The following is a 72089-nucleotide window of genomic DNA, read 5'->3' as shown; positions in this document are numbered from 1 at the left end:
CCCCCTGGCTACGCCACTGGGGAATAGCAGTGATAACCTGGGGCGCTCTGTGCCGCTAGAATACGTCTGAGACGTTTCCTGGCGGCTACAGTTCGCTCGAAGAAGAAATGATCAGGGGTGCAACAGCCGAAATAGGATTTGGAGCAATTTTTGGAGCAGCAAAATGTTGCTTTTGGAGCACAAAAATCCAAATTTGATGCAGGTTGCGCAAAAAACCTGAATTTTTTAGCCCGAAATCCCAAATTTGCAGCAGTATAACAAAGAAGGCTTACTTTTAGAAAAGAAAGCAAAAATACGTAAAAGCAATTAAACATCAGCTAGTTCGTGCACAGTGCACATGAACACTGCTGTTTCAATGAAAGCAGTGTGTTGAGCCACCCCATAGTGCGAACAATGACTAAGTCAGTGCGAACAATGACGAAGTCCACATTAGCATTTGCAAGACCTGTCAAACGATTCGACAGGCACTGGAAATGTAATGTGGACCTACGAACCTGGCAACCTGGAAATTTGGGAGATTCGTAAAGCAGGAGCAAGTGGGGGTAGGGAAAAAATAACACTGGCATGCGATTTTGTCTGTTGTTTCTCAAAGCCGCAGAAACCCCATACACAGCAGCTCCAAATGATTGCCAATAATTTTTTAGACGTCAGCGATCATACTAGTACTCGTAATTGCACGGCGCGTGCATTAATGAGTAATTAAGGAACAAAATGCGCTGTGTCCCTGACAGCTAGTACCCCCATATAGCCCCTTCTAAATCTCAGTATGCTTTTCCGCGGGACACCAGTGTACTGCGGCAAAAGTGGCTTTTGAGAACTACTGTCCTTTTCTATTGCGATAGCAAGTATATATATGGACACTCTCGACGAGTTTTTGCCGTCATCTCCAGTATGAAGTCCAAATTGACAACATATCCATGTGCATAGTATGTTCTACCGTGGGTAAAAGCATGCGAGTGCGTGCGACGAACGCGGCTGAAGCAGATATCAAAGGAGCCAGCGCATGCGATAACATCACTCCGCTCGGGAAGCCTGCCACTGAAGCATAGAGGAAACGCTCTGCCCGTCTTGAACGAGCATGGAAAGGCGCGAGACGAGGGGAAGGGCTGTCGCTTGAGCAGCAACTTTTGAACTTTGATTCTAAGGGCGCGGTCGCAATCGCTGGCGCGCGCGCTATCTCGGCAGCCATCAGTGGGCGGCTCGGATATCCTGCTACGTGCTGCGCTCTCAATGCGAAGACACTGAGCAGAAAGAGCATCTTTCCCTGGAAACGCCGTATTCTCTTACACTAACGTTTTCTAGAGTGACGCGAGATCGGATACAAAAGAGTTTGCTGCCAGTCTCACTTCGTATAATATTACAATTTGTAGCGATCGCATTCATTGCTTCGTCCTTCCGGTGAACCTGACTTTTTTCTTTTCTTTCGCGGGGGGTTAGGGTTAGTGTCTGTGCGTCTGTATTGGATGATGATGCCCACACTGGAGATGACCAACACGGCCTCCATTTCTCGCTCAGATTTGCGCAACTGAGAAAATTTTAAGCTGGTCGGGCATTTGGGCGCAGCGTGGCGCAATTTTAACAAATTGCATGGTTTTGGCTCAGCTTGGCGCAAAAATAAGGAATTGTATCAAATTGGCGCAATTGGCACAGCTGTTGCATCCCTGAATGGTAAAAGATTGAAGGTTAGTGAATATGTTGCTAACGAACGCTTTACGCCAGCAGATAAATGAAATATGAAAAATCATTGCAGTTTTATGTCCTCAATTAATTGTGAGCGCCGACTGTGTAGTTCATCGCTTTCACACGATGCGTCACAAACAATATCGCTACCAGCATTGTTGCTGCTGTACCCCTGTCGGTGGATGCGGTATTACGAAAACAATAATACGCTTACGGAAAAGGTAACATTGCACAGCAGTATTTGCGCCATCGTGCGGAGGCTTCATAATGACGTTCTTACAAGTAGATGGCAACCACTAGCTGGTCGCCAAGTAGAGAAGCGACACCCATAAATTACAGAAGCGTCAAGCAAAAACCACTAAATGCGCAGCGGTTAAAGAGCTGCCATGTTAAGCAGCCAAACAAATTCCAATATATATTGTTTAGGAATGAAACTAATATACCTTAAGCAAGAAAGTTTGCATCTTGTGATAAAAACAGGCATTTTGTTAAAATTAAACAAAGTTGGTCGCAGTTAAGAAATTTTCAAGTGAACACATTTCTACATAGTCCTTTGCAGCTTCATTATGTATATCTATAATAGCAAATTTGCAAATGTATCGAAGTATCTTTGATACAATCGGGAAGTATCGTATCGGATACAATTATTTCGGGAGTATCTTGTATCTGTATCTCAAATACCTCTTGCCCGAGTATCTTGTATCGTATCGCGATACTATTTCAAAGTATCTTTACCCAGCCCTGAGTATGGCCTCCGAGATTTTTTGCGAATACGAGACTCGAAAGAAGATTTCACAGTTTACGTTACTTTTTGAAGCAACTCGTAGCAGCTGAAGCTAGTTTTAAGAAACAAAGGAAAACGAATACAGCTATAAAAGGCGACACTAAGCATAAAAACCCATCACCTACAGCTGCGATTCGAACCCGGGCCTTTTGAGTCGGAAGCGGGCATTCTACCCCTGCACTACTTTGGCGGAGCTGCGCGCAACTCTTAAACGACGACACATTGCAGACTACCGATCGCCGCGCCACAGGCGGATTCACCCTGTTTGGGCTTCACTTTCTGTACATGGGTGCTGCGGCCGTTCCGAGCACTCCCCTGTTCTAGTACACTATAGCCCGAGATCAGATAGGCGGGGCGTTTCCTCCCTGCCCCAGGAGCAATCAACGGCAGGCCTCGCACGCGGGGTGATGTTATCGCATGCGCCTTCCGTGCGATGAAGATGGCCGGCTCGTATCATATCTGCTTCAGCCGCGTTCGTCGCCCCCGCTCGCTGGCAGAACATTTCATGCGCGGGGCGATGTTATCGATTTGGATTTTATATGACACATGACGGTGACGGCAAAAACCCGTCGAAAGCGTCCATATAATCGATATCGCAATAAAAAAGTTGTTTTATTGGGGATCCTCTTATCAGCTCCTGAATCGTGTTGTATAGCTAGCTGCCGCAATAAGAAACTTTAAAGTCGGAAAAAATATTTGCTATGTACCTTCTTTGTACCTTCCGCCGCACCGATCCTGCAAATAGATTGTGGAAAGCTGACGAAACACGGGCGAATTAAGCCCAAAACGCAAGCGCGGCTTAATTGTCATGCGAACTGAACTGATCACCTTGAAAAAGGCATGAATCGATCGTTAAGAAGCGCTACCTGTCTCTTGTGTCACGATTTCGTGACGACAAATTTGATGCATCACTGCGTCGGCATCGCCGCGATACAGTGCCAGTGAACTGCTTTGAGTCACGAGAGCATAAAACATTATGGGTGTAGTGCTTTCGGTGACCATGGTAATTCCACGTCATTCGAAACCAGAGAAAGGAGGAGAAGATTTATACATAAAAATGTCACAAACATACTGGTGCGTCAAAATACAATTTAAAAAGTCATTGTAAGGCATGGTATCGAATAACTCACGCTGGTTAATGACTCATTTCATAATTGCGAACTGATGCGATAAACAGAGCAGAACTACGCAGAGTTGCCCCTCCCTCCGTCCCATCAAAATATAGCTGTCTATAAACGTAAAAGAATGACCCTGTATATAACAACATTGTATAATGTTTGTTAAAAAAAGCATAGATTACTTCACCAACTGCCTCTAAACGTGAGAATCCGTTAGACTAAACTCTAGCATTTCCGAGCATACACATCCTATGAAACTGCACCATCATAATCTCACGCTAATTACAGAACAGAGCTTTTATACCTTTATGAGCCTTACCTGATTAAAGTGAGACCAGTACATGCGCTCCCTGGATGCGTGTAGCATTACCACGATGAAGGGATAGTGTATCAGGTATATGCCAAATGAAAGCCTGCTCAGAGGCGCGAAGAAACTCGAAGACAGAAATCGACTGACAAATCCTGCAAGAAGAACACAAAAATAGACATAAAAAATATCAAAGAAGCACAACAGAAAGTTGTTGTAATTAAAATATGCACGGTTGGAGCAGGTTGCCAAATTTCATGGCTGAAGTATGCACTTCAAGCACTGATGCAATATTTGCCGTCTCAGCAGACCGTCGCAACCCCACCAAACGCAAGCGCACTCAATATACGCACGGGTGGCTGATAGTTCGACTTTTCTGGTGAGTCTGCACAAAAACGTCACAATGTACTTTCAGCACGAATTGATGACGCTGTCGCGAACAGAGCCACCGCGTTACTGGCACCATCTCAGCATATTTGGTGCCAGCACCAATTATGCCAACTCCAGGCACATAAGAAAAACTTCACGAAGACGAGCGAAGCAGCACAGCCACTCAGCCACTTCTTCCTCATCCAATTATGACCAACCGCCAAATCCAACTCTCTCTATGCAGATGACATCTGTATATGCAGCAGTGGTCGCAATAGACGTGTCCTATGAGCAAGACTACAAAAAGCTCTCAATTCAATCGAAAAATCCTTACTCGCGCGAGGTCTAATGTCACCAGAAAAATCTGCCGCCGTTGCCTTTACGAGGCATGATGTTTCGCGCTATACGTTAAAGGTAGCGCATTCTCCCATTCGGTATGTGCTAAGTCATAAGTTTCTGGGAATGACAAACGACAGGCTATTGACATGGACGCCCCAAGTTCGAATACTGAAGGAAAAAGTAACGTCATACGCGAGCACCTTCCGTTTGTTATCAAGCAACGCCGGGGGCGGCTCCGTAAGTGCCCTGCTGCGAATGTGTACGGCTCTCTGCGAAGGTCTTCTACGATACAGCCTCTCTGCGTTACATGGCATTTGACAAACATACAAGCGCTGACTGGAGCTCAAGCAAAAGTCCTGAGAGCGTGCCTTGCCCTACCAAAAAACACATCAAGTATCGAAACCCTTGCCGAAAGCAGACACCTATCAGCTCCAGTGCTTCTGCAGCAGGAGTTTCTTCGAGTCCACTTGCGTTATGCCACCAGAGTGCCAGGTCATTCGCTTGCTTCAGACAGTGGTCCTGTGGTGAAGAGCTTGCTCCCGCTCAGGCACGTAGCCAGAATTTTTTTTCGGGGGGGGGGGGGGGCCCAAGGCCTAATTATTCGAAAAAACGTCTTTTCATGGTAAAAAGAAAAAAAAGTTGCCCGGGAATATAAAAGGCTGGTCGAATTTCGGGGGGGGGGCCCGGGCCCCCCGCCCCCCCCCCCTTGCCTACGTGCCTGCTCCCGCTGCATTATCGGAGCGTATCAATGCCTACGGAGCCATAGTGGAAAATTCCTTCATGATGAATAATCACTTTCGTGCCTGGGTTCAAGAACAAGAGACGTACACCCGGACCAGCACTAACATTTTTCACACTACAGCACGTGGAAAACAACTACAGGGCTCACCGTCATATTTATACTGATGGCTCTGTTACACCGGCAACATCTGCAATTGGTGTCTGGATTCCATCTGCCAATGTCACCATCTCTACCACTCTTAGTCACCGTACTTCATCTACAGCCACTGAACTGGCTGCACTACGGGCTGCTTTTAATTACATCGTAGACCAGACAGCTGAGTCTTGGGTCATCTTCACCGACTCAAGAGCGGCGCTGTAGTCTCTGATGTCTCCATGCACGCAGGACCAACTCGTCATGGACAACAAACACCGATGCAACAAAGCCTGCGACCTCCATCACCGCATTGTTCTGTAGTGCATACCTGCCCGTTGTGGAATGCAAGGCAACGTCCAGGATGATGACGCCGCCAAAGCTGAACATGACACCTCGAGAGAAATCATCGAGGTACCTTCCTCGAGAAAAGATGCGGCGACACTTGTATCGGCACACGCTTGGCGCTTCCAGCGATCCCTCTGGACAGATGTTAGTCACCAGTATGGACCTCTTTACAAGATCGACCCATCGTGTAACTTCGATATGCCGCGAGACCAAAACAGACAAGAGGAAATATGCTTGCACCGCATCAGACTAAACGTCGCATACACCAGCTACTTCAAGAGCAAGATTAAGCCGTCGGACTCACCAATGTGCGTCCAATGTAACGTCAAAGAAGATTTTAATCATGTTCATTGTGAATGCAAGCGATACGCATCATAGAGACAGTCTCTGAAGGCGGCCTTGCTTCTTCAACGGGCCTCGTGCTTAGAGTTGCGACATGTTCTGGGCCCATGGCAAAGCAGCACCTGTGCGCTACATGCCACAAAAGCGCTGTGCCACAAAAGACTTTCTTGCGGGCCACGAGCCTGAACGAAACGTTGTAAACTTGTGTGGCTGTATGTGTTATGCGTTTATCAGTGTATATATATCATATCATATCATATCATATCATATCATATCATATATCATATCATATCACATCATATCACCCAGCACCTGGAGTAGCATGTCAGGCGAATAGCCAGGCAAACATCTCCAGCCTTTCATTAAAATATTTCTCTCTCTCTTATCATAATTGGGGAACTGCCATAGCCGGTATTCCTATAGGACCTGAAACGTGTCATGGAGACCTATTTGTTCTCTTGCAGACCTCCTTGAAGCACCCGTGGTTACAATATCACTGGAGTGGTGTCACCCACTCAGCCCTACGGGTTTTGGTAAGTTATTGATTTTCGTTGCGGTACCTTCATTTATCGCTCACACCATTTTAATTCCCGCGGGTTTCCCGCTTCCGCTATCTACCCTCCCAATTTTTTAAATGGAACTGCCATTCTTAGTCTGCTTGGGCCACTTATGTTGTTTCTATTATGCTCATTGCCCCTGTATTTTCGCTGTCTCACTGCAAAACCTAAAGCATAAATATACTCTACATTCGTCGGAATCGAACATGAGTCGCCCTTCGACGAACACTCTTTTGTGTACCCTCCTCTGAACATTGGTCCCTTTGCACAGCTGCCTGATGCTGTATACACTCGGCCATTGCTACGGGACTGGGCAACGTGGGGATCGTAACCAACGTTAGCAGGTACCGGCGCAACTTTCTAAATACTATCTAGAAACGTGGGCACCGGCGCGCCACGGGTACAATGTGTGCAATCTCCAAGGCCACTGAGAAGGAAGGCGACTTTACGCGTGCCCAGCTAGATGGCACCACGTGCACGAAGAACACGAGGATGGAGCCAGACAGCAGTGTAAGGCTCATACATGACGAGTTTTCGCTGTCACTGCTGCAAATATGTATAAACTCTTTCACAATTGGCAAACACTGACATATTTTCAATTCTCTGGGGTGAAATAATCTTAGCAGCAATAGCATGCGTTGTCATCACTTTTGCTGAAAGAACTTACGATTCTTACTCCTCGCACAATTCCTGCGATATACATGTGTGGCGTTTTTTTTTTTTTTTTGAAAGAGCCATGTCCACTTTAACTGAAAATGAGAAAAACGCCGTTTTTTGCTATTGGCAATATGGTCGGGTCTGCTCCAAAGATTGCTTGCGAGTCTTTTCATGTCACCAAACTACCTCAAATCTATATTGCGGCTAAAACCTATAGCCCACTATCGTCGGTATGCAGGAGTAAAATTTGGATTTGGCTCTTATGGATTGGAACATTTCATTTGGGCTTGTATTAGCTCGTTAAGAAGTCTAAATCACAGCTAATGAACGATATAGCAATATATATTTTGCGAGAAAATTAACACCATCCTTGTGCTTCCGTTGGTGCCGTCTTATGTTGTGTGGGTTTAATGGCGATAACCACACTTGTAGAGCCAGTGGTCCTTCGAGGCAAAAGGCGCACCATTCTGTACTGTCGGCAGCGGTTTCTTGTTCTCGGTATCTATTGAAGGCCTTCAAAAATGCTTCAGCTCTTCTTCTTCTTCGTAGCTCGTTTTATGCCGCGGCGTTTTGGATCACTTCTTCTTCTTCAAGGAATAGATCGGTGCTCAATATCTTCATTTCAGATGCCTTCTCTTTCAATTATACCATCTTGGAGCGAAAGAAGGACATGATACTCTACGCAGAACTCGAAAATAAACACGAAGAGGTTGAAAAAAGTAAGGAAGTCGTCCTCTTACTCTTTCTATTCAAATTTTGCCCTGCAACATCATGTCCTTCAGTAAGTACCAACTCGCCCAAGAAAAGCTAATTGTGGAACGAAAGTATGATAGCAGAGCAACTAGGACACAAATGAAACAGATTGGATGACACCATGTTGGTTGTTTTGGTTACGATTGTTGACGCAGCGCTGGTTTAATGGGACTGGCTCAGTTTGATTCAATCAGGTTCAGGATTTAGCTCACTTCTGATTCGAAACTGCTTTTTTGAGTTTACGTTACAGTCAGGAATTGCCATTTATTTCTTACAATTGTTTTAAAGGTGAAAGATACTTAGACGCACTTTACGCTCCCGTAAAATTTAGCCCAGTTTCAGTTTCTGGATTTGACTCTTAAAAAAAAAACCGTCACATGTGTTTGATATTTACAAAACATTAATGATTACTAATCTGAAAATAAAACCGCAGCGCAAGAAAGACGGGACACAAGAGACAAGAAGACGGGACGGGCGCTCGTCCCGTCTTCTTTCACAAAGCTTCCTCTTGCCTACGCAATTTCTTAGCCAAGAATTCTCGTATCTCGAGGGATTGCGATAGCAATGGTACGAATTTAACTTACTCGTCACTTTTGAGGGCAAGGAGGCAACGCGAAAGCCGATGAAACGACAAGGAAAGAAAGAAGTGCGCGCAGGTGATAGCAAGGCTGCACGCGAAGCGTCTAGCATCGAGGTTATACGATGATAGCGAATGTATTTTCGCTGCATCTCAACTTCCAGTTCCGGGCGTCTGCTACAGCGCTTACGCGTTGCCGTGTTGCAGCAGACGTCCTGGAGTCTTGCGCGAAGCGAAGTGCTCGCGTTTCATCGATGACCATAGCTAACCAAAATCTAGTTGCTCGATGGCGTTAATAATCCGTGTGCTATCTCGTCAAGTGCAGTCGAACAACGCTCCAGATGCACCGCATCTATAAACCGCGCTTAAATTGAAACATTGAAGGTTTGAAGATGTGACCGAAACGTCCCCCCCCCCCTGTTTACCACAAGCAGTTTAATTACATTTTCATGAAGCTGCGCTGCCACTCAACTAATTAGGCATGTTCGAGCACGGTATGGTAGTTGTCATTAGGGTGTTTTGTAGCTATACGTAAAATGTTGCATTTCTTACAAAGATCTCAGTACAAGACATAGAAGTGGCTTTTGAGACTACGGAGAACTGTACAGAAATATAAAGCAGCAGTAAGAAAGGTGTCATGAGCGTAAAGCCGCAGGTTCAATTAACCGCAGCATTTTGACAGGGCCGGAATGCCAGAGCAATCGTATACGCTTAGATATGTGAACGCGTAAAACGAGGAAGATTCGTCGGGAGGTTTCTACGTGCTAATGCTTTTCAGAAAACACGGCGCAGTCACTTCGTCCTTGCGGAGTTTGCGTGAGCAAACATAAAAGAAGTGGTGTTCAGTTGTCTCGGCCTGAAGTGACATCAATACACGTGCGCCTGGATTCACAGGGCGCGCGTGCTGCGCGTTTGCACGATTAACAAAAAGAAAAAAAAAAACAGACGGCGGTCGCGTTACTTACTAACGTCTATGGGAGCGAAAGCCATACAAAAGCGAGCGAAAGTGTGATTGTGCTTATATATAAGAATCGGAGCAAATTAAGTGAGCAGTGATTTGTTTAGTGAAAGTTTATTTAAATGACGATAATCGAAACAAATAGAATATTCAATTAGTGAAAGTGACATTAGTGACAGTCAATTAGCGATAGTTTATTGCTGATGTCGCACTCGATACAAAGTTCACGGTATTATAGCCACACTTGATGGCTTTAACCTTCGAGTCACCTTACGAGAATGCATTAGGATACCGAGCTTCTTTTTTTTCTTTTTTGATCGACTTTCACCGGACGCTTTGCATTAGGCGTCATTCGAGGGAAAGATAATATATCTACACAATGAAGTAAGTGTTACAGTGGCCAGCACTCCTCTGAAACACTGCAGCGGTGGTCGAGTCGTTACAGCGTCCGACTACAATGCGGGTTGTACTGGGTTCGATTCGCAGTGTCGCCAAGCACCCACGTATTTTTTTTTTTATGGAAAAACGGATAGCACGGCCTGAGGTTGTGTCGCGGGCACTCTTTTCTTCAGAAGGCGGCCTTTCCGCTCTCTTCTTTCACTCCCCTTTAGAGCCAAAAACGCTGCGCCGTGCTCCCTCACGGATCACAAAAATAAGAGTATCTTTTTTTTTTTTCTCTAACCACTACTATCGCAAGAGCGCCCAGTCCCGAAACCCAATTACCATACCTAGGCATTACGTTTCACGACTCTGGCTATTCGAGCGCCGGTCAGACACACACGGCGGCCAAACTGCTTGCGGGCCAGATGACTGCCTTTGTCGGGACACGTTTCCGTGCTAGTTGGGTGGGATTAATTACACGCAGCAGCGCAAAACGACAGGGACAGAGAGAAAAGACACAGACACAGTGATGTGTTTGCGTCTTCTCTCTCGGTCTCTGTCGTGTTGCGCAGCTCCGTGTAATGCCTCTGTCAGTAGTTATAAAGAACTCCAGCAGGCTATCGAGTTCCGAGGAGAGGGCAAAACAGTTGGCCTGGGAAACGATTACAGCAAATTCATTTGCGTCATAAAGGGCTGCTCTTCCCTTTGTAAGTACATGAAAATATTACACACGAGTTTATTCTTCATCAACAGCAGTTACAGTATAGATGACAGGTGGACAGACAAAAATCTGCGCATTCAGCTTGACTAGTTTGGTGCCCTTATAGTAATTGGCAACACGTATGACAATACGTAGAAATAGCACGCACATATGTAAAAGTATGTACAGTCACAGGCGAAAGCTTGGTTATGCTGTTTGAAGTAGACTAGTCTATTGTGCATATTCGACAAACGCAATGTGTAGAAGCAACGTTACACCGAGGAGCTGTCCTATAAACTTACTTTTGCTGGTTGGTTGCATAGTTTCCAACTTCTTGCTCCGAACTGTACGTTGTAAAATGAAACACCTTGTTTGAATGCACACATTTTATGTAAGGTTACATTCATTTTTGCGCAGTAGCAAACATACTTGAGAAATGAAAATCAGATAGAAAAAGGAGAACTAGAAAGCAAATAGCAAAATTCTTATAAATGTAACACTAAACAAAAAAACGCGTTTTTGTGTAAAAGATACATACATACATACATACATACATACATACATACATACATACATACATACATACATACATACATACATACATACATACATACATACATACATTGAGGTGTAGTTAATAGGATGAACTGCTACAATGCTGATACACTCAGTCTTGAGCACATGAGGTTTCAAGACAGTAACTTACGAGAGAAATCTCTCACCACTCTTATGTGCCAACTCGGCATTTCTCGAACCCACTTGGAACAATTTGATGCATAGTTTCTTCTGCTGCCCACTCACAAGCAATTTTTATACATTTTTCTGATGGCAGCCCATGACGATATATAAGAAAAGAGCCCCTGACAATGTGATGCCAAGGAAAAGCGCAATGCATCACATTTTGGTACATGTCTACAAGATGACACATAGTTTATTTACAGTTCGGCACATTAACAACACAAGCTATGTTAGGTGACGTGGGCTGAAAAACTGGCACAGCTCGGAGAAATTCTGGACAATACATAAATAAAACACTTCGCTGTTACTAAGCTCCTCGGTACAAATAAAGCTGTTGTTGACATGTCAAGACCCTATTGCTTCTCCTGAAAACACTCCTCAAAAAGGTTTCAAAGTGTGCACATGTGCCGACTTCCTTTGAATGAGAGACTGCTGTATAGCAGTCTCTCATACCGCTTGAAAAAAATTTTAGTGCACTGCTGGGCAAGGCATATGATGTGAAGCTTCAGTGCCTTGCATGTATATTTTGCTGCTGGCCTCAGCTGCAATGTTTATCAGCAAAAATGTGCAGAATAACAATTTATAATGGGCCACGACAAAGTAATTATGTTTCAGGTACATAAAACATGAACAACAATAAACGAATTTAAGGACATTTACCCACAGTTTACAGAATGTTAAATATATTTTCATGGAGCTATCACAGGTTATCTGAAATAGTAGTAATGGTTATCAGCCTTCAAATTTGTTCGAAGTCGCCAGTTTCAAGATTCGCACACCAGCAGCCCTCTTCAGGCAAAACCATTGTACAGACGCATCAAAAAGCATAAGTGAATGCATGCTATAGTCACCCTACAAAAAGAAATAAGTACTTTCAGTAGTAATATGAGCAAAGCTGCATAGATGATAAACTATTTGCAGAGTATACAATTACTTTATGGAGAAACCTATGGCAGCAAACACTATATAAAAAAAATTAAACTTACACAGTACATGCAGAGAGGTTGACTGTTGAAGAGGGCAGACAGGCGATGGGATTACATTACACAGGTGCTAAAGGCTGTTGGACATACTACGAATAGTGACGCTCCTCTGGCATGTAAATAATCCGTGGAGAAGGACTTTCCAGAGCTTATATATACATAAAATCATTTGTGCTATACTAATGCATGTATCGTGAACGACTATATCGACCAAGTGCAAAATTACCCGCTTCAATGGTTTCATTCTTGCACTACCAAACATGAAAACACTGTTTTGGTTGCCGACCATGGCTGCTGTTTCTAGTGGCAGTGAAATGCAGAGACACACATGCACTTTGATTTACATGCATGTTAAAAATTCAAGGTAGCCAAAATTAATTTGCACATCACCACTACAGTGTGCTTTACATTATTGTCAAGGTTTAATATATTAAATGCAGAGTTTAATTAATCTTGAATCCTCAAGTGCAAGGAATTGCTGAATGATGCACTGCTCAACAATTAAACTGCAGCTGTGCAGACTCTCACCATACAATTCAAACTGCTCCAGCTATCACAATGCATTCTTTCTGATGACGTGCACTTTGAACACCAGGACACAGTCACTTGCAGTCGCTCTCTACTTGTTGGCCTTGTGTGTTTTGTCCGAGACACACTGTACAATTACATGACAATGGGGCACCTGATCCCGTAACACTGCTGGAACATAGAAAAATATAGATGATTGTTACAACCGTGCTATGTGTAAAAATGGACAAGTGATATGTGCTAAAAACTCTAGCTGTCGTATTTTCATAAGCCGATGACAAGTATGAAAAAATAATAAAAAACAAGAAAAAAGGTCTGAACATAGAGCCATTAACAATGAAGGCCTTGAAAAAATATTTTATGATATAAATGTGTTTGTGATATAAATGAAACTATGTTCATTTTGAAGGCAAGAAACTTCTGCCTAATCGTGAGACATCAGCCAATAAAGTATCTTCTATTTCGACTTTACACTACGTGCAAGAAGCCGACCAAAAGTCAGTTCACTATGCTGCACTCTAAGAAAAAATCAAGTATTTGGGGAGTATTCCTGCTCCACAACCATAGTCGTCATCCACCTCACGTACTTTCCTCGCGTTATCACCACGGTCCCGGCACTTCCCGGTCACGAATGACGCGCGTGTTATCAGAGTGACATAGCATTCTTGATAGGAATGTGCCAAGAGCCGGGTTTTCAAAAAAAAAAGACGCGAGCAAGCAAGATTACAATTATTGTTGTGTGGCAGAAATACTCCCAAATACTCGATTTTTTCTTAGAGTGTACTCATGTATTGCTATGTTACAAGACAACAGCTATTGTTCATCACTTTAAAATTACCTAACATAGCCACCTCATCATACAGTGTGCAGGAGCAATTTTGAAGACTAGAAAACACAAAGAATTTGCGGATTATGTGTGTTTTTTTTTTGCTCAAAACCGTTTTTCCTAACAAAAGTACACATTGAAAAAAAATGCACTTGATTAGGAGAAACGCTTGTGAGCAACAAACACACTCATAATCCACAAATGCATGTTAATGGGCTCTTATGGCTTCCACAAGCACTCATCATCATTATTATTGATGTCAATGCCATGCCGGACGGATATGCTGTGTCCTGCTCAGAACACCAAAGGTGCACTGTATGACTTGTCTTGCATGGGTGGGGGCTGCACTGCACTGCTGCTTAGCTGGGCCACCCACGGACAGGATGCTGAGCACCCATGGCACACAGACATAGCGAGAGTCACCTTCAGAGATCAACAAACGTGTACTATGCAGTTGTGCTGAGAACATGTGCGGCGGAAATACAACGTGCCACAACATTAAAAAAAGATGAGCTACAGCAGGTAAAATGCGCATTTACTGCTCCTGTGTTGCCTGAGGCTTGAACTAGAGCTCTTTCTCCCGCATGTTGCGAATAGCCAGGCGATTTTCACCCACTTGCTATTTCCATGCATAGCACTTGATACACTGAGCGAGTCACAAGCACAAGAGCTCAACAAGCAATAAAAATATTAGTGCTATTTCAAAAGCACAACTTTTTAGTCTCACATGTATGGAGTAAAATTCATAAGCTGCAGACTTTACACTTTCGACATTGTCAATTCTATCATAGTTTGCTTCTTCTTAAGTGTCCAATTACCATCGCTGTGTGAAAATAATACAACCATTCACTGTAATAACAATGTTTGGGTTGTGAAGGTGCGTACATTACCAAGTGTTTGCTGTGCCATCTGTACTTAAAAAATACTAACCTAGCAACCAGCCATTAGGCAGTTTTCTGCCCTTGAAGCTCCCAGGCAGAGCACAGTCCATCCAGATGAGGCTGCCATGAGTGCTTCCAGGCCCCTTTGAGGTCGGCTGGATGATAACAACCCCACCGTTGCAAAAGACTTGTACATTTAGGGAGGAGCACAAGTCCTTCCTATTTCTGTACAGGTGCTCGAAGACAAAAGGTGGCTTCATTTGTCAGTGCTTGCAATCGGTGGATCCCAGGACCTTACGAAAGTTTGCGATCTGTGAAGAGGTCAAAAAGGATATAAGTAGAACCCCGCTGTTACGTTCCTCACTGCTGCGTTTTCCCGGCTGTTACGTCGTTTTCCGCCGGTCCCGGCATAGCTCCCATAGGATACAATGTATTGGGAACCCCGCTGTTACGTCGTAACTGTCGGACCGTTCCCGTATGATACGTCGCGAAGTGCGCTCGGAGCCGACCGAGTGACTACCAAAGAGAGCGGCCATGGTGCATTTTCACGCAGCTTGGCCTCGTTTGACCGTAATATTAGCCGCATGAGAGGCGCAAGCAACAGAATCTTTCAATTGATGCAAACAAAAGCATAGCCTTCGAGATTCAAGTTGCAAAGATGGCGTCTATGACGTAACTGCGCGCGAAAGCAAGGCCTTCGAGATTGGCATTTACTATTGACAAAAGCATAGCCTTTGAGATTTGCGTTGCACCAAGATGGCGTGTATGACGTAATTGCTTGCGAAAGCAAGGCCTTCGAGATCGGCATTCACTTCTGCCATCGCGTTGGCGTAGACTCATCATCATCGTTATTTGTCGGAGAACGGGAGGAGTTCGAGCTGGTTGGAGCTCGCATGGTCGTGCGTGCGGTTCGCGGTCGGACTCGCCGCGCTGGTCGTGATTGCGTGTGCTTAGTTCTTTCATGCCTACAGCTGTTGGTGTTAAAAAAATCACATACGTTGATTACATTTCTGTGGATGAGGCCGTCCTTAGCTCCGCGTTTCTAGCCATCGACTAGATCGCGGCTGAGCGCGCCAATTTTCGTGCTGCTCGTAAGAATTGATATAAAAAACGTATCAGCGGGGTTCTACTGTATTCAAAAAACCATCATTGAAAGCGATATTAATAAATATTTGGCAGTAACAGAAAAACTATCACTTAGTCAAAGCTATCATATGCTATATTCAATTTGAAACGAACTGAAGCCCCATGCAAGCTTTACATACTAAACGATATATATGTCCTGGTAAAGCATAGTGCTGCCACAGCGGTAATCTTCTACACAAGTAATTTTCCAATATAAAAGGAACCTGAAAAAGTGCTACATGGCTACTGGAAAATGAAGTCGCATCAAATATTTTCTCTAAACTGTCAAGCGTGGTAAACAGATAGGTTCCTCCTAATAATAAGATAAAAGCGTGCTTAAGCCAAATCACAAAAACTGCTGGTGCACTCGCTCATATTGCAATATATGTATATTGGCCATATATACGTATATACAAAGCGGTAGTAGTACATTTTTCGTACCGGAACTTAACACGGGGTGACATTACACCTGCTGGGATGAAAATACAAACGTATGTTATAGCACTACACGAAGAGCAACGAAATTAGTTGCGCAAGTTCCACTCACCGATGGCACAACGATATTAGCAGCCGTCAGCGTCATCGGGAATCGAATGTGCTCTGCAGCCACAGGCAAAAGACGTCTGTGGACTGGAAGCTGCCGCTGACGTAGAAATGCACTGGTCACGTCCACTGGTGAAGCGTGAGAAATCGCCGTGGGCCGCTGTAGTCAAGGCTCCAGTGCCGTGCAAAACGACAGGTCAGGTGGACTCTAAAACCTGTGCTTAGCAGGTGCTGGTCTACGAATTCGTCCAAGGCAAGGCACCAGTGAGAAGTGTGTTCTGTCCGGAGCGAAGTGTGACGTCCACGTGCCTTCGCTGCCAGGTACAAGTCCAAGTTTTCACCGGAGAACAGTCAAGGCGCACTGCCAAAGCAGCCACATCTACAGCAGATTGTCTCGGCGCGCGACTTCGGTTCGACATGGTATGACGTTCGGATTGCGGTTATCACAAGAAGGAGAAGCAACGAGTTAAAAAATAAAACGCCAAGCCCAGCGCCAAATCCTTAAAGCCCTCATAAAGCACCATCACAACTTCGTAGGGCGAAACACGGTTATAAACGCTTTTAATCTTCTGTCACACGGGCACAGCCTCTTCACAAGTCTTGGAAATATCAACACAGCACCACTGTTCACAACGCACAACGTTTCACTCCCGAACACTGAATTTGCCTGGACTGCTCACAAGAAAATAGAAGCGCACGGACTAACCAGTGGCGAAGCAAGAACCAAATAGAGAGCGCAGTTCATGCGTTACCGTACGAGTACGGAATCACTCAAGTAACGTGCCAAAATGCTGTCAATTCGAAATGCCGCACTGCACCTTAATGAGACACAGGAAAGCGAAGCAAACGAACTGTTACTGACAGTCAAACACATATTGCAGGCTCCTCCAGTGCCATTTACCGTCGGTACACAGGCGCCGATCCCCGCTTCATAAACACACCGAGGCACAGGCTTCAATACGCTTCACCGCACACCAAGAGACACTGTCGTCGGTCTTCACACGGCTTGCGCGCACCGAAAAAGCAGCGGTATTCACAGCACATCTAGTCGGACACTGAAGAAACTCGAGCGTTTGCGAAAATCGGCACCGACACACACAGTTTACGGCGCCATGTTGTTTTCGCGAACTGCGCAGCAGGCGCAAGCGCTAAGAAAGCTCACAAAAAGCTCTTGCGCGTTTTTCACGGCGAGATAAAAATTTCTCTTATGTGCGAGGGGGAAGATATGACGAACACGACAGCAGCGCGCGATGAAAGAAGTGTTTTGTCAACGTCGTAAGATGACCTGATGTTGAGAGTACTGCTTCCCAACCAATCACAAGCTGCGCCTCTCACCCAAGCCGTCGTCTGCTTGCGTTTGTCGTCTGCTACGATAGGAGCCTGCAGTGGGGGTTTCGCCTTGGCTACGCGATGATTTCCAGGTCAAGCTGACGCTTCTGAGCACAAAATACACATATGAGTGGGTGAAGCCAGCTTTATATGATATTCTCACGCCAAGTTAAATGGCAGTTAATAATCAAAGGGACATGAATTCGGCAAAGGTTTATTTATACACGGGAATCGTGTGCATTCGCACATATTTTCGATGGCATTTCAACTTACTGGAGCCATTTCTTTCTGACTACTTGCCATATAAGCGCGTTCCGTTTCGGTTTCCGAACAGTGAAGGTCGGAAAGCTCGATTTGTTTGTGGTTTCATGCATAATCACGAACATCTATAATATGCTGTGATTTGCATTGTACGAGCACGCTCTGGATAGGCCCAAAGTGCATAGCGACAGCTGCATTTCGGAGATCGTGCCTATTGGGTAGTCAAAGTCAATCCAACTAGACATGTTGTGGAATCATATAATAGGCTTTAATAACGGATAACTGAAATGCTCCACTCAATTTTATTTCCAATAGCGTGCAGCTGATGTGCTCCTCTGAATCTCTTTGGTGGTAATTTCGACCAATGCTGCGTACATCATCATACGCTGGACGTCTCATTGGAGGAAGTAGGATGCAACACAACAACATAACAAAAAAATGTTGACCGAATACCGCGCCGCTTTCGACTTCATCGACCATTCATGTAGAACTTTGCTTTTAATCCAACCACAAGCCTTTGCATGCATAATGTTTCGCCACTGACACCCAATAGGCCTCTTTAATTACTGCGACTCCCAGCTTATTGGACGACTGCGAGTGTCAGTACTGTCCATAGCGTACAAGCAAAACGACACACGAAACTCAAAGCGCCGAAATAAATTAAAACGTACCAGCAGTCATCAAGCAGCCTTACATGGCCGAGAATTAGCTCAAAATCAGCCACGGCACCCAGACAACCGCCGCAGTTGCATGTTCTAAACAGCCATATTGTTCGTAAGAGTGGTCCGGACCACTCTTGGGATTTCCTCGTAGCCACGCTGTTTCTGCGCAATTTTTTTGCTTCGTGAATCCACTTACGAGCCTTTTTCAGTGACGTCACCAAATATAGCAACTGTATCACCATCGCTCACATGTTCCTGGACAGTCGCAGCGCGCTTTACTGCAGCGGCCGATGTGATAACGATGGCCTCTTACGATGTTTTTTTCGCTTCGTGAATCGACTTACGCGACAAAATTTCTCTTACGCGACAATTTGCTCGTAAGTGAGTTTTGTGAATTCGGCCTCTTGTCTCTTGTGTCCCGTCTTTTTTGCGCTGCGCTTTTATCTTCAGACAATGCACCAACTAGCCCAGCAACGCATTCTATTATGATTACTAATCCTCGTAATAATGCATCTGCAATGAGACTGCGTGTGAAGCACCACTTGAATGCTAATCGAATAAACGGCGATAAACATCCCCAAATGATACGTGATGCACCATTCTTTTGCCCTTTTCGTGCTGTTATACGCTTTAATCTCTATGCATTGACAGGCTCGCTTGCAGTACTACATCGCAGGGGTTGACGCTACTGCACTGTATTGACGCTGACTCTTGGTGCAACATTGTAGCGACTATAAGAGTGCTAGAACGTCATGTTGTGTTCATTTTAAACCTGCTCTTCTCAAGCGCTCACCGAACGGCACGAGCGTCGTTCCCTGAAAGCCATTACATGAGATTATGCAAGTTTTATTTGACTCTCATATCTGATGGCATAAGCGAGGACAGGAGCGCCGTTCTGAGAATACCATTACGTCGGCTACTACAATTCACGGTAAACACTTAATTGCCTCACCACCTCTTAATAAGTGTAGCCCAATTCCTCTCCACCATGGGGAACAGACTAAGCTCTGGTTAACATCTCCTTTTCATTTATGCAGTTTTAGATATCGCACTTTCCCATTGTTTTCTACTTTTTAAGACTGTACTTACAGTGTCTATCTTTTTTCTTTCGTTATCAAAGATAACATAATCATAAAAGCTCTCGAGAATGCATTCTGTTACTTTTAAGCGAAAAGAAACGGCAATGTAACCAGCGCTATGCATAATATCAGGACTTCATGCAACTGCTTTACATTATCGTCAATGCTACATATTCATTTCTGGACAAGTCGATAGTATGGCTGGGTGTTGTGTATAAGTTGCCGATGCGTATTTTGTGCCTCATCCGAGTCCGCACTGCAAACGCACGAGGTCATGGTCCCGAGATATATTCTACAAAAAACCCTGCCCTGCAATTTAAGTGCTCCATGAAGCTGTCCGATAGGCAAGCTTCTCGTCCTTGTACGTTGAGGAGCCCCACGGAAAGCGTACTACAGTTCCTTTTACGCTACATATGTTGCGAATGAGATTTCACCGCCATTGAAATGAGGCATGCGTAGGCGTCCTTGAAACTCCTAGGAGGAAGTGATGTAGCAGTGTTGATTCCCGTATAGTAATACCAGGTAATATCTATAATTTCGTGTTTGGTTCTATGGCATACTGACCCCGTTAGGTAAATTTTTATGTATTCAACTATCTTAGAGTATGGCAAGAACAAGACAGTTGAGGCACATCGCTGTTCCTGTTCTCCACAACAAGACCCAGGTGTTTTCGCTTTATCTTGTGCTCCGCGAAATTCTGTCGATACTTCCACTGCCAGTAATATTGCCGTGCCCGGTAGCCACTAAAACATTATGTCGTGCTAATCCCTCATGATGTCTCAGTCTTATCATTGCTACATTCTGTTCATGTGGACTGCAACGAAAAGCTTACAAGAGAAATTACAGAGCTTCCTTTCATTTATAACATACGCTACGGATTTGGTGTCATTTATAGCCTATGAAACACTGCCATAAACGGAGGGTCAGAAATTCTTACTCTCCAGATTTTATGACAAGGTTGAACTCTAGCTTCTTACAAGTTCATGTCGATGATACGTGACATGGCGTTCATTAAAAATATCTTTCACTGCACCAACGCCGCTGGTTGGAGCACAATAGCCACCTGCAGATCTGTGAACTAGATTGGACTAGATATCGTGAAGTAGAAAGCAGCTTACTTCGCGGCATACGTCGGCAAATCCAACATTTTGCTACTATTTGGAAGGGGGACGCAATTTTACATGCCAATGCAAGACACCAACACATTACATATTGATTTTACTGCAGGCGTGAAGAGGCTACAATACTCTGACATGATGCCTCGGTTCTATACTTTCCGTCAGAGAAGCAAGGGTGAAGAACTGAAGATGGGATTTAAATATGTCAGTGACATACGCTCTGGTTCTAAAGTTCCTGTCGGTGGCTATTGTTGCAGCTGTTGACGGACATTTCGGTGAATGAAGACAAGTTGCTCAGTGGAATTTCAATGTGCCTCAGAGCATGCAAGAGCAAACAGGGACATAGATGTTTCCTGAAATCGTTTCAGGGGATAGCATATGCCAACTAAATTAGAATGGCTAGAACGTTCTCACCGCCCCTTCCCGTTGCACAAGTTAAAGTGAACAAGGAGAGAAACAAGGACCACAGGACTCGCTCAAAGAAGGCTGCCACCAGTTTCACTGCTCCTGTAGTAGGATCACGGCGGCTGTACCAGGGAAGCTTCATGAAGATCACGCAGAACGCGCATGTAACGGCCAGGAAACAGCAGGCCACGTGCTTGGCCTGGTCAAGAAAAAGAAATATGTTGATGACTAGATTAATTTAAGAAAAAGCCAAATGGCGAACATATGGCTAAATAATGAAACTGAACTTTACATAGTCCATGCATTACTGGACATCTGCATATAGCCCGGCTGGGCAAAGTTACTTTGAAATTGAATCGCGATATGATACAAGATACCAGGGCAAGAAGTATTTGAGATACAGATACAAGATACTTCCGGAATTGTAGTATCCGATACGATACTTCCCAATTTTATCTTAAGATGCTTGAATATATTGTCACATTTGCTATTATAGATCCATGTAATGAAGTAGCAAAGACCTATGCACAAAAGTGTTTACTTGAAAATTCCTTAACTGCTACCAACTTTGTTGAATTTTAATGAAATATATGTTTGTATCACGAAAGTTTTGTCTTTCTTGCTCAAAGCATACTAGTTTCATTCCGAAACAACTTATTGGGATTTGTTTGGCTGCTTAACAGGACAGCTCTTTGTACGCTGTGCTGTCAGTGGTTTTGCTTGACACTTTTGTAATCGATGGTTGTCGCTGCTCTACTTGGAGACCAGCTAGCAGGTCGCCATCTACGCGCAAGAACGTCATGAAGAAGCGTCCGTACGATAGCGCAAATGGCGCTTTGCAGTCTTACCTTGTTCGCAAGCGTATTACCGTTTTCGTAATAGCGCATCACGCGACAGGTGTAGAGCAGCAACAACGCTCATAGCAATATTTTTGTGACGCATCGTGTGAAGACGACAACTACGGAGTCAGCGCTCACAGTTCATTGAAGACATGAAACTGCAATGGTCTTTCATATTCTATTTATCTGCTGGCGTAAAGCTTTCGTTAGCAACATATTTACTTAAGTTGAACCTTTTACCATTTCTTCTCGGAGAGGGCTCGTGCCGTCCAGAAACGTCTCAGAGGTATCGTGACACAAAACGTTGCAGTATATCACTGCTATTCGCACTATTGCCACTTCTAGCTCCGCTTACCTGCTGATTTGTAACAATAAAAAAAAATTATGGTGACCTAAAAAAAGGAAAACGAATATGTCTCAGTCTAATAGCAGGGCGATTCTGTATTAAGCAATCCCGGTGAATAAGTATGCAGGTTGTTTCATGTAATTAGAACCAAATATAAAAAAACTGGTTATTTGCGTTGAATGGGCGACGTACATGCTGCGTGGTGAACATAATCTGGCTTTTAAAGAACGCTCGCGAAATATGAAATCAAACCACGTGACTGCATTCATGCGTTGCCGTGTCGTAGCGCTCTCAAACGTTCTTCAAGCGAAACAACCGGCACGCGGACCGTCATCTTATCGCTTCTCAGGAACGATGTCGTTTGCTCGCCGTGTGCGGCCGCAATAAATGTGGACGCGCTGTGGAGACGATCCCTAGAGCAGCGGCCGCTCATTTCGCCACGGTGCACGCACCGGTTGTTGCGGTCGAAGCACGTTTGAGAGCACTGTAGTACGGTAGCGCACGAGCGCAGTAACGTGGTCATATTTCTCCGGCTTTCGTTAAATGCTGGAAAATATCACTACGCAGCATGTACGTTTCCACAAAAAATTGAATCGGTCGTTTTGAAATGCCTTCTACAATGTGACGAAACGCACTTGGCCCTAAAGTATATATCAGAAATGTCGCATAATTCCTTTTAGTTAATTAACAAATTAACCGATATATAAAAATACCCTAACGAGAGCCACATGTCTGTAAATCATGCCATGGTATGGCAAGAACTTTATGTCGATGGTTTTATTCAGATGAGGTTAACCACTTCTTTGTAAATATTTGGTTGCATTTACGTGAAACACCCTGTATAAACACGAGACAGGCAGCACCCCTAAAAGATATGACAATAGAGCATGAATAATTGTCAGCTTAGATGTTAAGGTCAGACAAGAGAAAATTCAGTGCGCATGGAAAGTAGCATCAAAATGCGCGTGGGGAAGCTCATGAGAAACACGGAGTATTTGGTATCACGTTTCTTAAATCCTCCTCCTAACATATTTATAACATTTTTCTTATGATTTCCATTATTATAATATAAACTCCATGTCGCTATTTTACTACATCGTAAGCAGAATTTTTGTTACGGTATACTCTAGCCACACTCAGATTATTTTACCTTTGTCCTCAACATCGCCTTGACATAACAGTAAACTCACATGGAATGTAGATATGTAAATAGTAGAAATGACGCAGACAGTTAAAAAATATGAATAAAGCTGAGAAGGAATTTAGGAGCAGGTTACTAAAGACATATTAGAGTAAACAGACGAGCAAAACCTATACAGAAGCCCAGGCAATGTGTGGGATGCAAACAAAGGACAGCATGACAGCATAGAGAGCACTTGTGTTAACAATCAAATTATCATTAAAAGAACTTCTGGAATAATTTAGCAGGAAGAATAAAGATATAGTATGGCAAAATATATGCTGTTACGTAAATGCTTGTTCTATTGCATCTAGCATCGGCACCGGTCGTGCGGCGGTTGTGAGAATCTCATCTGCATATAAGTGAATTTCATCGTGTCTACGTGAATACACGAGATCTATCAAATCGCTGATGTGTAAAACCAGCGAGATGCAAAGCAGCCCTATTCTTGCATTCTTGAGACTGCAACGAAGCACCACGCGACAAACCTCGATAACGACGCTATAGCGGCATCAGAATTGGAGCGGAAGACGCCGCACGCATCGGAGTACGCAACAAAGTGCCGTCGCTACCAACAAATGTCAAACCAACACAACTAAAAGAAAAAGAAAGAAACCATCGAGAAAACAAAGCGCCGGCTGCGCGTAGACGTTCGCGCGCTTGTTTTTGTCGAGATGGCTCGAGAGCCATCACGTGATTCTGCTCCACCAGTGGGGTCGCGTATACTTACAATCGCCTGTGCTCGCTAGAGCACTCTGGCGGCAACATAAAAGGATGTCGCAGTATTTTTTTATTCTTGTGGCTTACCAGCAGCAGTACCAGCTTAAGGAGGGGAGTTCAGCCGACCTTTATTGTTTCGCACGATGCTCTTTCTATAGCAGTATCCTTTATCTTAAGATACACGATACAGTGCTAAATTTATCGTAAATACAGATACGGATCCTCGTTTTGCGAGACGTATCGCGATACAAATACAAGGTAGTCAAAGAGTGTCTAAGATAGTATCAAAGATACATGTATATTCGATACTGCGCAGCACTGTCTGCAGCTATATCGCACTTTCAGTCTGCTGTGCAATTTGTGTGCATTGTTGTTGAGAGTGCGCACCGAGTAATGCATCATGAGGTTCAAAGCGCGTTGTGTCGATTTTTGGAAACATTGTTATGCGATCAGTGTAGGGAATAAATAATAAAGGCTCATTCAATGGATCCATGACATTATGACTCAGAACACTTCGTTAGGCGTTCCTAAAACGGGCCTTATTCACTGAAGACGGCTTACCTTAGAAATTTTACGGTTCTTCAAGTTATCCAAGATAAGCAAAGTCATGCAGCCACCGAAGAAGCATACGGCATGATAGAAGGGCCGCAGGTAGTAGAAGTTGAAGGTTGTCAGAAGGATGCTGGAAAAAAATGTATAAATATTTGTCATACGTATACTACAAAGGCACACGTCAGGTGTTTTCTTCAAAAAAAAAATAAAAGCATGAAGATGGAGGACTTACGACTGCCTGACGTCGCTTTATAATAGTTTTCGTATGTAAGCGCACTAAATAAACATCGTGCTTTTTCGAGCAACGTAATCTTACTTGTGTACAGCAGCGACACGGAATAGTGGCCATCTTTCCGAATCATTGTTCGCCGATATTAAGAATTTAAAGCCTACAGGCGCAAGTTTTTTCAAACGTCTTGTGGAATTAACAGCGCTACGGAACTACAATGACGTAAGACAAGGAAAAGCAGGCCATACAGGGAAGTTTTCTCATGTTCGTTCTAACAGCCCGTCTAAATCAATATGTATAATCAACCACACACAACTTAAGCTGTTCGCCTATGAAGCATTACGCCTCAATGAAAATGAAAGGAAGCATGGTGATCTTGTAGGGAATATGCCTTTGACGCTATGGTTTTGTCTTGATGGTGCGTTCATACATATGTGAGAGAACAGTTACAGCTGAGAAAATGAATGAGCTCTCACGTTATGGGCCAGCATTGCACGCAGAAAACAGATTTAAGTCTACATGCCCAATCATTCTAGCGGATTCTCTTTGATGGCGTGAGGACTTAAGGACGCACAATGAGCATGGTTGGAACACTAAGCGAACGAGTCTGCAAGATTTCAATTTTAACAGCGCGTTAACAGGAGCAGGTTGGTACATTTTGAGAAAAAAATGGGGGACCATTAAGCTTCGCCTTTAAGAGTTGAACGCGATAGCGAACTTCGGCCCCTAGTGCGCACTTCAACCATTGAGTGCACACTTATTACTATGCGTTGTTACACACACGCGCGCGCACACGACACACACAGCGCGCGCGGCGCGCGACGGGTCAGGCAAAAAAAGCGGAGGTCAACCCCAACAACGCCATGAAGATGCCTTGCTGAGAGCCAGGGAAGCTAAAATGAGGCGTCGTGGCCTTGACGTGGATCCCCTTACGAGCGCGGGAAGCGATCACAGGCGTCAACGACGCAATATGACGCAGACATCGAGCTCGAGAAGCGGAGACCAAGCGTCAGCGTCGCCAAGACAACCCTGACATGAGAGCGACTACTTGACATAAATGTCCCGCCGGTACCCATAGGCGTGCGCAGGGTTCCCCATCAGGGGGGGGGGGGGCGAAGGTTCATCGCAGCGCCCTCCCCACCCTACTAAATCAATTTATGGGGCAGATTTCGCCCCCCTGCCCTTTTAGGTGACTAGAAGGGTCAATGTACGGGGAAGATTTTGCGCCCCCCCTCTTAGGTGATTAGGGGGGGCGGCCGCCCCCCTCTGCCCCCCCCTGTGCGCACGCCTATGCCGGTACCCATCGATTAGCAAGGGCTGCTGCAGTCGCATGGCCTCCGAGTTAGCAGGCGCGCGGCACGTTTGCCATCTCGGAGGCCATAATGTTTGCTGTTTGTTTGATATGTTTTCTGATAAAATCGAGAGTTCGACGGAAGCCCGTCTGGTCGGGACGAAACATGAAGAATAAAAGGCAACCACCGACCAAATAAATGTTTTAAAAAGAAGAAACGACGTTTCGGCTTCCATACGGAAGCCTTGTTCACAATGAAGCCATGAACACCGAAAGCATCTAACTATACAGGTTTCAGTAAGTGACGTAAGCACCGACGCATAGCACGAGGGAAGGTTTACAACATTACGATTCAGCGTCTGTTCAGTAGATTGTATCTCGAGGGAACTCAAGATGCAGGCGTGACGTCCAGTTTCTTTCCTTCCCCGATAATGCTCGCTTCAACCAGTCTATAGTGTGATTAGTCGTGTCCGCATGCTCCGCCAGTGCATTAGATGCCACTTTCTTGTTTTTCACATCGTTCTGATGCTGGCGCAGGCGCTGTCTGAATTGCCGGTCTCCCCGATATAAACACTATCGCAGTCCGCACAAGGGATTTATACACAACACCAGGAAAGGCTTCCTTCGGAAGTTTGTCCTTCCCACCAACAAGTGTGGTGCCGTAACTTGGCGTACAGGCACGTGGGCTACTTCGACAGTCGTAGCTACGCAGAACGCGTGACAAAGTCTCACTTATTCCGGGCACATAAGGAACAGCTGCGCGTTTTTTCTTGTCGGACACTGGCAGGCTGTGAGGGAGCAGACATGCGATGTTTCCACCGCATTAACAAACGCTGGCGGGTAACCGCACGTCGAAAGGTCCTCCCGAACCATCTTTACATCGGCGTTCAGGTCTTCGGGATTCGTGCAAAGGCGATTTGCACGGCCTACAAGGAGGCACCACTGACCTCTTATGAGTGTCAGGGTGACAGACTTGAACTTCAGGTACCTGCCAGTGTGCGTTGCCTTTTCGGTAGACAGAGAAAGATAGCGCTCCATTGGTCCTTTTAAACAAGAACGTCCAAAAAGGGTAGCCTCTGGTTAGCCTCCATTTCCACGGTGAACTGAATGGCGGTAGACTGATTGTTGAGGTGTGCCGTGAATGCTTCTAAAGCAGAGCGCTCGATGACAAAAAACAATCATCAACATAGCGAAGGAAAATTCTTGGAGATGGGCTGAAAGAAGCGAGAGCCCGATTTTTCCTCCTTGTTAGGCCGTGTTGCCTCCTTGTTAGGCCGTGGCAAATCGCCTTTGCACGAATCCCGAATACCTGAACGCCGATGTAAAGATGGTTCGGGAGGACCTTTCGACGTGCGGTTACCCGCCAGCGTTTGTTAATGCGGTGGAACATCGCATGTCTGCTCCCTCACAGCCTGCCAGTGTCCGACAGAAAAAACGCGCAGCTGTTCCTTATGTGCCCGGAATAAGTGAGACTTTGTCACGCGTTCTGCGTAGCTACGACGTCGAAGTAGCCCACGTGCCTGTACGCAAGTTACGGCACACACTTGTTGGTGGGAAGGACAAACTTCCGAAGGAAGCCTTTCCTGGTGTTGTGTATAAAATCCCTTGTGCGGACTGCGATAGTGTTTATATCGGGGAGACCGGCAATTTCAGACAGCGCCTGCGCCAGCATCAGAACGATGTGAAAACAAGAAAGTGGCATCTAATGCACTGGCGGAGCATGCGGACACGACTAATCACACTATAGACTGGTTGAATGCGAGCATTATCGGGAAGGAAAGAACTCGACGTCACGCCTGCATCTGAGTCCCTCGAGATACAATCTACTGAACAGACGCTGAATCGTAATGTTGGAACCTTACTCGTGCTATGCGCGGTGCTTACGTCACTTACTGAAACCTGTATAGTTAGATGCTTTTGGTGTTCATGGCTTCATTGTGAACAGGCTTCCGTATGGAAGCCGAAACGTCGTTTCTTTCTTTTAAAACATTTATTTGGTCGGTGGGTTGCCTTCTATTCTTCATGTTTCCGATAGATTACATAGTTGTCCATTTTGGAGCTGTTGTAATTTTGTGTGTGTGTGTGTGTGTGTGTGTGTGTCTGTGTGTGTGTGTGTTGTGGCGTGTGTGTGTGTGTGTGTCTTTAGCATGGTTTTTAGCGGCGATGGCTGCACTATCCCGGCGTTTTTCGAAGCATGGCGTCGCGCAAAAAAACGTAGTTTGATGGCCTCGCCAATGCGCCTACAAATCGCCGAATGGGATCATTTTCATCGTGACACCTGCCGAACAAAATGCGTTAAGGAGACTCCTTCCACTACATGACATTTATGTAGTGTTTTTTTCCGAAGCAGCTGCAAGTGACATCGTGGCTTTGTGGTAGGACATCTGCTTGACACGCCAAACGGCCCGGTTCGATCCTCAATGCGACCGAAAAATTTTTACTGTTATTTTATTTGCATCTTTCTCAATTTCGCTCACAAGCGTCGGTAGCGACGCCGACACGGGAATTTTCTGCGACACGAGCTCTCTAACACTATCGCGTTAAAATATGAAACAGAGCGACACAGGACGAGAAAAAAAGGCACGGTATAGCGCTGTCCCTTGCTCCCTTCGTTCATTCAGTCGTATTGCTATTATTTTTTTTACAAGATTTATTCGTGTACAACAGGAAGGCGTCGCAGTGCAGCGACACTTAATTCATTGTACTTAAGTCGAAGATATTGGTTTCGTGTGGCTAGTAGATTCCTGCATCGTGGATTCCTGATTGTAGGAAGCTGTCCAAAAGCGCGTATGCGCGCTCAAATAAGCTTCATCAAAAGTGAATTTGAAGATGAAATAGAAAATGGTTGCCAGCTAGCCCAGTCTCACACCTTAGCCTCAAATTTGACATCGGTCGGAATCGACGGGTAATGTTAAAAAGACAAATCGCACGGCCTTCTACTTTTCTTACTAGCTGGAATTGTGGTTGTGTCAACTCGGTTCGCCTCTTTACTCTCTTATTTATGAATCTGGGTAAAAATTCTGGATGTTCTGCGATGCTTTAATAATAATAATAATAATAATAATAATATAATAATAATAATAATAATAATAATAATAATATATAAATAATAATAATAATAATAATAATAATAATAATAATCAATCAATCAATCAATCAATCATTTATTTAACGTGCCCAGAACAACCGTGAGGTCTTTGTGCAGGCGCACGCAAAATAAAATCAATAAAAATAAACGATACAATACAGACAGTCTTCAGAAATAAAAGAGCAAAAACACGTAAGACAAAGAGAAATGAACACTAAAGGGGAGGAGTAAAATAAGACAATATGAGAAATATTGAAGGGGAATAAAAATTAGATTGCACATATACAACTATGCGGAAAGACGGAGAAGGGAAGACTTTGTACACTGTGCCATACTATGTCAAAACAGTGCAAAGCTCGGATAAAAACAGTGATTGGGGACTATGAAAAAACGTCAAGATCAAGAAAATTAATATTATAAAGACTTTGTATTCTGTGAACGGTAGAGTGTTGGAAGAAGCAGGCGGGTACATGAAACGGTCTGTTCTCTCTGGTTAACTTACGCGGAATTCGAAAATTAACACAATTGAGAAGTACAGGGCAGGATATGAAACCGTGGACTAGCTTGTAGAGAAATAAGAGATCAGAACGATTTCGTCGGCAGTGAAGTGATGGCAGTGATAATGACTCAGCAGTATTTGAACGAGATCCAGAGTCATTTTTAGCAAAGCGATGGTTATATATGCTGAGGAATTTTTTCTGGACTCGTTCAATGGTGTTACCGCTGGATTGAGCAATGCCATTCCATATCACGGACGCATACTCAAGTTGCGGAAGACATATTGCCGTGTACAATTTGTGTAGGGCCATGGGAGACCTGAATTCTCGAGATATTCTACAAACACATCCGAGAGAACGAAGGCCCCGCATAGCAGCACGCTTAACGTGAGAAGAAAAGTTTAACGCGCTGTCAACAACAACACCAAGATCACTGATTTCATAAACCTTGCATAACGGCACAGAATTGACAAAGTATTGAAATGACACGCTAGATGTTTTGCGAGTGATAGACATGAATTTTGTCTTTGAGGTATTTAGAGAAAGGTTATTGCCGTTGCACCATTCGGAAAAAGAACACAAATCTGACTGCAACAAGCGACAGTCGTTAACTGAATGAATTTCCTTAAATATCTTGATGTCATCGGCATACAAGAGGAAAGAAGAATTACGAATGGCAAAAGAAACATCATTAACGTAAATTAAAAATAGGAGTGGGCCTAATACCGACCCTTGAGGGACCCCACTAGTCACTTTATACAAAGAAGAGGTTTGGCCATTTACGGCAACATAACAAGATCTATTGAGCAGATAGCTGTGCAAGAGATTCACAATCGACAAGTCAACGTCAAAGTTCGCAAGTTTAACCATAATCAGTGTGTGGCTGACTACGTCAAAAGCCTTGCTCAGGTCACAGTAGATTACGTCAACCTGTCCTCTCTGAGAAATAGGTGTGGAGATCTGCGTCATGAAACTAGCAAGATTTGTGGTAGTTGAGCGGCCAGCAAGAAAACCATGTTGATTTGGAATCAGTGAGTTTTTCACACTAAAAGACAATATTTTGTGAAGAGCCAGTTCGAAGATCTTTGATGTGGCACATAGTAGAGAAATCGGGCGATAATTAGAAACATCTGTCTTAGAGCCCGACTTAAATACTGGGAAAACACGAGCAGTTTCCACATGCTAGGAAATGTGGAAGTGTCCAGGCAGTTATTAAATATCGTAGTCAGTACTGGGACAAATATAGTACCATATGCTTTTAGTATGGCGGAGGGGATGCCATCTGGGCCACATGATAAGGATGGTTTTAAGCGCTTAATGCATTCGCTGATAAGATTTTCATCCAGCGACAAAGCACTGGATGAGCTAACTGCCTTGGGCTGTTGTCTGATATCAGTGCTGAGTAGTCTGAGGCCTTATAAACGGATGAGAAATGTGTCGCAAAACAGTCAGCGACGGCATGCACTTCTACCCCATTTGAGTCTAGTAGTCTGAAGGACTCTCCGCTTTTGCTAGACCGTTTACGCACATACTTCCAAAACTCAGCCGGCCTGTCAGAGGCGCTTTTTTCTAAGAATTGAATGTACGAACTATGATCCCGTTCATATAGGCGTTTAGAGAGAGTTCGAAAAAAGCTGAACTCTTCCTTCAACTCGCTGGATGGAGAGCATTTAGATTTCCTGTGTGCGTGATCTTTATGCTTCAGTGCACTGATAAGTTCAGATGAGAACCAGTGGGGATTTTTACGTTGTTTAGGTGTATACTGGGGAATAAAATTAAGCATGCTGCTCAGTACAAGCTCCGTAAACCGATCAACCTGGTCATCAACATTAGGTTTGTCAGTAACCTGTGACCACTCAACGGTGGACAAGTGATGATAGAGGCCCGTGTAATCACCTCGCTTGAACGCAAATCTTGGAGATTTGTTTACGTAACTGCTGTAGCTCGTTGTTTCGGCTGATGCAGATAATCTTACGTTAAGTGGTGGGTGGAATTTGTCCGGACGTACAAGAGAGATGTTGGAGCGGGAAACTTCAAGGGGTTGATCGTTTGACACACACAGGTCTAAGACGTTGCCACTGGAATTGACGACTGAATTATGTTGCACTAGGGAATTAAACGCCAGAAAGTCCAAGAGCAGGCTGCCCTTTTTCTCTGTGAAATGATTGTAATGAGAAAAGGTAAGCGTGCTCCAGTCAATTCCAGGTGCATTGAAATCCCAAGAACAATAATTCTGTGCCCACTATGAGAAGATATCACAAGTTCAATAGAAGACATGACATCGTGAAACGAGGCAGGGGAAATGCTGGGCGGTAAATAGAAGCATCCAATCAACAATTTTTCACGGCGCTCAAGGTTGATTTCTAGCCAGATCGATTCTTCGATAGTTTCTAGGTCTTTCCGTCTAACGGATTTCAGTGAATTGTCAATGGCAATCAGCACGCCACCGCCTTTCTGTTTGGTTTCACTGAAATCTCGGTCACGGCGGAAGGTGGTGTAAGTCGGGGGAAAAAAGTCCGATGAGAGAATTTCAGTGCCGAGCCAGGTTTCAGAAATAGCGATAATAGGAAAACAAGACGAAAGAACATTAGAGAAAAACTCCAGTGTCTTGGTACGCAGACCCCGAGCATTTTGGTAGAATATGTCTACGTTACACGGCACTTTCGTTTCCAGTCACTTGCTCAGAGGGATGAAGCATGTCATCGCGCAGCTCCCCACGAAATGGCTTGAAAAGGCATCCGAGGGGCCACATCGAAGGGTCATTCAGGCGTTGTAGCGTTTCCTCGTCAACTTCGATATAGAATGAAGAATATGACTGGAATCTTGTTTGAAGTCGCCGGCAGGAAATGGGAGACATATCGAATGAAGCAATATGTTTTTTGATGTCAGCAGCAGTGGTGTCCGGGCTCAGCTTCGTAACAAAAATGGCCTTTGGCCGTTGTGGCCGTTGTGGCCGCTGAGCTACAGATATAGTGGATGTCTTCAATGCTCCAAACGAGGCGGGTTTCTTCTTTCTTACACCCTCAGTTACCGCTGCAGAAGAGGCTGTCGCAGGCATCACACTGACACGCTCGGACGTGTCTACGTCACATGGCGGCGAATTCGAAGATGAAAGAATTTTGGACAGAGGTTGTTCAGAGTACGCAGGTTGCTTGGAGGTCACAGATCGGCCAACGGTCACCTGCTCTGGAGGGATCACAGGTGCCTTCACTGACACGGCGGCCGTGCGGCGCGTCAGCTCCTCACGCAGGAAGCGGACCTCTGCACGAAGGGAGGCGACCACATGGGCTTGTTGTTCAACACCGCGGGAATGATCCTTGCGGAGGCGCTCGTTTTCTTCGCGTAGTTGGGATACCTCGTCGCTGAGGAACGAGATTCCCTCCAACGCGTCGAGGAGGAGGCGGCGCAGCCCGGCGAGGTCACCACCCGTAGGGGCACACGTGGAGAGGGAACCGGTTTGAGAGCAGCTGCAGGGCTCATCGCTGCACGCCGCCGAGTTGTCTTCGTTAGGCTTACCAGAAGAACTGCTCAGATCACATAAATTGCAGCAAAATGAGCGCGATCCAGACTTCAGAAGTTGCAGCTCTTCATCAGGCCAGGTTACACACTTCGCATGAACACGTTTAGAACAACTTTCACAGCGGAAAAACTGCTGCTTACCGAAAAACGGGCAGGAGCATAGCAAGCATGCATCCCGACTGGGATGCATGCTTGCTATGCTCAATCAATCAAACGTTTATTTAATGTGCCCAGGAACAACCGTAAGGTCTTTGTACTGGCGCACGAAAAAAAAAATGAAACATTCATAATAAAATATCAGGGATAAAAAACGTTACAAAATTGCACATATACAACTATGCGCAGGCAGAAAAAAAATATCAACAGTGTACAAGGCTATGTAAGTACAGTGCAAAGCTCGGAGCAGAACAACGACTTGGAGCTGTGAAAAACATCGAGCTCCAAAAAGTAAGCATTGTAAAGACGTTGTATCCTGCCAATGGTCGAATGTTCACAGAGGCAGGCGGTTACATGAAAAGGTCCATTCTCTCTGGTCAGCTTACGTGGAATTCGGAAATTAAGACAGTTGAGCAGTACAGGGCAGGATATGATACCATGCACAAGCTTGTAAAGAAATAACAGATCAGCGCGATTTCGTCGGCAGCAAAGTGATGGCAATGATAATAATCCAGCAGCGTTAGAACGAGATCCAGAGTCATTTCTAGCGAAACGATGGTTGTAAATGCTTAGGAATTTTTTCTGGACTCGCTCAATGGCGTTGCTGTTGGAATTAGGAATGCCATTCCAGATCACAGATGCATACTCTAGTTGAGGAAGACATAGCGCGGTGTACAATTTTCGGAAGGGCACAGGAGAACGGAATTCTCTAGACATTCTGCAAACACAGCCTAGGGTGCGAAGACCCCGCAAAGCAACACGCTTAGCGTGAGCAGAAAAGTGTAAGGTGCTATCAAAAAGAACACCTAGATCATTGATCTCACATACCTTACACAATGACACAGAATTGACAGAATATAAAAATGGCACACTAGATGTTTTTCGAGTGAAACTCATTACCTTGGTTTTTGAAATATTTAGGGAGAGGTTATTGCTCCTGCACCATTCAGAAAAAGAACACAAATCAGATTGCAGCAAGCGACAATCGATAACTGAATGAATTTCCTTAAATATCTTTATATCATCGGCATACAAAAGGAAAGAAGAATTCCGAATGACAGAAGAAACATCATTAACATAAATTAAAAAGAGGAGTGAGCCCAGTACCGACCCTTGAGGAACCCCACTAGTAGCTTTATACAAAGAGGACGTTTGGCCATTAACGGCAACGTAACATAATCTATCAAGAAGATAGCTATGGAGGAGATTCACAATTGAAGGATCAACATCAAAGTGTGCAGGTTTATCCACAAGCAGCGAATGGCTGACAACATCAAAAGCTTTGCTAAGGTCACAGTAAATAGCGTCAACCTGTCCTCTCTGCGAAATAGGCGTGGATACTTGCATCATGAAACTGGCAAGATTAGTGACAGTTGAGCGGCCAGCGAGAAACCCATGCTGATTCACAATCAATGAATTTTTTACATCAAAAGACAATATTTTGTGAAGAGCAAGGTCAAAGATTTTGGATGCGGCACAGAGAAGGGAAATAGGGCGGTAGTTCGAGACGTCACTTTTACAGCCAGACTTAAACACTGGGAAAACACGAGCAGTTTTCCACATGCTAGGAAACGTTGAAGCATGCAGACACTTATTAAATATGGTAGTCAATACTGGGACAAGTATACTGCCATAGGCTTTTAGTATGGCAGAGGGGATGCCATCTGGGCCAGCTGAAAAGGATGGTTTCAAGCGCTTAATGCATTCTGAAATGGAATCTTCATCTAGCGACACAGCATCAGCTGTGCCAACTGCCTTAACCTGTCGACCGTTACTAGATACAGAGGCTGGAGACTTATAGACACATGAAAAATGCATGGCAAAACAGTCAGCAACGGCTTGAACTTCTACTCCATTTGGGTCCAGTATCCTGAAGGACTCGCCACTTTTGCTCGACCGTTTGCGCACATACTTCCAAAACTCAGCCGGCCTGTCAGACGCGCTTTTTTCTAAAAATGAAATATATAGACTGTGATCCCGTTTATAAAGGCGTTTACAAAGAGTACGAAAACGACAGAATTCTTCCTTCAAATGAGTTGATGCAGGACGTTTATACTTCCTGTGTGCACGATCTTTATGTTTCAGTGCACTTATAAGTTCTGATGAGAACCAGGAGGGATATTTACAATGATTAGGTGTATACTGGGGAATGAACTTGCGCATGCTGGTCGAGATAAGCTCCGTAAACTGATCGACTTGATCATCAACATTGGGTTTGTCAGTTACCTGTGACCAATCTGTGGTGGACAAGTCATGGTACAAGCCAACGTAGTCACCTCGCTTGAAGGCAAATCTGGGCGTTTTGTCGATTTTTCTGGGAAAGCTTGGTTTTTCTGGTGAAATACAGAGTGTTAGTTTGAGTGGTGGGTGAAATTTGTCAGGACGAACAAGAGAGATGTGAGAGAGTGATACTTCGATAGGTTGATTATTAGAAATACACAGATCTGAGACGTTACCACAGGAATTGGCAATACTATTGTGCTGCTGTAGGGAATTAAAAGCGAGAAAATCTAACAATACGCTGCATTTGTTCTTTAAGAAATGATGATAATTAGAAAATTTAAGTGTGGTCCAGTCAATTCCTGGTGTGTTAAAATTGCCAAGTACAAGAATTTTGTGCTTCTTATGTGAAATTACCACATTTTCAATAGAAGAGACGATCTGATTAAAAGCAATTGGTGAAACGCGAGGCGATACATAGAAACATCCAATCAACAATTTTTCACAGTGCTCAAGACTAATTTCGATCCAAATTGATTCAGAAATTGTTTCTATGTCCTTGCGTCTAACAGATCTCAGAGAACTGTCTATAGCCATCAATACACCACCACCTTTTTGTTTAGTTGCACAGAAGTCCCGATCACTGCGGAAGGTGGTGTAGTTCGACGGAAGATAGTCACATGAAGGAATTTCACTGCACAGCCACGTTTCAGAAATCGCAATAAGGTCAAAAGAAGACGAAACAACATTAGCAAAGAATTCGCGCGTCTTAGTGCGAAGACCACGAGCGTTCTGATAAAATATATCCAAATTACACGGCACCGTTGCTTACGGGTGCGCACTCTGAGGGATGGAGCATGTCGTCGTGGAGAATCCCACGGAATGGTTTGAAAATGCAACCGCACGGCCACATTGACGGGTCATTCAGACGTTTCGATGTATCTTCGTCAACTGTAACGCAGAACGAGGAGTAAGAAGGATATTTTGTTTTGAGCCGCCGGCAGGAAATGGCAGAAAGGTCAACAGACTCAATGTGTTTCTTGAGGTCAGCAGATGTAGTGTCAGGGCTCAACTTGGACACAAATATAGCCCACTGCCGCTGGGTCGTTGGGGGATTTGAGCCACTAACAAAGTGGACGAGTCCATGGCTCCAGTAGATATATGTGTTTTTCTTTTCGTTTCCTTTCGTGCACTCACTGTGACATTGGCCGAAGAGGTTTCCGTACGATCCACAACGCGGAGCTTCAAATCACGCTGAAAACCTGGTGGTGGGGTAAAAGGTGGGAGCGTTTCGGTGTTATGAGTCGTATCAGAGGTCGCAGGGGAGTCGGAGTTCACGGAAGACTTTGCCGTTGGAGACGTTGGAGACGTTGGAGAATTTGCAGCCGTTGGAGACTTTGCAGCCGTTGGAGACTTTGCAGGACGTTCCCCTAGCTTGGGGGTGACGCAGCGTGTCAGCTCATCGCGCAGAAAACGAACCTCACCACGAAGGGAGGCGACGATACGGACCTGCTGCTCAGCCACTCGGGAATGTTCCTTTCGCAGGCGCTCATTGTCCTCCCGCAGCTGTGAGACCTCGTCACTCAGGAACGAAATCCCTTCCAGCGCGTCGAGGAGCAGGCGGCGAAGGCCGGCTACCTCCTCACCCAGGTCACCCGAAGGGGCGAGAGGTGGACCGGTTGGGGAACCACGTGGCGGCAGGGAACACGCCGCCGTCGCGCATACCTCGGTCTCGTCGTTAGGCCTGTCATCATGCTGGGCGGAATCGCACAAATTGCACGAAAATGTACGCAATCCGGACTTCAAGAGCTGCAGTTGGTCATCCGGCCAAGTCACACACTTCGCGTGCACACGTTTTTCGCAGATTTCGCAGCGGAAAAACTGCTGCTTACCGAAAAAAGGGCACGAGCAGAGCACACACGCATCCCGGCTGGGCGCCATGCTGCGTCAGTCATAATAATAATAATAATAAAATATTATTATTATTATTATTATTATTATTATTATTATTATTATTATTATTATTATTATTATTATTATTATTATTATTATTATTATTATTATTATTATTATTATTATTATTCAAGTTCCACCGTTTCGATTTATTGTTAGAAATGACGGCAAACCCTTGCGCCTTGCTGGCTTTCCGAAGCTAACTGTGACCTCACACGCGGAGGGGCTTCTAAGGACCCTCACACGAGCCCGCCAAGTTTCACCTGACACTACCGCAGAACGTACCACAGATAGGCATAGCATTAGCGTCACGCCGTAAATCCGTGATGTGTCACATCAACATAAAAGACTAGCGCAGCTTGCCCCAAGTCACGCAGTGCTGGTTCACTGCAGAGCTGGTAGACACCTAGCTGGTCCTGGCTTGGGTAGGCTCTTACACTCTCACCTCTCTCTTTCCCACTCCTTGATATACTATATTATGCAAGGCTATGCTTATTTCCTTTTTTCTTTCTTTTTTTTGCGTCTATTTCTTTTCAATCTCTTTCTCTGTCTTTCTATCTTTTCTCTCTTTATTCCGTTTCTTTCTTTCTATCTATTTCTCTCTCTCTCTCTTTCTTCCTTTCTTTCTCCCCCCCTCTCTCTCTCTCTCTCTCTCTCTCTCTCGCTTTGTACTCGTTCTATCCTCCTCCTTTCCCTCTTCCTCACTCTCACACCCCTTTCCCACCCCCTTGTTATACTATACTATACGAGGCTATGCTATGCTCTGTTAGCGTGCCTGGATAGCCGAGTGGTTACGACACTCGCCTTCGGATCGTGGGGACGCGGGTTCGAGTCGCGCCTCGCCAGGATGCCCCTCTTTCTTTTTTTCTCTCTCTGTGCTCGTTCACTCGCCCATAAATGTTATTGCATCCCACGCCGGACAAATCGGAGCATGTGCTCTGGAAGCAAAGCAGAAGACGAAGGAGAGGAAGGCGATGCAGAAGAGGATGAAGAGAGCGTGTGCCGGCTCATGACGATCATAATTTTCTATCTACGACACATGGCAAACCTTCACCATGACAGCTCTGCTGTAAAAGCTAGCAAGCAAAACGAATATTTGTGTTGTTCTTCGCGCACCTGACTAATTGTCCAGCCTTTGTAAAGCCAGCTGTAAGTCAGCCCGTACACTTTGTGATACGAAGCGCAAAAACCGATTCGTTGCTTGTCGGAAGGGAGTTGTTAATTCTTTGCAGCTTTCATGTGGAAAGAAATACATCGGACAGACAAGCCGGTGCCGAAACAGTAGGCTCAGAGAACTCCTTAAGTAGTGCTCAGAATGTCACCCCCTGTCATCTAAGTAACCATATTGTAGAAGCTGTGTACACACCATTTCTTGATAAGTGTGTTGTCATTAGCACTAGTAAGAACGTCACCCGAGAAGTGATTGAGGTAGACGAAATCATCAGATCGGGAGCATCATGTGTTAGCACACTATATATCGAATTATCTCATGAAGAACTGCATTTTTAACAACACCCGGCGCGTTGGCTTCCATTGTGGTAATGTGTAATGTCTCAGACTCTCGTGATGCCCTTAGCAGACTCACTGGAAAAGAGGCCGACAGCCCTATTCTATGCAGTATCGTAGAATCAGCCGACAAAATTCTCTCACGTGGGATGTCCCTAGCTGCCCACTGGATACTTTCGCACGTGGGCATTGCTGGAAATGAAGAGGCTGATCGCCTCGCTTCATCTTGTGATCATGATGACTGTGACTGCCCGGAAATTTAGTCTATGATGGACAACGCTCGTCTGCTTATACGCCGCCACCTCCTAAAGCATCACCCAGACCAGCGTGTCGCGAACGGATCGTTTCCTCCCCGTGTTCGTGGTCGTGGCTTGCCTCGTCGTTCCAGAGCACTCTTATATAATAGAGTCGGTTCAGTATTGGTGCGTGAACGCTTATTCCGTCAAGGACGCGTGAACAGTCCGTTGTGCGCAGCTTGTGGCTCATGTGAAACACTTGAGCATCCTATAATACACTGTCCCGCGTTTGCTACGCAGCGGGCTTTGCTGATTAAGGAATATAAATTCCTCGGATTTAAATGCGCGACCATCGACGATTACCTCTTTCCAAGAGGTTGTGTATCTCCACGCGACCAGGCCCATCGAGCTCTGCTGACCTTTATGGACCAAACAGATCTGGCCACCCGTCTATAAGCGTTCCTTTGTGTGTGTGTGTGTGTGTGTGTGCGTGTGTGTGTGTGCGTGTGCGTGTGCGTGTGCGTGTGTGTGTGTGTGTGTGTGTGTGTGTGTGTGTGTGTGTGTGTGTGTGTGTGTGTGTGTGTGTGTGTGTGTGTGTGTTTGTGTTTACCTATTTTTGTCCAAGTCTTCGTCAATTTTTTTCTTCACTTTCCTATCTCCTTTCCTCTTTTTCTCCTCCTAACTTCCTTTCCTCTGTCTCTTCCCTCCTCCCGAAAGAACAGGCAGGCGTTGTGCCCCTTCTGGTGGCAGTTGCCAGCTTGCTCTCTCCCTCTTTTCTCTGTGTCCTTGTGCTTGTATGTATACAAATCAAATAAATAAACGTGTTTTAATTACTTTCTCAGCCTTGGTTTAACTTGCTCGTTTTAGCACAGCAGTCAGACAATGCGCGTGTGCTTTCTCTTGGTTAAGTATATATATATATATGTGTGTGGTGTGTGTGTGTGTGTGTGTGTGTGTGTGTGTTGTGTGTGTGTGTGTGTGTGTGTGTGTGTATTACCTCGGCTATTAACCAGTATTCGTTCGAAGTCAATGCTCCGTAGCCTTGTCGTCGTTTTCTTCGTATGCCTCATTTGTGCGCTGCCACCTTTGCCATGATTCAATAGCAACATACCCACTCTTACGTCCTGCCACCCAGATTAACTTCGAAGCACGTACAGTCGCGCTCAATATGACTTGCAACAAGGGAGCGCGTGTCCTTACAAGCTTTAAGATCACCCATGGCTTCCACTATTCGTTATTTCCACAACTAAACGCCGTTCATCAAATCTGCGGATGATCCCATATAAGAAAATATAATTTAGTTGTGCAAATTAAGACAAGTTGTTGCCAGGGCTGGGAAAAGATACTTTGAAATTGTATCGCGAGATGATACAAGATACTCGGACAAGAAGTATTTGAGATACAGATACCAGATGCTTCCGCAATTATTGTATCCGATACGATACTTCCGTACTTCGATAGACTGTCAAATTTGCTGTGATAGATCCATATAATGAAGCAGCAAATGCCTGTGTCCAAAAGCGTTTAGTTGCAAATTTCGTAACTGCGACCAACATTGTATAACTTTAATGAAATATATATGTTTGTAACCGAAAGCTCTGTCATTCTTGCTCAAAGCATACTAGTTTCATTCCGAAACGGCTTATTGGAATTTGTGTGGTTGCTTAACGTGACAGCTCTTTGTACGCTGCGCTGTCAGTGGTTTTTGCTTGACGCTTTTGTAATGGGTGGGTGTCGCTGCTCTACTTGGCGACCAGCTAGCGGGTTGCCACCTACTTGCAAGAACGTCATGAAGAAGCCTCCGCACGATGGTGCAAATGCCGCTGTGCAGTCTTACGTTGTCCGTAAGCGTATTACCGTTTTCGTTATACCGCATCACACGACAGGTGTTGAGGAGCAACAACGCTGGTAGCAATATTTTTTGTGATGGATCGCATGAAACTGGAATGATTTTTTATATTCTACTTATCTGCTGGTGTAAAGCGTTCGTTAGCAACGTATTCACTAACGTGCAATCTTTTACCATTTCTTAACCGAGAGGACTTGTGCCACGCGGAAATGTCTGAGACGTATCCCAGTGACACAAGATGTCGCCGTATATACTGCTATCCACACTATTGGCACTTCTAGCTCTGCCTACACGCTGATTTGTAACTATATAAAAAACTTTACGGTGACCTGAAAAAAAGGAAAGCGAATATGTCTGAGTCAAATAGCAGGGCGGGTTCGTATTAAACAATCATAGTGAATAAGTATACAAGTTGTTTCACGTAAGTGGAACCAAATCTTAAAAAATCAACAAGTGGTTAAAGGGACCGACAGCTGATTTTTCTCGACCCATTTTTTTATGGCGCGACAGAAAGCTCACACTTCGCAGTGTTTGTAGCTGCAGTAGTTCATCCCAAAAGCACGTATTAATTTTGCAAGCAGTATTTTTCAATCTGAAAAGCTCTAAACACGGACGTACCTCTCCTCCAGCAACGCTGAGAATTGATAGCGATGCCGCCAGCCCTTCTCGTGATTTGTGAAAGCTATCATTGTGCTGCTTTCGCAGGAGTTCCTCTAACTATGTTTAACCACCTTTATTTAGAACTTTTCAAATATTTTTGAAAATAACAAGCTGTTACAATGAGATGATGTGGCATTATGCACCTTCCCCCTATTTGTACCGCGTTGTGTGCGCATGCATCCAAGGTTGCCTGCGCCTGTGTCATGGGTGGCTTGTGCCGGCGTCGTTACTTTCTCAATGCACGAGTTGTAGCGCCAAGTCATCAAAAACGTCACTAAGCATACGCGCGGCCGCGCCGAGTAGCAGCGCGTGTCATTTCTGAGACGAAGTGTAGGTAGCAAAACTATGACGCTCCAAAATCTTAGCGACCTTGAAACTGCGTGCACGGTTGCATGAGCATGCTGAAAAATTGCTCAAGACGCGCTGACGAGCATAGGATCATTACGTCACGCCAAGGCAGCGCCACTTTAATGCATACTACTAACGCAGGCCTATATGTACATTTTTATGGAGTAATACCGTTTGATATAAAGAAACAAACAGTATTTCAATACTAACAAAAAATTCCTTGACCGCAATCAACGGTCACGTGGCCGGGTACGTCGGATCGTTCATGTTTTTGCCGCCAGAGGCGCCACAGGTAATTCCTCGTGACTTTCAATTAAAAAATAAAAATAAAAATGTATATCTCTCACAAAAAAAAAAAAAAAACAGAGTTGGTTTGAGTCAATGCGACGGACAATCTTTCCATCAGTGGAGCCATCTCATTTCATGTTCTGGGCAGTTGTCGGTCCCTTTAACCGCGAGTGTATTATACCAAAAGCATATTGTTTATCATCATGTGCCCTCGTTGTAGTGTTTTGTTATTGTTTAATTTGTTAATTACCTAAAGGCAATTATGGAACATTTTTAATATTCACTTTAGGACCAAGTGCGCTTCGTCACGTCATAAAGCGCATTTAAAAACGACCGATCTAGTTACTTATTAATTTTTTTTTGGCGACGTACATGGTGAATTTATTCTGGCTTTTAAACAACGCCCGCGAAATGTGAAATCAAGCCACGTGATCCCTCATGCGCACTCGTATTTCAACGCTCTAAAACGTTCTTCGAGCGTAACAACCGGCGCGCGGACCATCCTCCTATCGCTTCTCAGGGACGATGGCGTTTGCTTGCCGTGTGCGGCAACCAGAAATGTGGACGCACTTTGGAGACGATGCCTAGAACAGCGGCCGCTCAATTAGCCACGGTCCATGTGCCGGTTGTGCGCTCGAAGCACGTTTGAGAATGCTGCAGTACGTTAGCGCACGAAGGCAGTAACGTGGTAATATTTATCTGGCTTTTCTTAAACGCCGAAAAATATCACTACGCAGCATGTACGTTTCCCCCCAAAATTTGATCGGTCATATTGGAATGCCTTCTACAATGTAACGAAACGCACTTGGCCCTAAAGTGATTATCAGGAATGTTGCATAATTCATCTCAGTTAATTAACAAATTAAGCGATATATAAAAAAGCCGGCAGATCCCACGCATTGTGGGAATCGATGTAATGCGAAGCAGCCAGCAAAGAGCTGCATACATCGTCTTGTATGTCATTGAGGAAAATGCGTGTCATGGTTTTCGTGTTAACTCCTATTATTTATGTTCGTCACACAGTAACGTCGCGCAATACCAACTTCGGGGTCGATCAAGCTAGAGAAACGGCCGCCAGCGCCCCATGAGCGTGGCACGCAAGTCATGCTGTACATGACATACGTGTCATGACTTTCATGTTAACTCGTGTTATTATGTTCCTCATATAGTCACGTCGCGCAATACCAATTTCGGGGTACATCAAGCTAGCGAAACGGCCGCCAGCGCCTCATGAGCGTGGCACGTAAGTCATGCTGTACGTGACATGCGTGTCATGATTTTCATGTTAACTCGTGTTATTTGTGTTCGTTACACAGTCACGTCGCAAGATACCAATTTTGGTGTATATAAATCTAGCGAAACCGCCGCCAGCGCCCCATGAGCGTGGCACGTAAGTCATGCTGTACATGACATGCGTGTCATGATTGTCATGTTAACTCATGTTTTATGTTCGTCACACAGTCACGTCGCGCAATACCAATTTCGGGGTAGGTCAAGCTAGCGAAACCGCCGCCAGCGCCCCATGAGCGTGGCACGTAAGTCATGCTGTACATGACATGCGTGTCATGATTTTCATGTTAACTCGTGTTATTTATGTTCGTTACACAGTCACGTCACAAGATATCAATTTTGGTGTATATAAATCTAGCGAAACCGCCGCCAGCGCCCCATGAGCGTGGCACGTAAGTCATGCTGTACATGACATGCGTGTCATGATTGTCATGTTAACTCGTGTTTTTATGTTCGTCACACAGTCACGTCGCGCAATACCAATTTCGTGGTAGATCAAGCTAGCGAAACTGCCGCCAGCGCTCCATGAGCGTGGCACGTAAGTCATGTTGTACATGACATGCGTGTCATGATTTTCATGTTAACTCGAGTTTTTATGTTCGTCATACAGTCACGTCGCGCAATACCAATTTCGGAGTAGATCAAGCTAGCGAAACTGCCGCCAGCGCCCCATGAGCGTGCCACGTAAGTCATGCTGTACATGACATGCGTGTCATGATTTTCATGTTATCTCGTGTTATTTATGTTCGTTACACGGTCACGTCGCAAGATACCAATTTTGGTGTATATCAAACTAGCGAAACGGACGCCAGCGCACCATGAGCGTAGCATGTAAATCATGCTGTACATGACATGCGTGTCATGATTTTCATGTTAAGACTTGTCATTTATGTTCGTCATACAGTCATGTTACGCCGTACCAATTTTGGTGCACAGTCGATGAACCAAGCGACCAGGAGAGCACAAAGTCGTAGGCGGCTAGATAGATAGATAGATAGATAGATAGATAGATAGATAGATAGATAGATAGATAGATAGATAGATAGATAGATAGATAGATAGATAGATAGATAGATAGATAGATACGCTCAAAGTCGCAGAAGTTCGCTAAGAAATGCTTCGCATTTAAAATACCCTAACGGGAGCCACATGGCGGTAAACCATGTCGTTCGTATTATTCAGTTGAGGTTAATCACTCCTTTGTAAATATTTGGTTACAGTTACGTGAAACACATTGTATAAACACGATACAGGCTGCGCCCCTAAAAGTTATAGCAATAGAGCATGACGTATTGTTAACTTAGATGCTAAGGTCAGACATGGAAACTCAGCGGCTATGGAAAATAGCATAAACGAACGCATGGGGACGCTAATGAGAAAAACGGAGTACTTGGTATTATGTTTCACAAATCCCCTTCCTAATATGTTAAAGATTTTTGTTGTAATTTCTATTATTTTAATGCAAACTCCAATTTCGCTATTTTACTAAGTCGCACACCGATATTTTGTTGCGGTATCTAGCCACGCCCAGGTTATTTTACCTTTGTCCTCAACATCGCCTTGACATAACAATATAAGCTCACATGGAATGTATATATGTAAATAGTAGAAATGACGCAGACAGTTAAAAAATATAAATAAAGCAGAGAAGGAATTTAGGAGCAGGGGACAAATGACATATTACAGAAAACAGATGAGCAAAACCTATACAGAAGCCCTGGTAATGTGTGGTGTGCAAACGGAGGACAGCATAGTTTAGCAGGACGAACACAGATACAGTACGGGGAAATATATCCTGTTACGTAAATGCTTCTTTTATTACATCTAACATCGGCACCGGTTGTGCGGTGGTTGTGAGAATCTCATTTGCATATAAGTGAACCTCGTTGTATTTAAGTGAAGCTTACACCTACGAGATCTTTGAAATCGCTGATGTGTGATACCAGCGAAACGCAAAGCAACCTTATTCTTTTATTCTTGAGACTGCAAGTGCTGTATCGCGCCAATTGCGGAACTGCGGCTGAGCGCATCTGCACGGCGCGTGCACATAGGTCTGAGTAGACTGAGGAAGACGACGATCGCAGGTCTTTGGAATAAACCTTGTTTTACTTGTGGTTCTGGCCTGTGTCAGCTACGTTACTTCAGTGGCGACGAGGATGGGATATTACTCCGGTATAATTTTCGGCTGAAGGCGGACGACCAGAAGACATGGGATCTCGCCCACCAGCTTTCGATGGAGCAGCGGGAAGCTGGGGTACGTACCGCATACGTCTTGAAGCCTTCTTCGAGGGACATGAAGTAACGGATCCCCGGGAAGCGCCGCGCCTTGCTGATTTCTTCGCTGAGCGACAGCGTTGTACGGATATTACAAGGACGTAATCCAAGCACCCCGGTCAACACCTTAAGCTACGACCAGGTTGTGGAATGTTTGGAAGATCAGTACAACCCGCAAGCCAATGAAATTGCAGCCAGTTATGCGTTTTTCATGCGGAAGCAAAAGGAAGGCGAGAGTGTGCGAGATTTCATCGCGGAACTCAGGAGGCTAGCCGAAAGCTGCAACTTCGGTAGTATGATGGACCGTATGTTACGAGATCGCATCGTTTGCGGTATCCGGGACGACGACGCACGGCGTTCTTTGTTGACGCGAGCTACGCTGACCATGAAAGAGGCCGAGGACTTCGCCAGGGCTTCCGAGAAGGCACAGGAAGACGTCCGTGACATGCAGGAGACTGGCGTGGGCAACGGAAGTGGTACCATGAACGCCCTGCTGCGACTACGACGACGTGAGTCCCGGGCGCCGAGCAGCAACCTGGAAAGCAGTCGTCCACTGTGCGAACGCTGCGACGGGCCGCATGATTCCAATGTGTGCCGCCATCGAAGCACCAAATGCCGTATGTGCGGGAGGAAAGGTCATCTGGCCAGGGTATGCCGCAGGAGTCGTTCCCGGACGTCAGGTGCATATGTCGTGGAAGAAGATGAAAGTGAGAGCGAAGAATTTATGCTTGCCTTGGTGGCACACAGTGCGACCGACAGGGACGTCTCGCGGCTTCTCGAGAAGGTTTTGACGTGGGGAGGGCAGGAACTGAGCATGATAATCGACACGGGCTCGCCGGTGAGTGTGATTCCAGTGAGTGTATACGAGAGACACAGAAGGCGGTGGCCAGCTCTCGCTAAAACTGCCCTGCGGCTATCATGCTTTCTGGACCCCTTCCCGTCATTGGCAAGTTAACCATGGACGTGAAGTCTGGGACAGTAACCGTGACCAGTACGTTAGTGGTGGTGGGCTGTCAAGGACCACTCCTCTGCGGCCGGCGTACAATCGAGGAATTTGGCAAGGCCGGCGTGTCTCTTTTGGACGCCAACAGCGCTGCGTGTGTAAACTTTGTTCAACAGAATGCGCAGTTGAAAGCCCTACTTGACGAATTTTCGCAGCTGTTTGACAACAAACTGGGTTGCTGTGAAGGGCCTCCCGTTAAGCTACACATCAAGGAAGGCGCTCGGCCTCGTTTTTGCAAAGCACGGACCGTGCCTTATGCAATGCGTGCCCAAGTCTCAGCAGAGATTGATCGCCTGGTGGAAGAAGGAGTGCTTGCCCAGATCAGCGTCTCTGAATGGGCAACGCCGGTAGTCCCCGTGGCGAAAAAGAACGGTGACATAAGACTCTGCGGGGACTTCAAGTTAACGGTGAATCCGGCTACTTACTTGGAACAGTATCCTCTGCCGAAAGTTGACGATATCTTCGCAGCGCTTGCTGGAGGTGAAGTCTTTAGTACGTTGGACCTACGTAACGCATACAACCAGCTTCCTCTAGACGCCGAAGCTAAAAGGATCGCAGTGCTGAACACGCATAAGGGACTCTACTGTTACAATCGCCTCGCTTTTGGAATCGCTTCAGCCCCAGCTCTGTTCCAAAGGCGCATGGAATCAGTCCTCCGAGGTCTGCCAGGAGTGAAAGTCTACCTAGATGACATTATTGTCGCGGAAAAGAAGCACGATATGTCGGTATTGCGACAAGTGTTCCAACGACTGCAGGACAGCGGCCTGAAGCTGAATAAAACCAAATGCAGATTCCGAGAAAAACAAGTGACTTTTCTGGGCAACCGCATCGACGAAAAAGGCCTGCATCCTTTGCAAGACAATCTCGGCGCCATACTAGGTGCACCGTCGCCAACTTCGGTGAGCCAGTTGAAATCTTTTCTGGGTTTAATCACGTATTACTCCAAATTCTTGCCTAACCTCTCAACCATGCTAGCACCACTGTATGCATTGCTGACGAAGGGAGTTGCCTGGAAATGGGGACAGGCGCAAGAAATCGCATTTCAAGAAGCCAAGAAGGCTATGAAAAAGGCAAACTTTCTAATTCATTATGATCCTTGTAAGCCACTTCGGCTTGAATGTGACGCTTCCATGTATGGTTTGGGTGCTGTGCTGTCTCATCGCATCAACGGCAAAGATTATCCGATAGGTTTTCGATCGAGAACATTCACTGCTGCAGAGAAAAACTACTCGCAGTTGGAAAAGGAAGGGCTTGCCTTAGTTTTCGGTGTGACCAAGTTTCGAGATTATCTTTTTGACAACCGGTTTACGCTGGTCACTGATCACAAGCCATTGACCGGGCTTTTTCATCAGGACAAGCCCATTCCACAAATGGCAGCAGCGAGGATCCAACGCTGGGCATTACTTTTATCAGCGTATCAGTATGAGCTCGAATATCGGAAAGGACAGCTGAATGGTAACGCCGATGCTTTGAGCCGCTTACCTCTGACTAATCAAGAAAGCGCAACAGAAAGCAGCTCTTCGGTGGAATACGTGCTGCACGCGCAAGCTTTAAACGAGTTTGCTCTGTGTCCCCAGAAGCTAGCAGAGAACACCGCTGAAGATAGAGTGCTTCGTCAAGTAATGACATGGATTCTGCGGGGTTGGCCAGGAGAACTGAGTGCGGGACAACAGTGTTTCCGTCCTTTCTTCACTCGTAGGGATGAGCTGACAGTGAGCAACGGATTAGTTTATTGGGGTCATCGTGTCATTCTGCCGGAGAGAGCGCGTTCTTTCATGTTGGAAGAATTGCACGAAAGCCATCCGGGCATCACGGCAATGAAGAGCCTCGCACGCGCGTTGTTTTGGTATCCGGCTCTGGACCACGATATAGAGAGTCTGGTAAAAAGTTGTCCGCACTGTGTGCAGTGTATGCCACTACCTGCAGCTCAGGTTCCTTCAAGTTGGCCTGAAACTGACAAGCGCTGGTCTCGGCTGCATGTCGACTTTGCTGGTCCTGTGGAAGGTCACATGATCCTTGTGCTGGTGGACGCAGGTACGAAATGGATAGAAGCAGTCCCACTCAAAACAGCGACGGCTGACACCACAGTGGAAGTTCTACGGAGTATTTTCGCTCGTTTTGGCCTGCCTCACACAGTGGTGTCCGATAATGGGCCCCAATTCACCAGTGTGGTGACAAAGACCTTCTTTCGGGATAACCATGTCCGTCACGTGACAACTGCCCCTTATTATCCGCAGTCGAACGGGGCAGCAGAGCGGGCAGTGCGCACTGTCAAGGAAGCACTAAAGAAGAACAAAGTAGGGTCACTGAAATGTCGACTTGCTAAATTCTTGCTTCGGTACAGGGTAACGCCGGTAAAGGACGGCAAATCGCCCGCAGAGATGTTGCTAGGTGCCCAACCAAGAACCAGACTAAGTGCTCATTTCCCGGTGCGAGAGGACACAAAAGAGACAGTCAAGGCTGCAGCACCACCTTCCCGCTTGATTCTTCCTGGAACACGAGTTTGGTCACGACAGTATAACCGCAGTGGACAGAGATGGCTGCCTGGTACGGTGACGGCGACCAGCGGGGGTCGGCTGCTTACTGTTGATACGGAAGAAGGAGAACAGCGACGACATGTCGACCAGGTGCGACTTCGGGAAGCTCAGCAAGCGCAGCAAGAAGCCTCCGTGACCCATTCAAGGGAGAGCGAAACGAACATCGGCGATGAAGGTTCGCTGCCACAACAACTACCCGCAAAGGAACTCGGCGCACAAACAGACGAAGGGGCGGGTACAGACCAGCCTGCAAGCGCTGTGGAAGAGCCTGTCCTACCCAGACGTTCAACTCGCAAAAGAAGAGTTCCGGACAGACAGGTTTTAGAAAAAAGTGCAATTTCTCACCAGACACTCTAGGGGAAGGAAGTGCTGTATCGCGCCAATTGCGGAACTGCGGCTGAGCGCATCTGCACGGCGCGTGCACATAGGTCTGAGTAGACTGAGGAAGACGACGATCGCAGGTCTTTGGAATAAACCTTGTTTTACTTGTGGTTCTGGCCTGTGTCCGCTACGTTACTTCAGCAATGAAGCACCACGCGACACAAACTTCGATAACGACACTATAGCGGCGTCAGAACTTCAGCGGAACACGCGGCACGCATCGGAGTACGTGACAAAATGCCTTCGCTACAAACAAATGTCATCACATCGACACAACTAAAAAGTAAGGAAACACCGAAAAAACAAAACGTTGGCTGCGCGTGGACGTTCGCGCGCATGTTTTTGTCGAGATGGCTCGAGAGCCATCACGTGACTCTGCTCCACCAATGGCGACGCGTATACCTAATCGCCTGTGCTCCCTAGAGCACTCTGGCGGAAAGATAAAAGAATGTCGCAGTTGTTTTGCTTTACTCTGGTGTATTACTGACAGCAGTATCAGCTTAAGAAGCGATGTTAGCCGATGTTTATAGTTTCGCACGGTGCTGTTTCTATAGCAGTATCTTCTATCTTAAGATACACGATACATTGCTTAATGTGTCGGAAATACAGATACAGATACTCGTTTTGTGAGACATATCGCGATACTGATACAAGATACTCAAAGAGTATCTAAGATAGTATCTCAGATATATGTATCTTCGATACTGCCCAGCACTGGACTTGTTGCCACGCATCATCTTTGAACTCGTGAGTCCACGCGCTGCAGTGTTACAAGTCATATTGAGCGCGACTGTACGTGGTTGCCAACGATTTCAATACATCAGTATTAACCAACTCGTAGCTCTAGCTATTTTCCGTGAAACGTGTGTTCGCTCGTAGCTTAACGTGATTTTTCATTCAAAAGCGACACCCGCGTCGTGCATATTCGCTTGCAGTACGAAAGATACAGTGTCACGTGAACAGCGCGTATAATACACAAGGACGAAGAACCGACGAGGACTAGCGCTGACTCCCAACTGAAATTTATTAACACAAACATGGAAAAACGAGAACAAGTAGGCACACCTGATCACCGCTCATTTGAATTGCGTATGACGGCAGCGCTAGTCCTCGTCGGTTCTTCGTGCTTGTGTATTATACGCGCTGTTCACGTCACTATGGAATACCAACTAGCCCGGTCACACACCTTGCTTGCGAAAGATACAAGCGAAATACACAGCAAGGCAGCATGAGCATTGCGCATTCTTTGGAGAAGTGAAGGCTGGCTGATATTAGAGGATCACCTTACAAAACAAAGTTAGACAATTTAGTGCATCACTGAGGCTTCATTATCATTCTACAGTGAATAAATACATTTCTTAGATGCGTTTATTGACTGAATTTGTAGTCTGTTGGCTAGTTAGTTACATGGTTATGTTTTGAGAAGTTCGGCAGATTGCTTTGTCAGTTTACGCATGATTGGGTTACTCAATTGTATGCAATTTTATGCCAATAAACTTGCAGTCATGAGTTCTGCTTTCACGTTTCGTGTGCAGTAGTTGCTCATTTTCTTTGTTCCATTCGCGCTGTAAGCAAGTATGCATACGTACCGCCTCGCTGAACTTGCTGTGGCGCTTTCTTTGTGTGAAGACGTAAGGGCTTCCCGTCTAGATTCATTACAAAGCCAAGTAGATGGCAACACCTTGTAAAAATTACTTTAATAAACTTGGATATACGCACATACTTCATGAATTGATATTTGAATTAAACATGGGTGTGAGTGAGGCTGTCCTCGAAATTCATTTCGTTAACACAGCGCTTTTATTTATGTAGTTTTTGTGTATACGGTATTGTAAGTCGTACACGCTATTCTTTGACCAATTTACGATTGTACAAGTGACGCATCAGAATTTCAAAATATAGAAGATCCCATGTATATGACACATTTAATATTGCTGATATAGATAACACACAGTAAATGTTGATTTGTTATCACCCTGCCCTGTTGTGTTTTATACCATGAACAACGTAAAGACTTTCATTTTGAGATACAAGCACACCTTTTTGTGTAAGCAGGAAAGGCCATGAAGGGTAGAACATCCGGATTAGTGGCGGTCCATAATGCAATGGCGCAGCCGAGAAGGGAAAGCGCGGCGAAGGTTGCCAGCAGAAACTTCTTGCGGCTGTGGGAAAATGACGTGCGTGAAGTTAAAATAACGAGAAGCATTCGATTAGCCATAAGATGATAATGCACTTTCACCGTAGTACTAGCTTTTTGCTGGGTAGTAGCTTTTTGCTCGAATACACCGTGCGCAGCTATTGTACATTCATTGAAGCATGCAAATAAATCCAGTTCTCAGTGATTTGAACGCAATACTCGGAGAGCTTGGCTGCACATGCTTATTGCGCGACTGGTAGACAGGATGACAAGGTGTTGATGAATGGTGGTTATCGATGAAAGCGAGAACCTTTGTGACTGAGTTTGACCAGCCAAATATCAGGGCTCACCTGTGGTGTGATCAAGAGCACAACTCCATTAATAAAGAATGCCTCTCTATGCAATCTTTCCCTGGACTTGTGGTTGCAAGTGTCTGCTTGGTCGGTTGCTCAGCATTAAGCCGTTTATTACTGTACTGTATCTCCAGGATGGACCTACCCTTGCGGCTAACTTAAATTGCCTTTCCAGCCCCGATAAAGAATTGTCCGCATATGCGACCAAACGTCGCCTGATGGTAGAAAGGTGAACACCCACTACTACCATTCCGTCCACTTACTGGACTATTTCGCGATGGAAGCATGGATCCCACAAGCTGGACAGGTCTCAGCGTCTCCCGTAACAGCGATTCGCACAATGCTTTCCGCCGCGATAATGTCCCCAAATTTCAGCCGCATTTAGGTGTGTTTCGATTGCCACTTCAGTATTGGATATCCTAATAAATGTTTCCGCTACAGATACCTGCACCGTTTTTTGCAACGTCTGCCTACAAAAGCAAAACATCTGCCTGATCGACGTAAAAAATCGCTGTAACGCCCAGGGTAGCTCACTCTCAAAGCACCCCAAGGACATATACCTAAAAGCTCCGAAGCGTCACTCCAGAAGAACTAACAAAGAGAAATGCAAACGCCGATTGTTGTCACGTTGTCACACGTTTAAGCACTCTTTTTTCCCGCAGTTATAGAGTTGTGGAATCACCTGCCGAATGACGTCGTCAGTGCTGAATCACTTGATTCATTTTCATTGCTGCTGGAATCTCATTTAGAGTCATTGCAATAGGTTCACTGGTATCGGTGCGCAAATAAAAGGAAAAACAATGTATCGCGCATGTACTTGCACATTATTTGTTACACGTGTTCAACAGTTTTCAGCTGCGTGTATTTCATTTTATTGTATTCCTAGGGCATAACCTTGTTATTGCTACATTCTTATTTGTCTTGAACATGTATGCTAGTTTTTTTTTTCTTTTTTACACCTTTGAAATACTAATATACATAGTTCATCTATTGCTTTTTCTTTCTTTGCTATTGTCGCTTTTATGGTTACCTTGTACTGCGGATTTTCCCTTTTTATTTTCCTAATATGAAGTCCACTTTATTTTGTATGCCCTCTCCTGTATAGGCCTGAAAAGGCCCACAGTATTGAATAAATAAATAAATAAATAAATAAATAAATAAATAAATAAATAAATTAGCACTATATGAAGCGGAAGACCAGGCGTAATAGTGCACCACAAATGCGAGTGGTCTCGTATCGTGGACCTCCCACCTTAGCAGTCAAGAGATACCTCAAGAGTATCGTCAATTTACTCATTTCCGCTACGCTTTTCGCCAAACGACGAGCCGTTGGCTGAATTTTGTTTCAGAACGAAGCGCAGAGAAGATACGTGCCGAGTCTATATCCTACTGCAAAATGATCATTTAGCCAAGTTTACCAAAGTCCCGCGTGACGGTGCCAGTATAGTCATCATGGCGCTGACCTTGCAGTAACAGATAGCTGAGGAAGATGTCATTGACTGTTTATGATGTTACTGTGCAAAGTGAATGCGAGTCGTACAAGGCATGAAGAAGGGAGGACGAGAAAGACAGAGGGAAGAAAGCTAGAAGGTTGTGGTCGGTCAAGTGTAGCGTTTCTGTAGGCCGTAACATTTGATGACAGCGCTGGGATTGATCAACATGCAGCACCCGCTATACAAAACAGATGAGCCAAGCGTTGGATACATTTTGGCAGCTTATGATCGTTAGTAGGAAGCTCGCATAGAGCAAGCCTTCTTCTGTTGCGGTGGGTTGCGTGGGCGAGGCGTCTAATGACACGGAAATTTCATGCGAGAAACAGATCCGACACGAGCGAAATGGGTGGGAGACCGTAGTGAAAATGTGCATGTGTCTAAGGCGATACCTTGGAGTTCTATTGAAACCTGTGCATTACAAAAACCCGCGCGCTCACGCTCAACGCAGACGTAGAAGAAAAAAATAAAAAAATTTACAGTCCTTTAGTTAACGCTAAGGAGAACACACGGGTAAGTATATGCTCTCGCGAGACACTACTTTGAAGTTCTCACTCGATTGCATTGGTACTTCTTCTTTTCTTTCCGTCGTCCGGACATTACCACTGGTTCTACATGCTGAGACTTCGGTCGCCGAGGTGTTAATTCACCTTTCATTCCCCTTTGTGTCACTTTAACGTTTTGATTCCCATTTAATTCACCTGCATTCACACTTGATTAAGATCATAATCAATACACTGCACTTAAAGAACAACAAATAATGCCCCCCACGCTCTCCGTGGCTTAATATTCTGTTGGTTTCATTTGGTTGTGTTTAATCAAGAAACAAGCCCCTCGAAAAATTCCCTTTCTTCCGCACTTTCATAGCGAGGGCTTCGTCCCGGCAGACTTGATGCCTTGTAACATTCGTGGGTTTATTGGTCAGCTGCCACCTCGTGAAAAGATCACGCTCCACGTGACGTCCTCTGGCGAAAATAGTGTCCAACAATCGGCGCCCTGGCTACGAGTAACTCTGGCTAATACTCCCAAGGATAAAACGCACATAAATACCCAACATAAGCGGATGTAGCAGCGCCCCTCGCCGTAGCTCAATTGGTAGAGCATCGGACGCGTAATTCGAAGACTGTGGGTTGGTATCTCGCCGACGGAAAGGGTTTTTCGTCCACTTCAATTCCTTCTAACTTAGGTCATAATCATTACACTACACTTAAAGAACAACACATAATGTCCCCCATGTTTTCCATGGCTTAATTGCATGTTGATTTCGTTGTAAACATATAAGACACAGGGAAAGACACCCTGATACTTCCTTTCTCGCAACAGAGAAATACACGCAGCTGTACTGATCTGGTGCGGCGATGCACGCATAATTCGCGACAACAAAGTGCTTACGGCTGATATATTTATACGTTACAATATGACGTGACGCGGCGTCACGATATATGAACTCACTTTTTCAATACAAGTAGAATGAGTAGAGAAGTGAAGAAAAGCTGGAAGTCTGCAGACAGGTACCATAGATGAACAAACAAAGTCTGAAATAAAAACGCACAGATATATACATATCGGTCAATAGCATTTCTGTAGAGAACATCGGGAAACAAAATGATTTTATTTTCAGCGTGCCGGTAAAAACGAAGAAAACATTAATGGGTCATGGGTTGGGCCAAGTCACGCTTACATTGCGTGGCTAAGTATGATTACGACAAAGCATTGCAGTGTTTTCTAAAGCGCGTGAATATCGCTCCTTATGGAAAAACAGAGAAAAGAAAACGTCCTACCTTCTTCCGAATTGCTTAGCACTGATAGCGCCAACGAAGTATTTGACAGCACTAAGCTGGTGAACATTACCTTACTAAAATAATGACGAAGCGTAGCGTCACTCGTGCATAGGCAAACATGGGCAGATCACACTTGATGACGCCAAGCCCTCTCTGTATGCAACGTTGAGGTGTGCGTTTCGCCTGAACCCTGCTCCATAAATCACGCTGAGAGTTTCTCCCTGAAGAGCTGAAGGAAATATTGTCTCTGCTTCTTCGTAATCACCCTCTTTCCCTGTCTTCACTGAAACTTGACATTACGCGACCTCCCCACTATATGTATGCGGGAAGACAGCTTGCGTGAAGCCACCGGCCGCCTCGGCACCCCATTAGCCTTTGCACTCGCTCCAAGTTGTCTCTAAGGACATAGAAAAATCCTGCCGTATTGTCAAATACGCAATTTGGCGGCATTTTGAGCCGATCATACAGGCCGTAGCAGTCGTGTGGGCCAACTCACGCTTACGTACAAGATAGCAAATTTGACAATAAGGTGAATTCTACAATTTAATAGCACCCAAAATAGCAGCCGAAGATAGGGCACGCATGCCACGTATGCGTGTATGCAGGAAGTCGATAAAGCGCTGCAAAAAGTAGCGCGCATGTCACACACCGGGCTTGCGAATCTCCCTAACAATATTCTACTCGTGCCGGGGAAACCCTAAATGCCTACCTCAAACATTGACGTCATCGACGCTTTGGTAAACGGAGCAGTGGGAACTCACACAAACGGGAATCGCGGGGTGCCCGTGCTACGCGCTTCCTCAGGTTTCACAGTAGTGGAGCTCCATTTAGCATATAGAACTACACCAATCGCTACACAAGTTCTTAGTTTTTTTTTATTGCAATAGCAATTATATGGACAGTCTCAGCTGAATTTTGCCGTCGACGCCGTCATGCACCGTATATGTATATGCATATATATATATATATATATATATATATAATAAAGGCCACAAAGAAAAATCATTCAGAAAAGCTTTCCGACGCGCGGAAACAAACGGGTGACGTATCGCTGTACAGCGGGCGGCGTTAGACGGTTAGGCCACCATCAGGACCGCCTTTCAGCCTGCTAACGGCGAGCTATTTATATACACCATGGAGGAAGGAATACTAAGGAGAGGCCCTATCGTATTTCAATGCATTGCGAAAAGTGTGGCGGAAGTGACGTCAGATTCATGGAGCAAACAAACCGGTATGGGGCAAACAAAACAGCAGACGCCCCGCGGCGTGCTCTCCGCGGTGGTTAGCTTCTGCGCAGATTTGTAGTCCCGGCGTAAACTTAGCGCGTATTGTGCGGTTCGCACGCAGTAAAATGTTGCAAGCAGACGTTTACCAGGCTGTTCGTGCGTGGCAGGCCCGAGCGCTGCGTGCTGAAATTCTTCGTGGAGCGTTTTTGTGCAACAGTACAGAATACCAGTACGTGCCGTGATCAAAAACGTTCAGCCCCTGCATCATCGTATTCGAACTCACCTAGCTGTGACTTACGCGTTCTGCTGGGCGTTAGGCCTTCCCTTTCCCGTAGCCCGATTTCCCGATCTCTTGCCGGATTAGCGGTTCTTTGTTCGTGTATATGGAGTGAACGTAGTAGCTATTCGGCTCAAGGCCAACCTATAGTTGACGTAACTTCACGTCGAAAAGAGGACACCGCTGTATTGTATACGCGATCGTGCACGTGAAGTTTGTAATTCCAGTACGCACACAACAACAAGCACACAGCGAGCGCACAACGCACAATACATACATCACGTGGTCCGATAACAACAACATAACTTTATTGTCCTTTCGTTGAACGACATAGCCTCTAAAAACGTACGATGCCTTCGGCGCATGTTATGTACGGTGCGTCAGACGCCAAAAACAAAAGTTCACGTGCGTTCTGAGTTGACACAATGAGTAAGAAGCGACATAGCGCACATCCAATAGCTTCGCATGCAAATACCATGCATTAGTGATCAGCAATGAAGCGAACGTGTACGTACACATGAAAAGTGACACCCGGTACTTTCCGCAGTGCATGCACAGGATTTGCACCAGGTATACGCAACCATACGCAACAGCTTGGCATTGCGTAGCTTTCCTAAAGAACACACACAAGGAGCAGCATGCGTGAATCGACTGCGTCGCGGCGCCGCTTGCACGGCGAAAAAAAAAAGGCTCGAATCGCGCATGCGCTTGCAAACGACACGGCGGAAATCGCGAAATGTTTCGAGGCTCCTTCGCTAAAAAGCGATGCCGGTGTTTGCGGTGTGGAGGCTTCACGAATGTGACGTCAGGGCCTCTCCTTATTTTTCCTTCCTCCATAATATACACCATTTACTTCAGCATGCTTTCTTAGTCACCACATAGATGGCGCGATGTGCGCGCGTGGCGCGCTGTAAAGATCGTCGCCCCGCTCCTGCGAACGCCGTTGCTCTTCGCCCTACAGGGCGTGGTCGCCTTCGTGCGCTTATCTCGAGGAAAGAAGAGGGCAGTCGGGGGGGGGGGGGGGTGGAGCGGGGGGTTGTATGTCTTGTGCTCGCCCCGCGAGGTCCGCGCTGAAGCAACAGAGGTCACTTCGCAGCGGCCGCGTTTGCGAAAGGAGCGCGCTGTTCAAACAGAAATAAATAACAACTGTGACCGTTCGCGCTCGTCTTGTGGGTACCTGTTCGTTCGTTTCGTGCGTCCTGCTTCATATTTGAGCAGTGCGCTTCAAGCGTCGAGCTGTGACACATGATAGTTCGCGCTCGTCCTGTGTGCGTTCTTTTCGTGCGTCCTTTGGGCTCGAGCGACGCACTGGCAATTTTGAGCTGCTTTCCGTTCTTCGCGTTACATTCCAATTTATTGCTATCGCATTCATTGCTTCGCCATTGCGGCGAAACTGTGACTTTTTTTTTAACAACACGGCTTTTTTATAAATATCCTACGACAGCCAGACTTCTGTCGTTTTCACACAAGAGCTGTACGTCGTGGCGCAAATACTTTGCCACAGCTCGAATGACATTGAAATTACTAATGAACAAAGACTCGTTCATTAATTTTTAATTAAAGACTGCAGGGGAGTGTCTCTTGTTAAAAAATATAGTCCGTGACAATTTATGACATGCCTATTTAGAAATTATGAAAGTTGCATGTAAACTTAGATATTTATAGTCGAATATTAATGGTGACATCGAAAATGAACGCGCCCGGCGCGCAGGAAACGCGGCCACTCTATTACGTCTGACCGGAACTATCCGTAACGCGGAAGCTACGAAACTTGAATAAAGGCGCGTAGAAGCAGAATCTGATCTGGACAAACGGCAAGTAGTCTGAAATACAGAAGTAGACCGCTTATTCTTTGTGCGCGACGTGTGGTGCCTATATGCATCTTTCATAAACTGTAAACGGGTGCGAGAAAATTGGGGGACTCTTAAGCGTCGCCTTTAAGAGCTGAGTGCGAGAACGATATCTACACGCACGCACGCACGCGCGCGCGCGCGCGCGCACACACACACACACACACACACACACACACACACACACACACACACACACACACACACACACACACACACACACACACACACGACGTACCTATAGTAAAGGTAACGGTGTCCGCCCTCTTCAATTGCACTTTTATAACAACAGTATTTTGAGTGTCCAAAGTACGAGCGAGTATTGAGCGCTGGCGCACTGTTGGGCCAAACTATAGACAGTGCCCTGCGCCTCTGTTCTCTCTGCCTTCGTATGCTTTGAGTTCATTCACTGCACTCACGCACACACATTTCGCTGACACTTTCAGTCACTGCAGTCAAAGTCATCGTGAATGCACAGAATCCAGCACAAGCGTGTCAACAGCCCGGGGGCGTGAGGGAACGTCTGCGCGCGTGACATTTTTTTTTTTCGAAGTATCGATGAACCCTCTACTTGCGTGTAAGAGAACGCGCGCAAATGTGTGTGCCCTTTGTTATGAGTAACTAGCGATGCACCCACTAGGTGTTTGAAAGAGAACATCCGCGCTGCGCGGTCACGCCATCTCTCGGAAAGAGCGGGAAAACCACGGCGCACCATCACAACGCCTCCAAGAGGTGGTGCGACGACAACGCGCTCTCGTCTCTCTCGGAGGCGGCGGCAACAAGAGTATAACGCGATAGCGTAATCGGGCTGTGTTCGTATCGCCTTCTCAATCGCTATCCTGCCTTCGCTTCTCGGTGTAGACCGAAGCCGTGCCGCAAGAAAAGCGAGAGTGCGTACGCCCTCCAGCTCATATCTTTATTTGCATCTACCTCGAATTTAACATACAGGCGAAATAACAGGCGTATGCAGGCAATCTTCCAGTGTGGGCTTGCGTTTAGTTTTGCGCATTGTCGGCTCAGCATGGTATATGGCTCACTTTTCTGCAGTGGTTCTGCGCGTACCGCCGTATGCTATTCTTTGCATATGTGTTGTTTACCTGGCGTGACGGTTCACTGAAGCTAGTAAGCTGCTGTAAGCTAGTCTATAGACTAGCTTAAGGCACCAATGGAGAAGCGTTCCTGTGACTGCAGACTGCTTTTGCTGGCGCACGGCCGGCGTGCTGTCGCCCATCGTGACAATGAATTCGGCGCGCTGCGCGAGAAAACGCTGCGCTTTGTACGGCTGCAAAAGCAACCCATTCACGGCATAAGTCTCGCTCCATTGGTATCCCCTTTGTAGCACTCTAAAACGCGGTCCCGAAAACACAGCGCGGTTTATTAATGCATCTCCGCCATCGTTCGAACTACTACTTCTTTTCTCCTCAGCAGACTAACCACTACCAGTTCATGTCCCAAGTGTGTCGTGCCAGAAGAAGAAAAGTATGTCACAGATGGGCCCCCGCTGCAGACAAGTGGCCGGGGGCAGTTGAAAGAAAAATGATCAAACGGAGCTTGTCAGAATGGGTGGCGGCTTGATCCTTTCAATGCTGACTGTGCCTTCATGCCCATTGCGTAGAATTGTAAAATGATGTTCAGAACGCTTGATGACTGGGAAAGGACCGTCATAGCGAGGCTGAAGCGCACTTCAAGACGCATCAACACGAACAAGAACGTGTGAAGATGTCTGTAGGTTTGCCGGCAGAAAAACGTTCTTAGTGTGAGCTGAAGTTGGTGATGGGCGCAAGTTTTGCATGAAGATCCGCAGACGCTGGACGAAAGAAGATGGATCCGAAACACTCGACGTAGTAATGGGGCTGACGAGGTCCCCATGCAAACGAAGTGTGCAGCCATAAACCATCTCGGCTACGGAGCAGGCAAGTTCTGGCCGAAGTGTTGAACGAAGGCCGAGAAGCACGACGGGGAGGTGTGATACCCAATCTTCGGCGTGAGGCTGCGAGGCAAGTGCTGCTTTTAGATGAAGATGAAGTCTCTCTACAATGCCAGTTAACGCTGGATGATACGCAGTTGTGCGAATGCGCGCACAACCCAGTAGAAATGTGACAGAGGTGAAAAGCGCTGACTCAAACTGTCTGGCTCGATCAGTAGTCACCGTTGATGGTACACTGAAACGGCTAATCCAGGTAGCAAGAAAGGTACGAGCAACTGTTTCTGCCGTGATGTCAGGCATTGGAGCTGCTTCAGGACACCTAGTGTACCTGTCAATACGCGTAAGCAAATACGTATATCCCCGGCATGGAGGTAAAGGCCCGACAATGTCCAAATGACTGGTGTCGAAACGTGCATCAGGGAGAGGGAATTTTCTCCATGGAGGCTTGGTGTGCCATTGTACCTTGATATGCTGACACGCTGTGCAAGTTCGAACCCAGTCACGAATGTTAGCGCGTATGCGCGGCCAGACATAGCGTTTCAGTGACCAGGTGTTGCGTAGCTCTTATGGCTGGATGGCAGATGGAGAGGAGGGTGTCAAAAACAGCACGACGCAGATGTGAAGGAACATAGATACGAGTGCAGTTGTGTGAAACATCGCACAAAGGCGTAACGTCGACGTCGGTAAAGTTGGCTTGCTCCAGTCGGAGGGAAGTAGAGGATCGGAGTCGTGGAAGCTCATCGCCTAATGTCTGTGTCTCCGTGAGCGAAGACAATGAAAGGTCGGTGGTGCCTGTCGTGGCATTGATGGTAATACGACTGAGAGCGTCCGCTGCGCTGTTAAAGCTGCCTTTTGCATAACGTATGTCGGTGGTGAATTCGGCAATGAAAGCAAGGTGTCGAAGTTCTGTAGGAGTGTGTGTGGCACTGCAGGAACGTAAAACCGAAACAAGTTGCTTGTGGTGGGTAAGAATGGCAAATCGTCGCCCTTCAAGAAAGTACCTGAAATGCCGCACCGCAAGGTAGGCTGCGAGGAGCTCCCGCCCGAAAGTACTGTATCGGCGCTCAGTGTCGCGTAACTTGCGGGGAAAGGAAATCGGAGCCCATGCACCATTGATCCATCGATGAAGAGCGGCTCCAACTGCTTCTGAAGAAGCGTCCACCATGAGTCTAGTGTTAGCAGTTGGTGAAGGGTGGTGCAGGAGGGTGACCTGGGCGAGTTTGGTCTTAACGGTGGCAAAAGCTTGATCCGCGACCATGTCCCAGGGAAGTGCGGCTTTCTCGGCTTTCGAAGTCGAGAGTAGTGCTTCCAGAGGCTGCAGCAGTGTAGAGCATGTAGGAATGGAGCGGCGATAAAAATTGACGAGTCCGGGAAGACGTAGCAGACAACGTATGGACGTGGGAGGCGCGTAGTCGATGATAGCTTGAACCTTGTCAGGTAGAAGAGTGATGCCATCTTTAGTGATCTGATGTCCGAGGAATGCTATCTCCGAGACTCCAAACTCACACTTTCCTACATTGATGACAAGGTCGTAATCACGCAGTCGAGTGAAAAGCTCACGTAGATGTGCCTTGTGCGTTTCAGCGTCCTTGCTGGCAACGAGAAGATCGTCGATGTAGGCGAAACAAAACGGCCAGCCTCTTGTGACTTCGTCTATAAAACGCTGAAATGTCTGAGCTGCGTTTCTCAAGCCGTAAGGCATTCGTAAATACTCATAAAGCCGAAGTGGGGTGATTATTGCAGTTTTTGGAATGTCAAAAGGCTCAACGGGAATCTGGTGATAAGCTTTCACGAGATCAATCTTCGAGTATACTGTTGTACCGGTTAAAAAGGCAGCGCAGTCCTGAATATTGGGTAACGGGTATCGATCTGGAACGGTGACTGCATTCAGAGCCCGATAATCACCACAGGGCCGCCAGTCATTGTTTTTCTTGGGAACGATGTGTAGCGCCGACGACCACGAGCTTGATGACGGACGAATGATCTGCAGCTGTAACATATGCTCGAACTCGTTGCGAGCAATTCGAAGTTTATCAGGGCCCAGTCGGCGAGGGCGGCAGTGAACAGGTGGGCCTGTGGTAACGATGCAGTGGGTCACAGTGTGGTTGGGGGTCTTATCCATTGGAGACTGCGTTGTAATCTCCAGAAACTCGTTGAGCAGAGCTGTATATGGTGGCGTAGGCGTTTTCACGAAAGTGGGGTTTAGGGCCGTAGCGCGTGACAGAAAACCACTGACCGATAAGCCGGTATAGCTATCCACCAGGCGACAGCGGTTCATATCCACGAGCAGATGAAAATGCCTTAGGAATCGGCGCCTAAGATTGCGTAGCGTACGTCTGCTATCCAAAATAACCACTTTAGTTTCTTCTTCAGACCGAGATCAAGGGACAGAGACTTCTGTCCGTACCTTGCAATGACAGAATTGATCGCTTGTAAAGGAGTTGACTTCTCTCGGAGACGCCGGTCAGTTTTGGACGCTGGAATTATGCTGACTTCTGCTCCAGTGTCCACCAGCAAGCGAAGACCTGTGGTTTTGTCGGTGATGTGGAAGAGGCGGCTTGATCGCCCGCTGCTGTTATTGACGATCGGCCTGAGCGTTTCCCATGCGCATTGAGCAGGGTGGCACACACCTGCGAGCCGCGGCACGAAAACGCCGGTGATAGCATGTGTTCTGCGATGAAAAGCGGTGCTCGGGCTGGTTGAGGGGCCGTTGCTGAGCAGGCGGCGTGAGACATAGTCGGTGTGGACGAGGCTGGTCATTTAAGTCGCGAATGCTCAGCAATTTCAGACGCAAGTTGGCGACTTCATCTGCGACATCTTTTACCTTTTCTCGAAGGGAATCTGCTTCGGAAATCGGAGAGGTGTGGGCAGCGTTTATGACTGCCGGAGCAACGTCCATCATGTCATTGGCCATTTCTGCCAGCTCTGACAGAGCCTTATCCTGAGCTGGCACACGAGCCATTCGCACGTTAGGGGGAAGACGCTGTAGAAACAACTCACGTAGTATGGAAGTTTCCGAGCAGGCCGACTGGTCCCCAAGCAGGTGTTGCAGGTGACGTAGAAACTGTGTGGTACGGCGGTCCCCGAGCTCTTCGTTGCACAGAAGTTGCGGAATGCGCAGATGCTTTGGCGGCACGAGCCTGTTTGACTGTCGTATATGGAGTTTCACTAGGCGGGCCCACGAGGATGTCGCGTATTTCGGCCATTGCCTGTGGCGGCAACGCTTCAACGAGTAGCTCATGCTTGCGAACTTCTGACGTGACGCGATGAATGAGGAACTTGTTCTCGACTTGAATGAACCATAAGGAGGGATCGGCAAGCCACGGCTGTGGTAGCGTTATGGTAGTAGTACCTCCATCAACACCCGAAGAGGGTACATGGCCGGGTGCAGTGGCAGCGGTACCAGGGCTGAGGTCGTCGAGATTATCACGCTGCTCCATGGAAGGTCGCGTTCGTAGTGCGGGTCACCAGTAAATGTAGCACTCTGAAACGTGGTTCCGAAAACACAGCGCGGTTTATTAATGCATCTCCGCCATCTTGTTTGTTTGCTTGTAGCCTACCGATTTTGGCACATACCCACTCCGGGGGATTGGCCAAGAAGAATTATTGTAGCCTATGGATGATATTTAGATATTTACGTTAATGTTTACCTCCCTATCACTAAAGTAGAAAAAAAAATAACGAAGAAAAAGACCAATCAATTTACAAAGGGTATCAAATTACAAAGCCTATGGATGATATTTACATTAATAACAAAAAAAGAAAATAAGTGCTATTATAATAACGGAAGTTTGAAATTTTGAGCCGACCAGACAGCTGAGTTTACCTGACCCGACCAAATTCAACTCTATGTGTTACCTTTAATCAGATTTTATAATTATGCCGCGAGTAATTTTCCAGTATTTTTTTAAAGTAGGCATTATGTTGCAATGCGTTTACTGGCTAGAATGGAATTACAAAGAGCATCAAAACTTTCTCTATGATAATGTTCCAAAACAGAGGCACAGAAATTTAGAACATTTTCGGCAGTTAAACTTAAACCAATCGTCGAAAACGGAATAACCAGAAGTCTTTTCCTGATTATTGAATAGTTGCGACATGATATAAAATAATGTTCAATATATTCTGTTTCTTCGCAATATGGGCAAAGGGTGATATCGCCAGACCATCTCTGTGTCGTTAGAACTACTTATTCTTCTTTTCTTCTCAGCAGACTAACCACTACCAGTTCATGTCCCAAGTGTGTCGTGCCAGAAGAACAAGAAAAGTATGCCACACCTTAATTCGGCAACGTGAGTTTTTGAACTATTGCACCGTTGTATACTCTCGGCCCGTTTGTGTCACCGTATCTTTTCTTAATTGTAAAGTAATTTGGTGTATAATGCAAGTACAATATTCGGCTAACAAAACACAGCTTGCCTCTCAAAGCCTTCTTCTTCTTCGAAGTGAACGATTGCGCAAGTTTGTGATTCATGATTTAGGTATTCTGCGCAGAAGAAAGCAGAGACGAGGTAAAAAAACTGAGACAAACACAGTTTCCTTCATCTTCTGGTTCTCTCGCATATGGCCATTAGCGAGAAGTAAAGACGAAAAGATCGCGTAGCTATCAAAAGCAAGTAAAGCAGCGCTGTAGAAAAAGCATTTCGTGAATTCTCGCCATGTTGCGTAAAAGAGCGACGCTGTTTCAGCTTACGGTTGCAACGTCATTATTTATTTATTTTTTCTTGCTTTTAGTTGTCCCCCCTATACGTATAGACTATGTTACGAAATTTAAGGCTTAGGGGCGCCGCCATCATGGGCTGTTAATGAATGTTTTCTTATTTTTGTATCCCGTTACGCGAAATGACAAAGCCAGGAGACGCCGAATGAACCAACCCAACAGTTTTCATGTGTATACGCCCACCGTAGCGCTGTCCGCTTAGTTGTTCAAGGTGAAACTAAAACACGGCAAGGTTAACAGCCCAGCATGGCGGCACCGAAACCCGTCCGTAAAATAGATATATAGATGGCGGTTGCAACGAACCGCTTTTTACTTGACATGTGGGCTTCCATGGAATCTCCGCCACCAATTTTTACAGATGCCTTAGGAACTGTCTTTTTCCGTGCATATGACGGTTCTGTGCAGGGGCATGTGAATGAATCTATTTGTGCAGTCCTGTCCACCTCCAGGTAGAGCGCGCGAGCAGCCGGCTTTGCTCTGCTGGGCTACACCTTGTGGCGACTGCGGGATCTGGCGTACGGTGCCCAGGAGCATACACACTACTGCTTGGCTTGCCTGCGGCCATCGGCCATATTTCTTTCCGAGTTTTAGCAAAGGTTTAAAAGGGTTCGAATTTGAGATTTTAGTAAGGCTTCATAACAAGTAATAGCGCAAACACACGAAACCAGAAAGACAGACTGGACAACACCAAGTCCAGTCTGTCTGTCTTGCCTAGTGTGTTTACGCTATTTGTTATATTTAGCGACGGTTGTTCTTTTGTTTGAGGGAAGCAAGTTGTTGCACTTATCGCCGCTACTCCCTAAGATCAGCAGCAAAGCAAAGGTTTGGTGGGCGGGGCACCGAACTTTACAGCAGTTGGCAAGACCATGTTAGTACATGCGCAACTTTGCGTACGATTTCATAACTTGAAACAGCGCGAGAAAATAACGATACAAGATGAACTGAGCAGAACAGTGCTTCGTCCTGTCTGATCGTCTTGTTCATTTCTCGCGCTTTTTCCAGTCACGAAACCGTACCATCAGGCTCTATCAGACTCTTTCAATGCGTACAATGCTTACCCGTTCATCCATTGCCAAGAAATTCCTTATCTGCAAAAGCAGAGCCCACCAGGTTTCAGCAATCTCTTCTTCAAGCTTCTGAAAGCAACCCTTGGTATCGGGTCCAGTTACAAATCGTGGAAGCACGTATATACACATGATGACGAAGAAGAGGGGCACACAAGTCCTGCCGAGAAACGAAACAGAAATAGAGAAATTACATTTTGCATTCAAGAGGAGCAGAATTATTAAAGCGAGGTAGATGTGGTAAAAGTTCTGAGGTCGCGCTGAAGTGACGCAAGCGTGGTAAGCATATATAGTGCAAGTTTATACGCAAGCACCATTGCGTGCATGCTATACATTCACACAAACTATGGTTAGCGTGTCGTCTATTACAAAACTCCTGTCTTCAATGAGCCGTTGCTCTTCAGTTAAGTGTAGTTTGTGCTGCAGAAGCGTACCCGTATGTACTAGAAAACGGGAATGAACGATAAATTGCGCCACTCCGTATGCCGATTACAGCAAGAACGAAATACGGATGAAGTTCACACTGTAAGCTTCTCGTCAGTATTTCTTCTTTTCGCTATTGTTTTGGACATACCGTGAAAAATTGCGGCTGATTTCTTAAGTGGCTGTCAAGCACGAGGACATGGATTTGATTTCTGGCCAAGGCAGCCTGATTTGGATGGGGGCGCAATGCCAAAAAAAAAAAAGAGAGAGAACTGTGCACTTAAATTTAGGTCACCGTTAAGGAACACCAGCTGGTCAAAATTATTCCATGGGTCCCAACTTAACGCATGCCATACAATCACATGGTGGTTCTGACACGTACAACCCCACACTTTAATTTGTTATTGTTCGAGGTTGAGTGAAAAACACTCTTATTAAGCATGAAGTGCTTTTAGCTCCGGTTGTCGGCGGCCTTCACGTGACCTTGAAACAATTGCCAGCGCTGTTATCCGGGTACTTCAAACGAGATCACCCGGGCCGTCAGCCCAGAAGGCGGTCTTTGGCATCAACGCTTCGATGAAGCCCGCATTACATACCCTAGATTCGATCCAAAAAAGTTAGAAAATGTAGCTCTTCACACTTCTTAGTGTTTGTTCACACTGTCACTGAAGCTGCAACTTCTTGTACACTGAACTCTTACTTAGTAGTGACAATAGCGACGTTCCAGAGGCAGGTAGGGAATCATACACTTGCTCTTTGAAACGCCAGCGCCGAGCCCGTGCCATTCTGAACGTCAACGATGGGCAAGTAAGCGGCACGCTACCAGAGGCAGCGATTTCGCGGCACGAGTTAGTAAGTATCGTATTCCTATTCCCTTTTAACTGTGGCCTAGCACAGGCAAGACAAGACCACATATTATGGGGGTGCCCCAATAACCCATCCCCTGATGATTTCTTGTAACCAGGTCCCCCACCAGAAGCATGGGACAGGTCATTAGGGAGCACAAACTGGCATATACAGAGCAGGCTGGTGGACTGCTCTATTAGAGTTGCGGCCCCCTGGGTCCCTATCTAGCCCCCAATCCAGCCTGGCTCCCCCATTCCCACTCCCATTTGGTATCAACAGAGTTTCAATAAAGTTTAACCCCCTCTCCCCTCTTTCTGTTGCGTGGTGGCCGCAACGGCCGCATAGCTAGGCAAAGCCCAAGACTATTTATCTTGCGCCGTGACCGCAAACAATGGCGTCCATATGGACGAGTGCACAGTGTAGTATGGTGTTGTTCGGTGAGGTGTGCCCTTGCGAGCATGCACAAGATTTTGGCTAGTATAATCTCCAACCAATCTGCTTTGCCGGTGGTCATTTCATGTTTACATCTGCTCTCGATTACGAGAGAGCCAGTTACGAGAGGGCCAGCCATTTTTTTTTTGTTCACGGCATGGTCATGCCTTAGTTGCTGCGTGCAAGGCGTCATGCACCAGTTGGAAAGAGAAAAAAACTACTGCTGACCCGAAGGTCGCGGGATCGAATCCCGGCCGCAGCGGCCGCATTTTCGATAGAGGCGAAAATGCTTGAGGCCCGTGTACTTAGATTTAGGTGCACGTTAATTAACTCAAGGTGACCGAAATTTCTGGAGCCCTCCACTACGGCGTCGCTCGTAATCATATCGTGGTTTTGGTACTTTAAACACCAACAATTATTAAGAGCGGAAAGAAGGCGATAAAGTAACACCTATAGCCGCTGATATGCTACGCTGCGACTGGTTTCGCATTTCTGCGCCTTAGATAGTGGATGGCGCTTGCGGGATTCTCGACTGCTGGCGATTTGCATTTCGATTTAGCGTCCGCTACTGGACTCAAATCGAGTGCGGCATACCGGTGGCATACAGTGTCCACTGTATGCAACCGGTATGCCGGTATGCCACCGGTATGCCGGTATGCCACCGGTATGCCACCATATGCCTTGTATTTGCATTCGTGACCTTAATCCTTCCTTTTTCAAGTCAGAATGTCACACAGAGCAGTGCATCTTACCTGATGAGTCTTCGGACAAATGCGATTAGCAAGACGAGGGGACCACTTCTCTTTTGCTTTGTCACGGCGAGACACAACAAAAATCCACTGCACGGAAGATAAAAAAAAAATTCGCTCGGGGTAAATGTCACGGTCATAGTTGTGGTGGTTGTCAATCGTTAGCTTCAACTATCTCCCTATACTTTATTTTTTAAAGACTTATTGGGGGTATACTCCTGTTAAAATATTACTTTCTACTCAATGTTACCCTCAACGCCTCATTCAACACTAGAAGTGTAAGTTAATTGCAAATTGTAAGGTTACAATGGCCGAAGCACTCACTGTATTTTTAGAATCTGTGAGCAAATTAGTAACGCCATATTTTACGCTTAACAAACAGCCTACGGTGGCTTAACTTTTTAAGCTGTACTACATTTTTTTTAGAATCGTAAGTATATAGTATCGAAACTCTGGTTAGTTATATAAAACTTTCACTGCATTCGTTTGTTCTTATGATCCAAATTTTTAATTACTCTAGTAGAGCTGTAGACTTGAAGGTTTAGCGCTCTTTTGGTTTAGTGAGCTGCGGTTTTACTTGCCTGAGAAAGAAGAAGGTGTCGACACTGTCGAACGCCCACGCTATCACCATTGATGCCCAATGATCGGCATCGATGAAAATGTTTACGTGACGTCCTGGAACAAATAACCAAGAACAAATAATTGGGCTACAGAAGAGTTCGCTCGTGTAACAGTTAAGACAGCATAGCTATTGTTGACTAGTATTCATATAGATCTCTAAAAGTGGCTCATCCATGTTATGGCCGTATCTCATCCATCTTACATAAGGTGATGCGCCACCGCTGGAGCTTTTTATAAATGTTGGCGAAGAACACACAAGCTGGTACTTGAGTGGCACCTGAAACCACTCTAGCAAGCCCGACTACGGCAACTTCAGTATTATAGATATATTCCACCGCCCTTACGTCACGAAAATGCGGTGGCGCTGTCGCAAGGCATTTACTTTTTCGTGGTGGGCATCTGCAGCCGTGCCTACCGCAGCTGTCACTGTGTTTTCGCTGGTGCGTGTGCTGTTTGCCGCATAAAAAACGGTGTACCGACCAGCTGTGCCGCGGTTAATTGCGCAGGAAGGCACAAGAAACATGGACAAAGTCTTTGTCGGTTTTCTGTTTGCAAAGACCGTCGCAAGAAATTGGCCGCAGCCACAGGCTTGCGAAGACTTTTCCATTAAATGGGTGGGGGGGGGGGTGGCAAGTTTCACCGCGGCGCCTCCCCCCCCCCCCTCACACCCGCCCACCCTTTCGTCGAGTCCGAAAGAAAGCAAGCTTCACAATGGTTTCAAGAATAAAAATGGAGTGGTGACGTGCTGCCCACAACTGCCTGCAATTGGTCGCTGGCTTTCCAGGGGTAAAGTAGGGAAGTAAACAGTGCGTGTAATGCAACTTGTTTCGGCCGCCATTATTGTTAAAAATTTTCAAGGCCATAACCACGCACCTTAAACCACGGAGCAAAAATTCTTGAGGAGGCCAAACAGCGCTCGCTCGGGCGTCCCAATAAAGTCACGCAATCGGGCATGGCACTGACGCGCCCTCTGTCGTGAGAGTCCGCCAGCCGAGAAAAAAAAACGCGCGCGTCGCGCTCTCCGACGAAGCTCGTCGGTTCAAGGCCATTCGTTACCGATTCACCGCTTCCGCTTTATGCGCGAATGGGTGTGTATCTTGGGCCTCCTCTCCGGCTCCAAGTTCGGTAAATTAACGAGAAAAAATGCGTCACATTAAGGGAAATCACCTGCGTGAAATATTTTGTTGAACGCGAAAACTATAATTTAACGTGAACTCGATAGCTCAGGTATCATTCGTTCAACCAATGATGGGACTTCGCTTACATGCCATTAGTTCATATTTAGGTTGTTCCTATAAGTGCTGTCCCTTCGTGCCTTTGATGAATGGCCACTGCTTGGAACCACTAGTGTCTGCTATAGTGTCGCTTCAGGTGTTAGGCGATCCCTAGACGCTGCTAAATAACAAAATGCATTGAATGCGCTTTGCCTCTTTCTGCATCCTGTAGGTCAATTTTCAAATCCACCTTAATACCACCATCTCTCTATGTCACTCTCCGGTAAGTGCTTTTCGCAAACGTAGTCAGGAGTCGTGAGCTCTCGATCTTTTCTTGGCATTGCGCGAGCCTACACTTCGAACCTCACCGGGTCAGTCGGAACTTATAAGGTAATTACCTTTTCCTAGCAGGATGCGTAGCCACTGCTACATTTGCACCCCATCATACAGAAGCACTGATGGAAATCCTGGAAAGCGCTCGATTTTATTGAGGCGTGAAAAGCGCGCAGAGAGCCAGCGGTCGGTGCAACGCGGAAGCGCACGAGAGCTATAAGAGAGACAGAAAGCCTGCAGATCACGAAAGCTTGCCCTCCGGAGGCCTCCTACGCAAGCATGCGCAAAACATGCAAGCGAGGAACCTGTGTATGCGACAGACATCGTCTGCTCAGGCACCACTACAACAAAAGTAGTAGCTAGTTTCAAGCGCTATAGGGCCTATAACTAAGGCAGTGTCTATTAATAAGTGCAGCTAAAATGTTTGTCACCTGCAGTTATTGACGTTACAGACAGAAATAT

At 45.9% G+C, this 72089-nt stretch overlaps 1 non-coding gene across 1 annotated transcript; it reads right to left on the bottom strand.

Annotated features, from left to right (window-relative positions):
• Positions 1-21115: 21115 nt before the first annotated feature.
• On the bottom strand, positions 21116-69519 carry LOC119398845 (uncharacterized). Its single transcript, XR_007414992.1, has 4 exons — positions 69463-69519; positions 67004-67169; positions 24869-24989; positions 21116-21421 (listed from the first exon to the last, which is right to left on the bottom strand). It is a non-coding gene; the product is annotated as an uncharacterized LOC119398845 (transcript).
• Between the last annotated feature and the right edge of the window lie 2570 nt (positions 69520-72089).

Source organism: Rhipicephalus sanguineus, chromosome 1, assembly GCF_013339695.2.
Source record: "Rhipicephalus sanguineus isolate Rsan-2018 chromosome 1, BIME_Rsan_1.4, whole genome shotgun sequence".
NCBI classification, from domain to species: domain Eukaryota; kingdom Metazoa; phylum Arthropoda; class Arachnida; order Ixodida; family Ixodidae; genus Rhipicephalus; species Rhipicephalus sanguineus.
This window is presented reverse-complemented; position numbering and strand designations above follow the sequence as displayed.